The 72,089-nt window shown below is 26.3% G+C and overlaps 3 protein-coding genes across 3 annotated transcripts; 2 read left to right on the plus strand and 1 right to left on the minus strand.

The window, feature by feature from the left end:
• Positions 1–6,499: 6,499 nt before the first annotated feature.
• LOC145834870 (pre-mRNA-processing-splicing factor 8) lies at positions 6,500–27,295 on the plus strand. The gene is made up of 28 exons (XM_082942391.1): positions 6,500–6,680; positions 7,122–7,283; positions 8,111–8,275; positions 11,224–13,344; positions 13,485–13,611; positions 14,247–14,551; positions 14,690–14,873; positions 15,753–15,883; positions 16,109–16,438; positions 16,870–17,014; positions 17,133–17,380; positions 17,666–17,845; positions 18,133–18,268; positions 19,827–19,962; positions 20,303–20,466; positions 20,613–20,759; positions 20,841–21,001; positions 21,367–21,581; positions 22,089–22,303; positions 22,381–22,528; positions 22,773–23,041; positions 23,206–23,399; positions 24,112–24,253; positions 24,423–24,662; positions 24,788–24,927; positions 25,088–25,228; positions 26,544–26,746; positions 26,944–27,295. The coding sequence occupies exons 1-28, from the start codon at positions 6,508–6,510 to the stop codon at positions 27,096–27,098; spliced, it is 7,077 nt and encodes a 2,358-aa protein (XP_082798517.1). The 5' UTR covers positions 6,500–6,507; the 3' UTR covers positions 27,099–27,295.
• Positions 27,296–35,591: 8,296 nt separating this feature from the next.
• Positions 35,592–43,145, minus strand: LOC145833910 (FGFR1 oncogene partner 2 homolog). Its single transcript, XM_082941169.1, has 5 exons — positions 42,998–43,145; positions 40,389–40,530; positions 38,792–38,936; positions 36,833–36,932; positions 35,592–36,365 (listed from the first exon to the last, which is right to left on the minus strand). The coding sequence occupies exons 1-5, from the start codon at positions 43,055–43,057 to the stop codon at positions 36,033–36,035; spliced, it is 780 nt and encodes a 259-aa protein (XP_082797295.1). The 5' UTR covers positions 43,058–43,145; the 3' UTR covers positions 35,592–36,032.
• A 2,684-nt stretch (positions 43,146–45,829) lies between these two features.
• LOC145834419 (myeloid differentiation primary response protein MyD88-like) lies at positions 45,830–60,133 on the plus strand. The gene is made up of 6 exons (XM_082941844.1): positions 45,830–46,301; positions 49,243–49,396; positions 52,319–52,579; positions 53,873–54,083; positions 59,043–59,134; positions 59,381–60,133. Exons 1-6 carry the CDS (start codon positions 45,873–45,875, stop codon positions 59,533–59,535), a joined length of 1,302 nt encoding a protein of 433 aa, XP_082797970.1. The 5' UTR covers positions 45,830–45,872; the 3' UTR covers positions 59,536–60,133.
• The last annotated feature ends 11,956 nt before the right edge of the window (positions 60,134–72,089 follow it).

Consider the following 72,089-nt stretch of genomic DNA (forward strand, 5'->3'; position numbering starts at 1 on the left):
TCCACCTTTTATTATATGTTAAATTTGTTTTTATTAAACTTAATAACATAAATTATTATTTTATTTTAATGTTACGTAACGTATGCGTATCATTAAAACCACGCAGGCTTTATGATACAGCCTAGATGGAATATAAATAATGTTATGGATTATTTTAATTTTTTGATTTTTACATATTTAAGAATTTGTTTTTCTCAACCTTGATGAAATAGACAAAACTGATGGTTTCTGGCTAAACATCTTTTTTCAAATTTACTTTTATTTTCATTATATATTAAATTGTTTTAACTTCTGAAAAAAAATATAAAATTTGAATTTATCACTTGTTTTAAGTTTTTCAAAAATAATTTCTTTAAGAAATACAATGACAATAAATTCACTTTTTACAACTTAATACTTTTATTTACAACCTTTAAACTGTAATTTATTTAGATGAATTATTATTAATTTTATTAACAATTTTTTATTAATCATGACTCAAGACAATCTAATTTTAGGAAACTGTAGATGTAGTATTTATATACGCTAGTTTAACGTTAAACTCAATCTATGGTAAACAAATAAAACGAAACTAAAACTATAAAATCGATAGTTCTACTTATTAAAAATTTCAATGTTGTAATAAGTAAATTTTATTTTGCTATCATATTTAACTCCTAAACAACTTTTATTGATTAAAAGTTTTTTGCTCGCTAAAGATTTTGTCTATATAGTATTTTTTATTAATATTATCTTTTGCAAGCTATAAGAACTGTTAATAATATATCCACTCAAGCTTTAAAAAAATAAAATCAACAGTTATACTTTGGTCCAGGCATGTCATTTTTCAGTTTAATAATTTTATAAATACTAACCTAAAATATTCGAACCGAGTATTTTAAGTTAAAACTTAAAATCTTAATATGTTTATGTTATTTAGTTGGCATAAAAAACATAAATATTCTGTATTTTATACGGAAATTAATATTTTGTTTAGTACAATATTTCATTACTACCTTAAACACTTAGAATACTGTTTATGATATTAACAGTATGTTATTTTAATAAGAAAACTTGTAATTTTGTTAAATTTAATCGATATTAAATATTAGTTTTAATAAACTTTTTCATCTTTACAAATAATATTGATTTATCAAAATTTTCGTTTACTTAAAAAATGTTTCTACGTTTAATAGGTTAAAAATTCCGATAAACAAAAGATGTAATTAATTAGTTTTGAAAAACATGTTCGTCCTTTCTATGTTTCGAGAGATTTAAGAAATCCATTTTAGTCAAAACCTGGATAAAAATAAGAAACTAAATGCAATTTTTCAAACATTACAGAAAACTTTTAATAAAACAAACCTTAAAAAATGTATGGATAATAATATTATTAGTTTACTTACATTATCAATTTTGAGAATATAGGGGAAAACAAACCATTGTCATTCAGTAGAAAAATCAAAGATTTTACTAAGATTTTACTGAAAATTTACACAAAAATCTTGAAATATTTTTTTTTAACATATTGACCCCTCGGATTTAAGTCTTGAACAAGAAATTAAACTGTATTAGTGGTGTATGACTCAATAAATAAAAGGGGTTTTTGTACATTAAATCCCAAAAAAATGTTTCAGCACCTATTTTTATATTGTTTAATAAATTATATACTAATCTTGCAAACTTCAACTCAGAAAGTTTTTAAAGCTGTAATATGGATCCCTACCTACATCACCAGGATCATTGAATTTTTAGTTTTATATAGACAATGTTGTAAAATTGTTTTTATTTTGTATATTATGTGTCAGCCCAGGATTCCAATCTTTCAACGTTTTGGAGAGTTAAACTGTTGAGTTGTTAAACTGATAAGTTAAATAATTTAGATTGTTTAGTTAAAATGTTTATTTTTTTTTATATGTAGTTTATATATTGTTTACTGCAAGATCAAAACCTAGTAGTAAACACTAACAAAATAAATATCAACTTAGTACTAACTAAAATAAAATGAATCTTCTTTTTTAGCATACAAGTTATAATTGTATTATAGATTTTTAGTCAATAATCTAGGATGATGTTGGACCAATATCAAGCTGAATTTAATAATATTCAATTTTTTTTAAACCAACATAAGCTATATTTATATTTTATTAATACATATATTGTCTTAAAATATAAGGATAAAAAATTATGACAAAAAAAATATGTAAAAACAATTTTTTTTTAAATTTTTTTATAAAACTTTATTTTTAGAAATTTTGCTCCTATAGAATTTTTGAAATAATCCAAGTAACATTTTCTTAAAGTTTGAGGTAATTGTCTCAAAAAAAGGCAAGAGGAAAACATTTTAAACAGGGTTGCCTTGTTTACCTGGAAACCTGGAATTTGACAATTTAGGCTAAAATAACCTGGAAAAACCTGGAATTTTTAATAATTTTAACATTTTCAGTTTTAAAATTTTGATTTGACACAAAAAATCTATCATATAATTAATATTTTTTGTCATCACCAAAAAAAAAAAACTCATTTAAAGTAACTTTACAGTAATTTTTCAATATTTTTATACTATTTAACACAGTTTCTTAAATAAAAATTAACTTAAAACTTTTTTTTGATATTTGATCTTATTTTATATAGTTTTTACTGAATTACAACATACTTTTTACAGATTTTAATAGTTCAAAATAATTTTTGAGTTTTAGCTGGTCATAGTCGGAGGCAACAATAGGTTCCTTATGGGAGGCAAAAACTAAAATGGAAAAAAAACAAATTATTTCACTAAAAATCTATCTTTTCCTACATTTTTTGAGATAACTACCTCAAACTTTCTCATAATGTTCCTTATAATATTAAGAAAATGCTGTCAAAACAAAAATAAAAATTATATACAAAATAAACAAAAAAAGTTTTTTATTATTTTCGGGTTTTAAAATAAATTAATAATAAACAAATAATAATTTAAGTAATATCTTTTTACTTTAGTTGTTTCAGTTTCAATATTTTGGTATTTTATAACCAATTCTGTTCAAAAACTTTATTTTAATTAGTTCTACAAACTTAGTTTAATTTTAAAATATATCTATTTTTTAAAGAATTTCAAAAACTAAAGATGAATCAGTCAGGACAGATTTTTGTCACTCAAAATATTTTTTTTTGACTCAAAGAGTGACAAACCTGTAATATGTTATAATTTGAGTTAGATACGTGTTCTAAAAATTTTTAAGTATTAGAAACTATACTTAAGTAAACAGTCTTAGAATATTTATAACATAAATGTTTTTATTTGGAATATCTTGATAAAATATTGTTCAACCATATATACTTTGTCCTTACTGTAAAAAAGTTAACTTTAACCCTTATTTGTAAATTCAAATTATTTAATACAAAATATTTATTATAGAATATAAAAATTTTAGATAAGTTTTGAAATACATTCAGTTAATTTATTGATACAAAAGTATGGAAAAAATTTGTTGCTGTTTTTCTCAGATTTTTATAACAATCACAGGATTGCCACACACTTAAGGAAAATTTGAAATTTTGGAAAATTAATCATCACTATTAAGCAATTAACTTCAAATTTACAGAAAGTAGTTATTCCATTATTATAATGCATATATAATTTGCAAGAAAAATTTTAGTGTAATATTTAAAAAAGATAAAATAAACATTTTAGTACCATAAGAAAACATATAATTATATATGAAATTTTATTATTAAGAAATGATTTTACTCAAAACTAAAATTTTTTACAATTAGTTGTTTATATTTATACAGAGAAAGTTTGTGAATGATTGCTTAAAAACTATAGAAGATAATTTTGTAATATAAAGTAGTTTTATTTTGTCTTTTCAATTTGGCCCTTAATAAGGAATTTTTTTGAATTCTTAATACTTTGTTTTTCTCAAAAACTAGTTTAAATTAAAAAAAGCTATGAAAAGCGAAAGCTGGCTAAGCAAATGATCTTTGTAATCAGATAATTTGTAAAAAAATGCATTATTCCCTATGACCTTGACACTTAAGTTTTTAAATCTTTTCTTTTTCATACTTTTGTTACAAAAAATTAGACTAAATATTATGTAAATGTTTCAATAAAAACACTTGAACACTATTGTACATATAAAACATATTAATAAACAAATTCTATATTATAAAAAAAAGAAAAATCAAGAATGGTCCATAATATTGTTAAAAATGTTGAGCAAAAGAGTAGGAGAATTTTAGGCTATAAATAAATTCTTAAGTATAATTAAATTTGAAATTATAAGAAAAACCTTAAAATTGTATTACAATAAAAATAGTGTACTTGAGAAATTGAAACAATTTAAATTTTTTTAGAATAGATATGTTTTAACTAAAGCTTTTATAAAATTAGCATATTGGTAGCACTTTCTGTAATTTATTATTTGAAATATAGCTATAAAAATTTTTGTACCTAAGTTAATTAATGCTTTTTACAACCTAAGCTTAAAGCAAATTTTTAGGCTAAAAATTTATGTTCATGCTGCAATTTTGTTTTTCAGTTATACTATTTGAGTGATTAAGGTTTTTATTAGTAATACAAGTTCACACTTTGTAATCTTGTTAAAATAAATATTATATATCTCAAAAGTATGCTCAACTATGGTTATACGGGAGTCCGCCTTGTTTTTTGCAAGTTTCTCATATCTTACAGACTTTTATCTTACCTATCAGACATTAACAACTAAAAAATGAAATTAAAAGTAACTAAAAAATATTTTACTAAAAATAGATTTTTACCTTCATATTTTAACCAACCTTCTTTAAGTTTTCACAGTTAGTCCATCACTAATATTTTAAGCTTGCAGTGAACAATTTTTGTATAATTTTAAAAGTAATTTAAAAAATAAAACTATCCTGTTTTTGTTTTTCTATTTATATATCCTTAGGTGAATCTGTAAAAGTAGTAACCCAGTAAGTAAAAAGCAAGTAAAAATTACATAAGATTGTTTTGGTATATCAAAGAAATCCTATATAAGTTTAATATTGGATTAGTAAACTGAAGATAATATTAAGGGCATAGGGGGGTAAATACCCCTTTTTTGGTTTTTGATCTTATTTTATATAGTTTTTACTAAGCTACAAGATGCTTTTTACAGATTTAAAAAATTCAAAATAATTTTTGAGATACAGCCGGTCAAAGTCGGAGGCAACAATAGGTTCCCTATGGGAGGCACAAACTAAAACGGCAAAAATAGACTATTTCACTAAAAATCTATCTTCTCCTACGTTTTTTGAGATAATTACCTCAAACTTTCAGGAAATGTTACTTGATATATTTAGAAAATTCTGTCAGAAAGAATTTTTGAAAAATTTAAAAATAAAAATTTTACATAAAAAATAAACAAAAAAACAGTTTGTGCTAAAAAATATGTGTTAAGGTTAAATAATGAAATTGAAAAAAAAAATATGCCTAAACTTTAAAAGACTAAAACTGTAAAACAATTTATTCTATATCTATTAGTAAATAGGTTGTGAGTTGGTTCAATGGTTGTTTGGAAAGTAAAATTATTAAGCAAGTGTTATCTGAAAAAACAGGCTTGCCATAAAGCCTGGAATCCTGATTAAACTAGGAATTTGATAGTTAAGGCTAAAAAACATGGAAAAACCTGGAATTTTGGAATTTTTAATTATTTTTACATGCCAAGTAGTTAACTTTTGACTTGACAGGAAACATTTATTATGTAGATAGAAAACACATTTAAACTAGCTTTACAGTATCTAATTAATTTTATTATACTACTTAACACAGTTTTTTACCTTTAACTTTTAAATTAATAATAGACCCAAAAACCTTTACTTTCAAAAACCTGTAAGAAATTCAGAAAACCTAGAATAAATTTCTCAAAAACCAGTAGCAACCCTGAAAAAAATAACTTATTAACTAATTAAGTGGTTCCAATTCCACTACATATTTCTGGATTTACTAGAGTAAATGCATAAAAAAAAAAAATTAAATTTTAAAAAACACCGAATTTTACTAGGCCAGTTTTTAATAGCACTTACATTGTTTTATTGTTGAAAAGTTTTTGTTGTAAATAAATACCATTTACAACTAAAAAGTAAAATAGTTTATTCATCGTTAATTTGAAGCTTTTTGTCTTACTTCCATAAAACTTGATTAAAAACAAAATATGAATTAATAATTTAATTTTAATATATATTTATTAAACTGTTTTCTGTTATAACTTTGTTTTAAATTTTGTTTAGCAACCATATTTATTATCTATGGTTATTAACATTTTAAATTTAAAATATCTGTAGTTTATTTCATAATATTACAAGTTACAAACTTATTGCAAAATTAACTACTAATTCATCTTTCATTCTTTATAATGTTCTATGAAGTAAGACAAAAAGCTTCGAATTAAGAATGAATAAAACTATTTTACTTTTTAGTTGCAAATGGTGTTTATTTACATTGTAAATATGTAATAAAGTATCCTAATTTTAAGTTTATGATAAATAAAAACTGTTAAAAATTATTAAAATTATAGATTTATAAATAAAATGGCAGCACAATTTCCACCTGGATATCAAAATAGACCTCCAGGTATGCCTGTGCATCAAATGGGCCCACCTGTTGGTGTGCCTCCTTATATGGGTCAAAGAAATATGCTGCCACAACAACCATTACCTTCTGGAGGCTTAACTGAAGAAATGCTTTTAGAAAAGTCTAAAAAGTAAGTCTTTTATGATAAGTGTTTTAATTAAAATTATATACTCTCTAAACTTTTAATACTTCATTAATAGCTAAATGAAAAATATAAAGTTATGATTAATTGATCAAAATAATATTATTTTTACAAATCATAAACTTACATTGTTAGTTGGTGTGTATAGTGAGTTGTTTTGCTTAGCAGTAAAATCTTACTAGTTATTCTATTTTTCACAAATAATAATAAAGTTTATATTAATATAAAATTTTGTCTTGACTTCTTTCTTGTTGTTTTTATTTCAAGTATTATTATATTAGTCAAAATAAATTTAATATATTATTAACGAATAATTAATGAGTTACTGCAAGCTCTAATTAGTGATTTAAAAGTAATTAATATTAGGTTTTCTTGTAAGCCTTGTTTAAAAAAAGAATTTAAATAGATAAGTAACTTTACCATTTTAAGGTGGCGACAACTTCAAAATAAACGCTATGCAGAAAAGAAAAAGTTTGGGTATAGTGATCCTCAAAAAGAAGACATGCCACCAGAGCATTTGAGAAAAATCATTAAAAACCATGGTGATATGACTAACAGGAAGTTTCGCCACGATAAGCGTGTTTATTTAGGGTAAGTTTTGTTAATATTCTTAAAACAAGTGATTGTTTTTTTAGAAAACCATCAAAAAAGTATTTACTAAAGTTATTTAAAATCTTTATAAACATTGTTTAAAGATTAAATGAAATATTTAAAGTGTTTAAAAGTCTTAAAAGTTGCAAATTTCATATAAAAAGTTGTAGTTATAAAAATAGAATACTAAACTTTAGTAAACTTTTAAGTACTTAAACTTCTAAAATTTTTGCGTATCTGGTTCCAAGGAAAAGTATATAAGTACTACATTTTTTCATTATTTTTTCTAATACAAATACTACTGCTAGTATAATATTCTTAAATACTTAAATTAGTACAAAAAAAGCACTAATTGAAAAAATAATGCATACTTTTAGAAATACTTCTCTAGACAAGGTAAGAATTCAACATAATTTTTGTTTATTAGTAGCATTACCTTTATAAAATTTAGTTGTTAAAAGTTGAAGTTTTCTGTATGCTTCTTTGTTTGTTCACAGGCAAAAAGTTACAGATTAGTAAACTACAATGTAAAACAAATAAGTATAACTTGTTAGTAATTATTTACCTAAAAAAATTGCTCAGAAGTTTTAAATTTTATCAAGAAAAGAATTAAAATATTTTTATAAATATATTTCAAGATTTTGACATAAAGTAAATGAAATATTAGAAAGTTGTTTTTTCCAAGAGTTTTTTTATGGTCTTTAATTAGTATCTTTCTGATTATTGTTATATAATTCAATTTTTTGTAAAACATATAAAAATATTTTACAAATTAATATTATAAGTTAAAAATAGCATTTGCCATTAATTAAATACTTTTATTATAGGTCTTTGAAGTATATGCCTCATGCAGTGTTGAAACTACTAGAAAACATGCCGATGCCTTGGGAACAAATACGTGACGTATCTGTCATTTACCATATCACAGGAGCAATCACTTTTGTAAATGAAATTCCTTGGGTTATTGAACCTGCATACATAGCTCAATGGGGGTAAGTATTTTTAAGCTTTATGTAGAGTTATTTTATATAATGCTCCACAGTGGACCCATGCAGGGTTGCCACTCGGTCAGGAAAAGTCAGGAAAAATTTAAAAAAATGACATAAGTCAGGAAAAATGGGGGTAAAATGGGGGGTTTTGAAAAAAGTCAAGAAAAGTCAGAAATTTTTATAAAATTAAAAAAAATTTCAGATTTTGTCAGTTTAAATTTACAAAATTCCTTGTTTTCCAAAGCCTTCAAATGGTAAAAATTGATAAAAACTCCTTTAAAGTCAGAAAAAAAATCCAAAATTTTCCTGGAAATTTACTAAAATATTTAATTTTATTTCCAATGCCTTCACCTGGTATAAATTAGTAAAATATCCTTTATAAAACTGCAAAAATTTTCTATTAACATATTGAACAAGTACCCTACTTGAACAAGCAGATTTTTTAAGCTTTTTAGTATTGATGATCTGTAGCAAGGACACTTCCATAGTGAAACTGTGATATATACACAAAAATTGTAAAAGTTCCTAATATGTCATTTGTTTATCCAGATACATTTATGCTAGGAAATGCTAAAAAATTGTATCTTTTTTCAGACAAGCTGTGTTTATAAGGTGATAATACAAGTATTTTGCTGATAGAGGTGTTTATTACAAACATGAATCATACACAGATGGTTTAAGTGATGTACTGGAAGTTTGATAGAATTCAGCAAAAAACTGTTGTTTTTAACCTGTATTAAAATTAGATTGAAAGCTTTATATAGTTTCAAGTATTATATTATGTAGTTTAAAATAAGTTTAATTTAAGAGTATGATTTAGAAAAGTCAGGAAAATTTTGGTAAAAAGTCAGGAAAAGTCAGGAAATTTTTCTCAGCCTGATCAGTGGCAACCATGCCCATGCTGCACTAAACTATAAAAAGGGACTCTTTTGTTTTGAATTTATGTAAGTATAAAGGGCATAGGGGGGTAATTTCACCTTTTTAACAATTTAGGCTTATTTTATTGAATTTTAATAAAGCTACAAGTTGCTTTTTACAGATTTTTAAAACTCAAAATAATTTTTGAGATATAGCTAGTTAAAGTCGGAGACTAAAATAATTTCCTTATGGGAGGCACAAACTAAAACAGAAAATAACTAGAAATCACTAAAAATCTATTTTCCCTACGTTATTAAGATAACTACCTCAAACTTTTAGGGTATGTTCCTTGCAATATTTCTTGAAAGTTTGAGGTAGTTATTTGTAAAAACGTAGAAGAAGATAGGTTTTTAGTTAAATAGTCTTTTTTTGCCGTTTTAGTTTGCGCCTCCCATAAGGAACCTATTGTTGCCTCTGACTTTGACCTGCTATATCTCAAAAAATATATTGAAATTTGAAAATAAGTAAAAAAAGCATCTTGTTAAAACTTTTTGTTAAAACTCCATAAATAAGATCAAATTGTGAAAAAAGTGTTTCCTATATTTAATAATAAGTTAATTTTAGACTTTTAAATAAACTAATTAAACTCCTGTTTAAATTATTTTGGTGGTGTAACAAATTATTAATGTTAAGCAGATGTAGAATATAGTTATTTTTATAAAAAATAGAAGATATTCTACTAATTTATTTAATTAATATGATTTTCTTTATAAATTAAAATATCTATAGGGTGTTTTCAAAGTATAACGTATAACATATGAAATAGCGTACACATTAATAATTTTCTGCCATCTTTCCAATTAAAAAAATCTGATTCTGGTCCAGGCTTGGTTTTGATCTGAAAAAAAAATTGCACATGGTTCTGGTTGGATCTGAATTTAGAAGCAAGATCTGGATCCAGCAAATCTTGTTTGTAAGTTCAGCTCTTAAATTTAAACTCAGGTCCAACTGGAACCAAACAGGATTATTTTTTAATCAAGGTCCAGCCTTGACCACAATCAAATCTATTTTTAGAATTAAAGTATTGGTTAATCCAGATTTTGGCCGGATCAGGCATTTTGATCTGGGAGAATACTATTTCTTACTTCTTTTGTGTTTAGATTTTTAAGTCATCAATAAATTCTAAAGTGAAAATTTAATCAAATTGATCATTCACAGATAATTAAAAATAAATAAAACGTAATAACACAACAAATAAATGTTTAATAAACAATAAAAATACAATGAAAAATGTAAATTAAGGTTGGCGCTCGTTTTTTAAATAATATATGCAAATAAGCATTATTAAATTAAGTATAAAATAATTTTCAATAGTTTGTTACAATAAAGCATTTTTTAACGACATAGTATGGACCTAGGTAAAGTTTTATACATAGTAGACTTTATTTTGTAGACTTTTGTAGAATTTTTTAAAACTATTTTTGTGCTATAATTTTTAGAATGAGATCGGGTTTGCCAAAAAATCTGCAAACCCGAAAGAAGTTAGAGTTGAAAATTTAGGCAAAAAAAAAGGAAAACTTGTACTTTAAACAATGTTTACATTTAAGATAAAACACTTTTACGACATACTAACAAGTATATCATATATAATAACATTTTTTTTTGTATCATTTAGATTTATTACTATTATAGATCACATTTAAAGTAGCATTACAATATCTTTTATACCATTTTAGACCTTAAATTTAATTTTATACTAAAAATATACTAAAAAACTTATACTTTTAAAAACCTGGAAGAAATTAATAAAACCTAGAAAATATTTTCGAAAACCTTTGGCAACCCATTGAAATTTAATATCTTGAAAAAAAAAAGTTTTTATTTTGTAAATTATTTAATGACTGAAACATTTAATCACATTTTTTTGTCTTATCAGGATATTAATTATAGAGCAAAAAAAAAGTTTAGTACTCTCACAATTGAAAATTAATATTTGTCTTAAATATTTTAGACTATTTATGGCAAGATATTTTTAATTTTAAAAATATGTTATGTTTATATAATCCAAATTATATACAAGTTCTTAACTACAGGACTATGTGGATTATGATGAGGAGAGAAAAGAGAGATCGTCGCCATTTTAAACGAATGCGATTTCCTCCATTTGATGATGAAGAACCTCCTTTGGACTATGCGGATAACGTTTTAGATGTAGAGCCACTCGAAGCTATCCAGATGGAGCTTGACCCAGAGGAAGATGCTGCAGTAGTTGACTGGTTATATGACAACAAGCCTTTACAGTACTCAAAATTTGTCAATGGGCCTACATACAAAAAGTGGAATTTAGAACTTCCACAACTTTCTGCTTTGTACCGAATGGCTGCTCAGCTGATTACAGATTTAGTAGACGATAACTATTTTTATTTATTTGATCTAAAAGCTTTTTTTACATCTAAAGCTCTAAATCAAGCAATTCCTGGAGGACCAAAGTTTGAGCCCCTTGTTCGTGACAGCACATTACAAGACGAAGATTGGAATGAATTTAACGATATCAACAAAATAATTATTCGTCAACAAATTAGAACTGAATATAAAATAGCTTTTCCTTTTCTTTATAACAACTTGCCAAAGTTCGTACATCTTTCGTGGTATCATACACCAAATGTAGTTTTCATCAAAACAGAGGATCCAGATTTACCTGCATTTTACTTTGATCCTATTATTAATCCTATATCACATCGCCACAGCGTAAAGTCCAGTGATGTGCAAATGGATCAGGAAGAGCTTGAAGATTTTGAACTGCCTGTAGAAATTAAACCATTCTTATCTGAAAGTCCATTATACAGCGACAACACAGCAAATGGAATAGCCTTACTTTGGGCGCCCAGACCATTTAATTTAAGATCAGCCCATACAAGAAGAGCAGTTGATGTTCCATTAGTAAAAAATTGGTATAGAGAACATTGTCCAGCAGGCCAGCCTGTCAAGGTGCGTGTTTCTTACCAAAAACTTCTTAAATGTTATGTTTTAAATGCATTAAAACAAAGAAAGCCAAAAGCTCAAAAGAAGCGGTATCTTTTTAGAACATTTAAAGCTACAAAGTTTTTCCAGTCAACTAAAATTGATTGGGTTGAAGCTGGTTTGCAAGTAACACGTCAGGGTTATAATATGTTAAATTTGCTTATTCACCGTAAAAATCTTAACTATTTGCATCTTGATTATAACTTTAACTTAAAGCCAGTAAAAACTTTGACAACTAAAGAAAGAAAAAAGTCTCGTTTTGGTAATGCTTTCCACTTATGTCGAGAAGTTTTACGTTTGAGTAAACTTGTAGTAGACAGCCACGTTCAATATCGTCTAGGAAATGTTGATGCGTTTCAGCTTGCTGATGGACTGCAGTACATTTTTGCTCATGTTGGTCAGCTCACTGGTATGTACAGATATAAGTACAAGTTAATGAGACAAATTAGAATGTGTAAAGATCTTAAGCACATAATTTACTACAGATTCAACACGGGGCCTGTTGGAAAAGGTCCTGGATGTGGTATCTGGGCTCCTGGCTGGAGAGTTTGGATGTTTTTTATGAGAGGTATTACTCCACTTCTTGAAAGATGGCTTGGTAACTTACTTGCACGTCAATTCGAAGGTAGACATTCTAAGGGTGTTGCTAAGACTGTAACTAAACAAAGAGTTGAATCTCATTTTGATCTTGAGTTGCGCGCTTCTGTAATGCATGACATCATTGATATGATGCCAGAAGGAATAAAGCAAAACAAAGCTAGAACAATTCTTCAGCACTTAAGTGAGGCATGGAGATGCTGGAAAGCGAACATTTCATGGAAGGTGCCTGGTCTTCCAGCTTCTATTGAAAGCATGATTCTGAGGTATGTTAAGTCTAAAGCAGATTGGTGGACAAATGCTGCTCATTATAACCGTGAACGTATCAGACGTGGAGCTACAGTAGATAAAACTGTATGCAAGAAAAATTTAGGTAGGTTAACCCGTTTGTATTTGAAGGGTGAGCAAGAACGCCAACATAACTATTTGAAGGACGGTCCTTACATTACAGCCGAAGAAGCTGTTGCAATCTATACATCAACAGTCCATTGGTTAGAAAGTCGCAGATTTTCACCAATTCCTTTTCCACCCCTCAGCTACAAGCATGACACAAAGTTGCTTATTCTTGCATTGGAGAGACTAAAAGAAGCTTATAGGTAATGTTTAAATTTGTTATTTAGTTGTAAAGTTCTTATTGTTTGATTTATGAATTTGGTTAAACACATTCATTATTTGTTTGGTAATTGTTGCATATTAATCTTGTAATAAAAATTCACACTTTTTTTTTGCTTTTCAGTGTTAAAAGTCGACTCAATCAATCACAAAGAGAAGAACTAGGACTTGTTGAGCAGGCTTATGACAATCCGCACGAAGCTTTGTCTAGAATTAAACGTCATTTACTAACTCAAAGAGCTTTCAAAGAAGTGAGGATTTTTTCATAAAATAAAAATTGTATTATTATTCTTACCAAGTAGTTGATTTATTTAACATAATTACTACAGAGGATAATTTAAATTAAAGTTTAAGTTTTGCATTTGTATGATTTTTTCATAATAAAAATGTTATTGGAAAATAATCCTTTGTCTAGCATTAGCTTGAAAATTTTAGTTACTAATATTGAAAACAATATGAAAAGATTCTTAAAATAAACTTTTTCATATCAGTTATATTTTATACACTAAAATGATGTTAATGTTGTCAAAATTAAAAAAAAATGAATCCTTAAAACTGTAAGACTTATGTTTTAAAAGTGTTGTATTATTGTATTTTAAGATAGTTAGACATAATTAAAACCCAGAATATTAAAAGAAGTTTGAAGTACTATGATAGGTAAATAGCATCTGGTAGCTGAAATACAATGTACTAAGACAAATAGTTTAGACAAATAAAAAGTAAAAATCTCTCTTACTTGAGCTTAAATCTGATGTGGTTTAAAAAGGTTTAATGACTTGAAATTTAACGTAGCCTTATTTATGGATGTATTAAATTAAATAAAGCTGCCATAGTAAACAACAAACCTTCGATCGAACATTTTTAAGTAATTTCTTTATTTTCACAGTGCAACATTGAGTTCATGGATTTATACAGTCATCTTGTACCTGTGTATGACGTTGAACCACTAGAAAAAATTACTGATGCTTACTTGGATCAGTACTTGTGGTACGAATCCGACAAACGGCGTCTCTTTCCTTCGTGGATCAAACCAGCTGATACGGAACCACCACCATTGCTTGTATACAAATGGTGTCAGGGAATTAATAATTTGCAAGATGTTTGGGAGACAAGTGAAGGAGAGTGCTTGGTGATGATGGAAACTAAATTTGAGAAATTGTACGAAAAAATCGATTTAACCTTGCTAAACAGGTAAATATCTTGTTGGTGTGGCGTGTAACTTTTTAAAGGCAAATAAAGAAGCATAATTTTTTTTCAATCTTTAATTATAATTTATTTTCTACAAATTTGTAATATTTTGTTTAAATTTAAAACTTTTTAAATTTTCAGGCTGCTGCGTTTAATTGTTGATCACAACATTGCTGACTACATAACAGCTAAAAACAATATTCAAATTACATATAAGGATATGAACCACACAAACTCATATGGAATAATTCGTGGTCTGCAATTTGCCTCCTTTATAGTACAATATTACGGCTTGGTGCTGGATCTTCTTGTTCTTGGACTTGAAGTAAGTTGAAAAAGTTTTTTAATTATTGATAAAACGCTGTTTATAGTAGAGTTGCCATGAAGATAATGCATCCATGTCAAACTTATGTCTCTTATAATGTATGTGGCTCCCAGCTTGTTAAAATCTGTCAACTATTGTTTTAGAGTTATAAAATGAGAGTTTTGCAAACACCATGCAAACACTGGTGCAAAATAAGACATTTTCCATTAATACCTAATATGTTCTATTGTTATTTATGGCGAAGTTAAACCTAAACTTATTTTTAAATGTACGGTATTTTTTTTTAGTGCAGTTCTATGCTAGAACTACTAATGTATTAAAATTTTTAATTTAATAAGTAAGACTAACTTGTACAATTATCAATAAAATTAATTAACAATTAATAAACATTGAGGCTTAGAATCTCGTATTTTTAACTGTTTAAAAGTTTTGTTTTATTTTAAGATATAGTCAATTCTGTTTTTACTTTACATTGGAAGTCCATATTAACCAACTTTTTTGCATACTTAATTTTTTTTTAAATTCTGTATAGTTTAAATTATTAAGTTTACAAGTATGTATTACATTAGCTTGGAATAAAATTAAAAATATTGTTGCTGCTAATTTAAAGTATATAGTTGCAATAAAGTTGTGTAGTTTCTTAAGAATAAGTAAAGTATTAATAGTACAATATGTATTATTTCTGGATTGTATTTGCTTTATACACCCTAACTAACAACTGTCTAGTTGAGTACTGTATTAAAAGTCGTAATACAAAGAAATTAAAGGTTTGTAAACACTTTAATTTCAAAATATTTATTTCAAAGTAAAATTTATACTTGTTGAAGTGAACTTCAATTTTTATACGAAATTAATTTTTAATTATTTTAACTATAACAGAGAGCATCAAAAATGGCTGGACCTTCACAGCTCCCAAATGACTTTCTTACTTATCAGAACGTTGCTACTGAAGTTGAGCATCCAATTCGTCTGTATTCTAGATATATTGACAGATGTCATGTTCTGTTTAGGTAAGTTGCAAGATTTAGAATTTTGAAATATCAATATTTTCAAGTCAAATTAAATGTTTTTTTAAATAATGTATCTAAAATAAATAGTTTTAATGTTTTGTATCATTGAAATTATAAATTAAAATTTTTGTCATTATATATGTATAATTTATACCTTTAAGATTAAGAGTGCACCACATGCAAGTATCTTCAAAACTTCTATTTCAATATTTATACAAATTTTAGGTTTACAGCGGATGAGGCGCGCGACTTAATTCAGCGCTACCTAACGGAGCACCCGGATCCAAATAACGAAAATATAGTTGGCTACAACAACAAGAAGTGCTGGCCTCGTGATTCTCGCATGCGTTTGATGAAGCATGACGTCAATTTGGGCCGTGCAGTGTTTTGGGATATCAAAAACAGGCTGCCTCGTTCTGTTACCACCACTGAATGGAAAAACTCTTTTGTTTCAGTGTACAGCAAGGACAACCCTAACTTGCTTTTTAATATGTGTGGATTTGAATGTAGAATTCTTCCGCGCTGCAGAACCAGTTTTGATGACTTTACTCACAAGTATGTTCCTTGACTTTTATTATTTTAATTCCATAAAATTATTGTATTGTTACACATGGTTTTCTTTAATTAATAAACTCACAAAGTGTTAATGTTTTAAGATTTTTTTTATAAAAAAATTAAAGAAGTATTACGACACTAAGGTAATCTATCTTTGTGTTTATATATTCAATACGTTAAAAAACTTTTAAAATCGTACATATGTTTTTAAATTTCCTAAGCATAAGAAAAATGTTTTGTGTTATGCTGTAAAGTTTTTTGAACATTTGTCAAATAGTAGACTAGTGTCATGTGAGTCAAATGACGTCAAGTTAAAAAAAGTAGTTATTTCATAAGATTGTCTACTAGCAATAATTATAAACATTTACAAAGGTAGGTTTTAACCAATATCTTTTAGCTTTGTAAGTCTAATTATAGTTAACTTAAAACAGGGATGGTATTTGGAATTTACAAAACGAAGTGACAAAAGAACGTACTGCTCAATGTTTCATTCGAGTTGACAATGAGTCCCTTCAAAGGTTTCACAACAGAGTTCGCCAAATTCTCATGGCTTCAGGTTCTACTACATTTACAAAGGTATATTTCAATTTGATTTTATTTTGTTTAAAGTTATTTTTACTAATATTTAATAAAAAATATTATTAATATTTTTTAACTTCATTCAAAAATTATTTAAGCTTTTAACTTTTAACAGATTGTTAACAAATGGAACACCGCCTTAATTGGATTAATGACTTATTTCCGTGAAGCAGTAGTCAACACACAGGAATTATTAGATTTGCTTGTTAAGTGTGAAAATAAAATTCAAACTCGTATCAAGATCGGTTTAAATTCTAAAATGCCCAGCAGATTTCCTCCTGTCGTGTTTTACACGCCAAAAGAATTGGGAGGTTTAGGAATGTTGTCTATGGGACACGTTCTTATTCCACAGTCTGATTTGAGGTTTGTAATGCTTTCTTTTGTAATGAGGTTTTAATAGATACTTTCTTTTTAGTATTGATTTAAAAAAAAACTACTTATCATTGTGATCTATGTCAATGATTTATAAACTTGCAATGTTATAAGGTTAAGTCAACTGAGTAAAAAATAATGATTAATGAGTAAAAAAAATTTTATATAACTTTATTTTTATTTTATTATTTATTCAAGCAGATAAAATTTTTATAGTAAACTTTTTTATTTAGATAATGTTTTTGTTATGCGTGTTAAATCTTTAGTTTTTAACAGGTGGTCGAAGCAGACGGATACGGGGATCACCCATTTCAGGTCTGGAATGTCACACGAGGAAGATCAACTTATTCCTAATTTATACAGATACATAATGCCGTGGGAAAGTGAGTTCATTGACTCCCAGAGAGTGTGGGCTGAGTATGCCCTCAAGCGGCAAGAAGCTAACGCCCAAAACAGGTATCTTAGGGTATATATATAAATATTAAAAAAAATATTGTTTTTTAAATATTAACTATCAATGATAACTAGTATTTGTAAATTATAACTACAGTATGTCTTCTAGATTCATTAAAGGAAAAAATAACAATTAAAAATCATCACTAATCATTTATTAATCTCATCTATTAATTGTAAAAAATACATCAAGAACATACACATTTAGTCATTGATTATAAATATTTGTATACTTTCATAATAAATGATCATGGCATTAACGATTCTTAAAGAAGTTATTTGTTTAACAGACGTCTTACTCTTGAAGATTTGGAAGATTCGTGGGACAGAGGTATTCCTAGAATTAATACATTGTTTCAAAAAGACAGACACACGTTAGCTTATGACAAAGGCTGGAGAGTTCGCACTGACTTCAAGCAATACCAGGTAATGATTAAGACTAAAGTATTTTTTGTGTCCAGACTAGGAATACAGTTTAGATTTTATTTTAGTGTTCAAAGGTAATATTTAAATACAGTAGACTATCGCTTAAGTACGCACTTTTTTTGGTACGCACCCCGCCTTAAAAACGCACTTATCCAGAGAGACAAAAATATTTCTAAATCTGTCGCAAAATCTGGAAAGCCACATCCATGATGCTTTGATACCTTCCAAAGAAAGATTATTTGCAATCTCGTTGGCTCTTGCAATTATGATCGAAGGTGAAATTGGCAAGTTTGCTTTTCTGATCACTGAAATCCAGTCATAAAGCTGAGACTCTAACTCAGCGTACTTAGCAGAAGAAATCTCATCTCGGTTCTGCCAAATTTTTCTAATTACACCTACACTAACATTGAAGCTTCTTCTAAGATAACTCTAACTAGGTGGATTTTTCCTTTCAAGCTGGTTAATGATCTCCAACCTTTCTAACTCAGTTAATCGTTTTTTAGAAGCTGACATAACTCCATGCTCTTAAAAATATCTGAAAAGTGTTTAATATCATTTTAGATTTTTAATTTACTTTTTTTACTTAAAAATCAAATTAAAGAACTAGTTTTGAAAAATCTACCATCTGGACAAATTCAGCATTTAAAAGATTTAGTGTCACTGTGAGTTCTTGATGTTGAACTAATGAACATTGTAGAGCAAGTTTTAATAACTATGTTAACAAAACTAGAAAAATAAAAGTTTTAAAAATACAATTCAATCTACATTTTTAACTGTGCCGTTATATGTACAATTTATTTATCTAAATAAAAGATGTTATATTAGAACTTCTAAGAAATTGCAGTTTTTTGCCTAAATTTTCAATTCTCAAGTTTTTCCAGATTATTTTATGTTTCCAGGTAGAATGGCCAACCTGCTGAGTTAGCCTGAGACTTTCACAATTTTTAAACTAGGAAGAGTAATCCTGAGTAGTCTAAGTGGCCTGAAATTGTGACAGTCCTGTTATTAAATGTTAATAAACTAAATACTTATGTGGTGGTTGCAGAAAAGTGAAATGAATAATGATATTTGAGCTGTAATGCTATAGAATAAATAAATCTAGATGACAAAGTTAAAAAAAAAACCTACAAATACAACATAGTTAAGTCATAATTTGATTTAAGTGTACACACATTGATGTTTTGAAAATGTTTGGTAAACACAATGTAGTTTGGTACTTTCCCTCTAATAAAAGAAAATATGTGGCTAGTTGTAAGAAAGAAAACAAACAACTAAATTTCATATTATATGTACTATGTTCAAAAAGTACGCACTACCCGTGCTAAGTACGCATATTTGAAAAGTAATTTCAAGACACTACTGTGAACTGAAATCCATTTTTTAAGTACATTTCAAAGTATGTGATGAAAAGCTAAACGTATTTATTTTTAACTAGTTTTTTCAAGCTGAAGTATAAGTCGTGATCTGTAGATTGTACCTGCTTAGTTAAGATATTTTGTTTTGTTTTAAAACTCAGCAAGACTATTTGAGAAAAATAAAATTCTCAACTTTTATTCAGGTCCTAAAGCAAAATCCATTCTGGTGGACCCATCAACGTCATGACGGTAAATTGTGGAATCTAAATAATTATCGAACTGACATGATTCAGGCTTTAGGTGGTGTTGAGGGTATTCTGGAACACACTCTTTTCAAAGGTAATTATTCTGTCTTGAAATTTAATGTGCAAACTTAAAAGGTAGTACTTAAAAAAAAATGGTTATTTTGAAGTTGTTTACTTTATAATACTGTTAATTTTTTAGTCTGTTTTTTTTGCATATAAATTAATACAATGTAATGAAATGCTTTAACTCTATTAAAAAATAAATAAATTAAATTTTATTTTATTTACATTTAGTTTTACTTGTTTTTTAAAATTTTATTTTATGTATATATTTAGAGTTTACGTTTTATGAATTTTAAGTATATATTTTTCAAGTTAAAAATTAATGGCGTTTTTTTAAATTTTGTAAGTAAAAATATAAATTTACTCAACAGGTACATACTTTCCAACTTGGGAGGGTTTGTTCTGGGAAAAAGCATCTGGTTTTGAAGAATCTATGAAGTACAAAAAACTGACTAATGCTCAGCGTTCTGGTCTCAACCAAATTCCTAATCGTCGTTTTACATTGTGGTGGTCACCAACTATAAATCGTGCTAATGTAAGTTGTTAACATATGGCATAAATAAAGTTTTATTCTTAATCTATAGAGTAAGTAATAGAAAAGTTGTTTTCTTTTTAACATTTATAAACAATATAATAAAAAAACCTTGAGTGTTGTTAAATTTACCACTATTTTTTACACAGGTGTACGTAGGTTTCCAGGTACAGCTAGATTTAACTGGTATTTTCATGCACGGTAAAATTCCTACTTTGAAAATTTCTCTAATTCAAATATTCCGTGCTCACTTGTGGCAGAAAGTTCACGAGAGCGTTGTAATGGATTTGTGTCAGGTATGAACCTTCTAAAGCTTTCTAAACCTAATTTTTCTGCTCTAATAGATTTATGTGTGTAATTTATTTTATTAAATGTAGGTTTTCGATCAAGAGTTAGACGCTTTGGAGATTGAAACTGTGCAAAAAGAAACAATTCATCCTCGTAAATCTTATAAAATGAACAGCTCCTGCGCAGACATTTTACTTTTTGCCGCTTATAAATGGAACATCGCAAAACCTTCACTGCTTGCAGATTCAAAGTTTGTTTTATTTTGTGTTTAAAGGAGTTCTAAATTTTTCGCTAAATCCAAAGTCTGTTAATTTATTTAAAGCTGAAATTATCAAATACAAATAAACTTCCTCTTTAAATGCATGTTTATCTATTTAAGTAGAACTTTTATTTTGGAGATGTTAAAAGATTCTTATTTGTTAGTTTATACCATGGTTTGTCAAACTCATTTTCCGAAGTGCCCTCTATGCAAAAGCCAACTTACTAATTAACGCCCCCTGATAGCCAAAAACGCCTTTAAAGGGGCGACACTACCTATTTTTGGAAACCCTGGTTTATACTATGAAGTAAAAACTTAATTTATGTAGTATGAAAAATATTTTCATTTTTTTTAAGGGATACAATGGACTCCTCAGTTACACAAAAGTACTGGTTGGATATTCAATTGAGATGGGGAGATTATGACAGCCACGATGTTGAAAGATATGCAAGAGCAAAGTTTCTCGACTATACCACCGACAATATGAGTATTTATCCATCCCCTACTGGTGTACTTATAGGAATTGACCTCGCGTATAATTTGCACAGTGCCTATGGATATTGGTTCCCTGGTTAGAATAATATAAAATACATTTTTTCTAAATACAGGATAGTGAAAATTTGAATTCAACATTGAGTTTAGATATTGTAAAAAAAAACATATTTTAATATAAGGAAGTTAAGTTGTTTTAAAATATACATTTTTGTTTAATTCACTAATTAAAATATTAAATATCAGTTTAAAATCTTTGATAAATAATGTTTTTATAAGTCATTGGTAACTTTCTTTTTACATTTTAAGTAACAGAATTTAAAAAAAGTTTAAATTTAAGATAAATTCTTCTATTGAGAAACGTTTCCTTTTTTAAAGGTAATATAACAGTTAAGATACTTGAATTAACTTTAAAAAGTCAGGACTTACTTTCAGATTAAATTTTTATTATTTGTATTCTACCTAGTAAAATAAAAATGCTAAAACGAATTTTATTATCTTAACAAAAAAACTAGTTACATGTAGATGTTTAGTTTTATTATAATGTTTTCAAAATTCACATATGTTACTGATAACTTTTCTACAGGTTGCAAGCCCCTTATTCAGCAGGCAATGGCCAAAATAATGAAGGCGAACCCTGCTTTATACGTATTAAGAGAACGAATCAGGAAAGGTCTTCAATTGTATAGCAGTGAACCCACCGAGCCTTACTTGTCATCTCAGAACTATGGAGAGCTTTTTAGTAACCAGATCATTTGGTTTGTTGATGATACCAATGTCTACAGAGTTACTATTCATAAGGTTTGTTAACAAATTGTTGTTGGTTAGTGTGTAATAAATTTGCATAGTCTTATTTTACTAAAATTAATTTGTTTTAGACATTTGAAGGAAATTTAACAACCAAACCTATCAATGGAGCTATTTTCATTTTTAACCCTAGAACTGGGCAGCTTTTCCTCAAGATTATTCACACTTCAGTATGGGCTGGACAAAAACGTCTTGGACAATTAGCTAAGTGGAAAACTGGTTAGTTTTATACAAACCTATAAGTAAACTGCAAATCCTTTTAAAATTATTTTATCTTCAATTTTATATAATATTAGACAGAATATTTTTAGTTTGTAACTTAAAAATATTGAGAACAATAATTCTTTATAAATAATAGTTAGTTGAATCACATGGGAAACATATTTATAGCTACATTGAAGTATGATTAAAAACCAAAGTTCGCATAATTTTATTGTACAAAATACTAATTTTTGTTAAACAGCTGAAGAAGTTGCAGCGTTGATCAGATCATTGCCAGTTGAAGAGCAGCCGAAACAAATTATTGTAACGAGGAAGGGAATGTTGGATCCCCTCGAAGTGCATCTCCTTGATTTTCCAAACATTGTAATTAAAGGTAGCGAGCTCCAACTACCCTTCCAAGCGTGCTTGAAAGTTGAAAAGCTTGGTGATCTTATTCTTAAGGCTTCAGAACCGCAGATGGTGTTATACAATTTGTATGATGACTGGCTCAAGGACATTTCATCTTACACTGTAAGTCTACTTTCTTTAATGCTGTTTTTCTGAAATATATATTTTTTGAATAACAAGTAAATTTTTTTGTTGTCAATAATATCTAATAAACTTTTGAAAGTGTTTGAAATTTTATAGCATCCTATTGGTTATTAAAGTATTGAAATAGTTTAATAAATCCTTAGGCATTCTCACGTTTGGTTTTAATTCTTCGGGCTCTGCATGTTAATCCTGATCGAACAAAAGTTATTATGAAACCTGACAAAACAACAATCACTCAAGACCATCATATTTGGACTTCCCTTGGATTTGATGACTGGATTAAGGTTGAAGTAGCACTGAAAGATCTTATTTTAGCCGATTATGGAAAGAAAAATAAGTAAGTTACACTAAGTTAAAAAATCTGTACAATTATTTTGATAGAACACATTGTAGTTTATAACTGTCTGTCTGTATTTCAACATAAATTGTAATTTTTTTTATTATTATTACTGCTCTATGTACAGAGTTGCCACTTTACCTGGAAACCTGGAAAAAATTGGAATTTGACAGTTTAGGGAAAAAAAAACTGGAATTTTAAAAATTTTCACATTTTTAGAAGTAAAATTTCAATTTGAGTCAAAACATCTATCATATGAATAAAAAGTTTTTGTCATCATCAAAACTTTATTTTATTAAAAAAAATATTTAAAGTAGCTTTACAGTATCTTTTCAATGTTTTTATACTATTTAAAACAGTTTCTTACCTTAAACTTAACTTCAAACTAAAAATAGACCCAAAAATGTGTACTTTTAAAAACCTGGAAGAAATTTGGAAAACCTGGAAACAATTATGAAAAAACGAGTGGCAACCCTGTAGTAACGTTTTCATTAAAAGCTTATGTAAAATTTTATTAGCAGTCAAGTGTTTCATCACTAATTGTAAGTATTGGTCTAGCTCTGGCTATATATATTATGTAATATTTTGTTTACAGATAATCTTCTTGTGTTCGTTTTACAAACTGTTACCAATTAAGATATTTAAGATTAATATATATCTTAAGTCGGAGTAAGTATTTAAATAGAAATTTTCTAACTGATTATATTTTTAGTGTAAATGTGGCTTCATTAACTCAGTCTGAAATTCGTGATATAATTTTGGGAATGGAGATCAGCGCGCCTTCGCAACAGCGTCAGCAAATCGCCGAAATTGAAAAACAAACCAAAGAACAGTCTCAGTTGACTGCAACACAAGTAAATATACTAAAAGTTATTTTACTAAATATGTTAAAATAGAAAAACCATGTTATAGTGCCCTTCTTAAATTATTCTACTAAAACAAGGTTTTCGCTGGTTTTATTTATTTTTATAAAAAATAAGTATTAAAAGTGCATGTTTTTTTAATATTCAAAAATTCTTTTAGACTCGAACAGTGAACAAACATGGAGATGAAATAATAACATCGACAACAAGCAACTACGAATCACAAGCATTTTCATCAAAGACCGACTGGCGAGTGCGAGCAATCTCAGCAACTAACTTGCACTTGCGTACCAAACACATATACGTAAACTCCGATGATATTCCTGAATCTGGTTTTACCTACATTCTACCAAAGAACGTTTTGAAAAAGTTCATTTGCGTGTCTGACCTTCGAACACAGGTATGTAAAACTTGAAATTTTGCTGATATACCAAACTGCTTTTTTATAATTACCGAATAAAATAACTTACAATAGAGATACTTTCAAGTGCATCGAAACAGTTAGTCTTATACATAATTTCACAGATCGCAGGATATTTATATGGAGTTTCCCCTCCTGACAACCCGCAAGTAAAAGAAATCCGCTGTGTTGTTATGGTACCGCAATGGGGTAATAACCAAACCGTGAATTTGCCTAACCTCTTACCTGAACATGAATATCTAAAGTTATTGATGTTTTATTTTATTTTCTATACATAATGATGAAGATCTTTTTTTAAGCTTACTGTGTTAAGTTTTAATCTAGATATAAAATTAATTAGAATTATATTGTTAAAAAATACAGCTCGTTAACAAGTATAAAAAATTTCAATAATTCACCAACAGAGACATGGAACCACTTGGTTGGATTCACACACAACCAAACGAATCTCCACAACTTTCTCCTCAAGACATCACTAATCATGCTAAAATTATTGCTGATAATGAAGTTTGGAGTGCAGAATCTACAGTTGTTATTACTTGCAGGTAGGTATTTAAAGAATTTCTGTGATATGCTACCATAACAAATTAGTTGTAATTGTTAGTTATCTAATAGATCCACTATCCGGATCTGGCTGGATAAAAAATAAATATGGTTCTGGCCGGATCTTTATTTCTAAAATATACCCGGATCCTATAATTTTGTGCATCTGGTAGATCACTAGTTTTTGCATATGTTAATTGAAATAGATCAATAACAATTTTCAAAGCAGCAATACTAAATTTTTGATTGATAAAATGTCTTGAAATATCGAAAAAGCACTCTAAATTTATAGCAAAACGTTTTCTTTAAAGATACAAGTAAACTATCGAGCATTACAAAATTCACAGTATCAGTATAAAAAAATACTTGATGTATACTGTAGGTTTACAACTAAATGTTCGTGTTGTCTTGTTGTTATAGAAAGTACAAAAATGTTTGATGAAAAAACAAAATTAAAATTTCTAATTGTTTTTTGTTGACATGTTTTTACCACAGCTGTATCATGTAGATTGATTGTTTCATAATAATTTTGCTTCCTTCGTTTCATGATAAACTATTATTATTTTATATGTAGTGTTTTAAATTTGTTTAAACTTTTTTATTCCTAAATTTTTGTACACTTTTACAATGTTCTTTGATAAATTCAGATAATTTATCTAGTCGGTGGACCTAATATAATATGGTAACGTTTTGTACATAACAGGCCGAATTAATTCGACATAGACTTTTGGGGAACACTTTGCTTTTGTTAAATTTGTAATTTTTAATTAAGTTATGTCCAAGGAAAGCTCTACTAATAGGAGCCAAAAGATAACAAAGAACAATATTACACTTCGAGTTTATTAAAACACACTCTGTTTTAAGCATTAGGAAATGTTAAAACAAATAACTGTACAAAACACAATAAATAATGTTATTTAACAGTAATGATAATTCATTTAAACAAATACTTGATCATGTTTGTTTATTTATTAATAACTTGTAGCTATTTTTATGTTTTGAAAATGAAATCTGGATCAAGCTTTTTTTCACTTATATCTGGAACTGGCCGGATCTTATTTTAAACTAATGGATCCGGTAGATCATTAGTAATTATATAAATAATTAGTTATTTAAACCACTTAAATAAAAGTTTTTAAACAGTTATTATATTTAGCAGATACTTTATTGAGTTAAAGATAGCTAAACGCCGTTTATTGAATAAATGATTTTTTGGTTTTCAGACAAGACTCGATCTTTCGGTTTTAGTTTAGGTTTATATTACGCTATCTGAAATATAGTTTAGATACATATTATTAAACAAATGATATTTTTTAGTTTTACACCCGGATCTTGCTCACTGATGGCATACAAGCTAACACCAAGTGGAGTTGAATGGGGTAGAACGAACACTGACAAAGGAAATAATCCTAAGGGTTATCTTCCTTCCCACTATGAAAGAGTTCAAATGCTTTTGTCCGACAGATTCCTTGGATTTTTCATGGTACCATCTCAGGGATCTTGGAATTACAACTTTATCGGTTTGTGTTTTTGAATTTTAAGCTTATTTGCTATCGATTTTAGTTGAAGTTTATTAAGAATTGTGAAATGAAATAGTATATAATTTATTTCTATAAAATCCAGGTACTTGATGAAAACACAACTTTTAACTTGTTGAAAAATTTAACTAGAAAAAATATCAAACAAGGTGATTCAATTGATTATTTTAATTTAATAGGAAATTTGCACAACGCAAGTATGAAATACGAACTTCAATTGGCAAATCCCAAGCAGTTCTACCACGAGTTGCACAGAAAAGTTCACTTTCTCAATTTTGCCGCAATGGATGACACTACTTCATACATGGCTGACAGAGAAGATCATTATGAATAGATCCACCTTTTAATTCCAACAATACATAGTTTGATTATTGACAGTTGTAATTGCATGTGTAGTAGCTTTTAAATTTTTATACTTGTCAACTTTGAAAATATTCTTTGACATTCTTCTACAACTTGTAAACTTAGCTAATTTTCCGCTAGTTCTTTACTTTTTTTTTATCATCGTGCTTTAAAATAAAACAATTATTTACTTAACTTTTTTTTTGCACACTAACTGAATTTACTTTTTTTAGTTTTGAAAGTTGTAAAAGATAAATTATTAAGGCTAAAGTATTTAATTTAATAACCAAATTTAAAGTTCTAGTATAACAAAAACAACGCTTCCCGATGTCAACATATTTTACTAATGTTTAATGGTTTAATTGGTGCACAATTCGTTAGATCTAAAATTTATTTTTATTAAAAATAACATTGGATATTATATGGAAGCTGAAAGTACAAACTACAAGCCAGTTTTAAAAAAATTAAAAAGTCCTATTTAACTTTTGAGTTATTGTAATTTTTATAAAAAGTTTCTGATACAAACATATGGACCGCAAAATTTTTGGGGTCAATTTATCGGAAATTAAAAAAATCACTAAAAATCTATTATATCCTTCATTTTTTGAGCTAGAGACCTCAAACTTTCAGGAAACTTTCTTTTTATATTTTAAAATACTTTGAATGTTGGAATTTTAAAAATATTAAAAAATAAAAAATTTAGTTTTAAAATTTAAAAAAATATGTGGATTTTTTTAATAAAAGCTTTATTTCTTAAAATTTTGTAATGCTCTTCTGTGAAAATCTGAAGAAAATTGCTTAAAAAGTTGAGGAGGAGATAGGTTTTTAGTGAAATGGTCTATTTTCGCGTTTTTAGTTTGCGCCTTCCATTAGGAACCTATTGTGGTCACCGACTTTGATCACTCATATCTCAAAAATTACTTTAAATTTTTTCAAGTGGTTAAAAATGTCTAATAGCTAAGATAAAACTCTACAAAATAAGATCAACTTATAAAAATCAAGGTAGATACCCCTATGCCCGAAAAAATAGCTCTATCACTATTTCACGAAACTGGTTTTGGAAGAAAAAAGTTAGCCTGAATTAAGAAATACAAACTAGCCTAGTTTATGTCCACCTTTAAAAAGTATTAAAATTTTCCTTAAGACAAATCAAGCTTTAGCTAAATCTTTCAAATAAACAAAGTTCATAATTTTCTTAAGAAAAGTCGTAAACATTATTTATACAATTTTTTAAATAAGTTAAATATTGAAATTCTAAATGAGAATTAGTTTTGTTCTAAAAATTTTAATTCAAAAAGTTTTAATGAGAAAAAGTTTTTTTAAGGATTAATATAAATTTAGCAAATAAATATTCACTGTATTTAGTCGGCGGGCAAGATGTTAGAAAATTTAGTCTCCTTCAAGCTTGATAATAATTTATTTCACAAAAATAACTCAATTATAATCAATCTCGGACATAAAATCAACTGTATGTGGCATTTGTATTATATCTAGTATATGTTTTAAATTGTAGCTATGTCTTTTTTTCTTAGCTGTTCATTTGAATACTAAAAAAATCTATTTAGATGTTAGAAAGTTTAGTCTCTTTCAAACTAGATAATTTCAATTGCATTTAAATCACAAAATTAACTTCATTTATCTCGACATAAAACCAATTGTACGTGACATTTTTACTATATCTAATATATTTTTTAACTCTCCCGTAAATTGTAGCTATGACTTTTTTTCTTAGCTTTTCATTTGAATTCTAAAAAAATCTATTTAGATGTTAGAAAGTTTAGTCTCTTTCAAACTAGATAATTTCAATTGCGTTTAAATCACAAAAATAACTTCATTTATCTCGACATAAAACCAATTGTACGTGACATTTTTACTATATCTAATATATGTTTTAACTCTCCCGTAAATTGTAGCTATGACTTTTTTTCTTAGCTTTTCATTTGAATTCTAAAAAAAATTAGTTTAAAATTTGGTTTAGCAGGCCAGATTTACATGCTCACGGACTGGCAATTTTCATTCCTCAGACCGTACGTTGCCCACCCCTACCTTAGTTTGTTTGTCGCTCGATCAGTGAAAACCTTTCTGTTCAGTGAAAACATTTCATTTACCAGGACTTCTTCCCAATTTTTTTAGTGTTGAATTTTTTTACCGTAATCAATAAATTTAAGTTAACTTATTATTTTTTTCAAAAATAATAAATTTTTAATCCCTAAATCAAAATTTAGAATCAATGAATCTATAACTAGGAATTGAAAAAAAAAGTAACCTCAGTTGAGGATCTTGAAAAAACATAATTTTATTAGTGATTTATTTCTTAAGTGGGTTGAGGATAGTGCAAAACTATTTAAATAAGCAGGTTGTGTACGACTCAATGACCAAGAGGTCCTTTCGTACACCAGATCTCTAGACCAAGTTTTTATGACCATTTCCGTTTTTTTTTGTTTGTGCTCCAACAACTTTTCAAATAAAACTTATAAAGTTAATTTTTCACTTTAACATGAACTAACTGTTCTACAACATTTGGTTTTTTTTATTAGTTTTTTCTCTCCACAATAAAAGAAGTTTAAAGTTTTACCCTTGAAACAAAAACAAATACGATATTTTATCATAAACTATCAAGTGAAAAAATACCACGTGGTAAACTTTCTAAGTTATTTTTACCACTCTTTTTAACTTTTATCAAGTTTTATTAAACAACTAAAAAATGGGTTTGGTGACTGTCATCAAATTTTAATTCAATCTTTCGATCTTTCAGTTCATATAATTCTGAATTAAGCATGTTGTTTACGACTTGATGATCAATAGATCATTTGGTACATCCAGGTCCTTAGACCAGACTAATTTTGTACGCTCGTGCAATTTAGACAGCTACCCCCTTAGACCATTGTTTTTGTTAAAGAAAATTATTATTAACTTTTTACTAAATATAAAAATGTGTATAAAATGTTCAACTGTAGAATAGAATAAACATAACATTTTATTTTGCTCAAACAAACTTAAACTGCAGAATAAAACTTGGGCAAAGTTATTTAAGTTGAAAATCAAATAATATAAAAATTGGACTTTGTTTTGTTGTAAACAAGTTTTTTATAATTTTTGACTAATTTTATTAACTCAGTGAGCATAAAGATGTTAAACTTTTAATTAGTTGACACTTTAACACATTGACACTTTAACACATTGACACTTTAACACATTTTTCAAATACGTTTGCCCAAGCGTAATCTTAAAATCCAACCATTGATCAACGGCTGTCGACTTTTATAATGTAAAAACTGCATTTTATATTTTTGTTTTAATTGATAAAAATGATGTTAACTTTAAAAGTAAACATTTTTTTGTTATTTAATAAAATATAACCTCAAAAAATAGTTTATTTAAAGTTTATTTTTAAACTTAATCTTTATTAAACGACAAAAAAAGCGCTCAAAAAGTTTGGTCTAAAGACCTGGTGTACAAAAAAAAACCTTTTGATTATTGAGTCATACTCCAACTATACATTTTAATGTCTTGTCTAAGACAAATAATGATAATTTTACGGAAAAAATAAATTAGTCCTTTGTGCAAAAAAATACCTTTCACTCAGAGATTCGTGCACCGCTGCGAGTTATTAAAAGTTTTAGAAAGTATATAGACTCAAAATCTAAACTAACTTGTTATGATACTGTTACTTACAATTCTATACGTATATAAACTGAGGATACTTTTTATCTTCGGGATGGTTTTAGTTTTGCTTTCGATTCATAAAATAAAAACTAAAACGATCGCTAGAATTATCTTTTAGAAAAAAGTCTTTAAAATAACAGACCTAGCAAAGGAATCTAAAATCAATAAAAATCGATAAAACTTTGAACTTTTTTAAGTTTACAAAACTAAAAAAAAGCTTAGTACTTATAGAAAACTTTGTTTTTATAATATTTTAAATGCGGAATTGTAAGTTTATTTCATCAAATAATATTTTTGAAACTGAAATTGTTCTGTGTAAAATTAAATTTTTTAATAATTTAAAGCTAATTTTTTTTAGGTATTATTTGTTTATTTTTTAGGTTTTTACAAAATTTATTATGATTTAATGTAACAGGTTTTAAGTAAAAACGTATTATCACAGCGTTTAACATACATAACTAAACTCTATCTGAAGTCTTGTTTAATTTTATTAAAGTTAGAGTAAACATCACTTTAGTTTTTAACCATAAGATTTTCATCATTATCGCAAAAATTAATTTTTAGTTAAAAATATATTAAATTTAATGAGTAAAATCAATCACTACAGTAGAATATACATTATTTTACTACGCTAATTGAAAGCTTAAAGCTCACTCTTATTGGTAGTTTTTAACACATTAGTAAGTAAGTAGGTTTATTGAATTTGATTAAGAAACTGAAGACAAGAATATAGTCAAAGGACCTGGTGTTTATAAAGACCTTTTGATCATCGAACTACACACAACTTTTTTACTTTAACTATTCTGAACTATAAATGAATAAAAAAAACATTTTAACATAAAACTTGAACAATTTAATAGTAAAAACTTATAAAAAAGAACATACAATAATGGATAAAACAAACCGTTAAATTTATTAACCTGAAAACATATACTTATACCTATAGACTCAACTATAACAAGATAAATAATGTAAACAAGCACAAAAGAAAAATACAACTTCTTACTATAATAAAATCTTGAGCGTAAAATTTAAACAATTATTAGCTAGGATTATTTTTTTTTTATATTGTAACACAGTATTTTTAGGTAATTAAATATTCAAATCTTTTGAATTTTATATTCATAAACCTAAAAGACTTAACTATTTTTACGTTTTGATAAAAAAATTTGGCTTTGTAGATAGTGACAATTAAAAATTAATTTTCAGCTACTTATTTAGTTTTAATATATAACTAGCTTTTATTCCGTTACTTTCTATAGGGTGCACGATAATTTTAACTCCGACATTTAAACTCTTATAATTTTAATTGTTATAAAACAACAGTTTTTTTATTCTTTACATTTAAAATCTTATAAATTAACTTTCAGAATGACTTTTTAAATTCTACCAGAAAAGTTATTGATTACTAAAATATGGCTTACTTTAGTATTAACGATTTCTTTTATTTTAAATAGTTTGTGAAACTTATTTTACCATATTCATTTTAATAATTAGACCTTAAAGTATTTTTTAAGTTCATTTTTTTTATTAAGATATGCTCCTTTAAAAGCTCTTATAAACTACACGTAGCATGTTACGTTTCTGCAAACCTAAGCAATTTGTACAGTTTTGTAAAATAACGCGGTTTTGTTTCAATTTTTTGCTTAAAGAGACCTTACTTTCCTAGCTTTTAGTATTTATAAATACTTAATTTTATACTTTTTTAAGATAAATTTAAGATATGAAAATATTGAAAAATTCTTTATAATTTTTGGTATATTAAAAATTTTACGAATTAGATACGTCTAAATTATATACACTTAACACAAAATATTTTTTTATCTTTAAAAAGCAATTTAAAAAAGTCTACAAAAAGCTTCAGACTCTCAAAGCGTGAGTACAAAAATAGTACTAAGTAATAGAATGTATTCTAGTAATAAAGTATTTTCACATTCAGAATTTACTTTGTTTTGAAATTAACCTTATTTACTGCTACAAAAAAAAATCAAACAAAAGCAATATCTTAATAAACTTTTTATGAGATGAGATAGTTTAAAATTCATTTTACAATAGTTTAATTTTAGAAAGGCTGAGATTCAAGGTAAATTAACAAAAAACATCAACTTTTGATTATTTTATGATTATTGAACGATTGATCTAAGGACCTCGTGTACGAAACACCCTTTCGGTTATCGAGTCCTATACCACTATCGATTTAAAATTAAATAAACATTCCAAACACTAGTAGTTTCAATTTTAAAATTTTATTAAGAAAGTCAAAATATATGAACCTTTTTTTAAAGATATAACATCAGAAAAATTATTCAACAAAACAAATATCTCGCAATATTTCAACATTAAATATTAGAAGAGAAAATTAAAAGCTCATAAATTTTGGCTTTTGTTTTAAATAAGAACTTTTTTCTTAATTATTTAGGAAGTCTGTTTTTATTTGAAAAAAATCAGTAAAGCTCTTCCCTCTAAAACGATAAATTTGTTTCGACAAAGTTTAAAATAGATTTATTTAGTTGGCATATACAAAAACTTTAGTCTAAGTAAAAACAATAAATTCATAAGGAGGTCTATGTAAGAGGTTTAATTTTTTTTTTGGGTTTTCCGGACCACATACAATCTTTCATGAAATTTTTAATGTTTAAGGTGTTAACTGTCAACTACAAAATTGCTCTTACAGCTTCAGATCGTACTATAAATTGGTAGAGTTATAACAACTTTAATTTTTAGAGTTCTTCGGATCTTATAAAAAATTTTCAGATATAATAAGGGTCAATTTTTGACTATCTAAAAATGAGTAGGTGCAAAGTTTACACGAGCGAAGTTTTTCGCACGTGTTGAATTTTTTTTTATTTATTAATTTTACTATCACTGTTACCCCTAATCCTCGGCAGGTACCTTTTTTTTCTAATAATTAGTTTTTTTTATTTACATAATTTTTTATTATCACTGTTACCCCTAACCCTCGGTCCGTACCTTTTTTTTTCTTTATAAAAAATATATTCAATTTTCGTGTTCTTTTAATAATAATATCTTTATAAGTTATTTTTACTATCACTGTTACCCCTTAGTCAGTAACTTATTTTTTTAGTTTATGTTTTTTATTTATTTTTTTACTATCGTGAAAAACTGTCTTCGTGCAAAAAAAAAAGTTGATTACATGGTGGTAATTAATACGTTGTACAGAATTTTAAACAACTAGAAAAAAGTTTTATGGAGGTAATTCTTAGTTATAAAAAAAAAAACTTTCAATTCCTTAAAGTATAAATATCATAAAAATAAGAAGTGCCATAGTAAATCTTGCACAACGTGTTTTTGTAATAATTGCCAAATGTTAAACAATTTTTTGGTTCCTTACAGTTTTTATTTGGGTTGTTATCAGAAAATCGCCTCTATAAAAACCTTTTTAAATCATATGAATTTTTTTAAGGGATGTTTTTGTGATATTTTTCAAATCAAAACAAGCTTTTTAGCTGAAAACTCAATTTCACCATTTTTTAGCACATCCGAGATATTTTATTTTTAAATAACTCAATTAGTACAACATAAAAATTTACAACGTAAGGTGTTCCAAAAAGTAGATCAAAAGTTTTAAATGGCATAAAAAGAAATTAATTTAGCTTTTTACATAGTTGTGTTTTAGATTTTGAAATAAATTTAAAATGCTTTTTTTTTCTGTTTAGATACTTTTACAAAAATATCATTACTTACTAATTATGCATTAGAATCATGTCTTCTAATATTTTCATACAACCAATTACGTCTATATGTTATTTATGAAGTTAATTTCTCTTAAGTTGACTGTTTATTACGCTAAAAAGTAAATCTATTCAAAAACTTTTTCGAAGTTAGATACGACAGATCACAATTTTTGCAAATAAAGCAGTTAAAACAAATATTAAAGAATAATTAAGTTTGATTGATTAAAATAATTTTTTTTAACCTATTTCTTCTGGTTAGATGAGTCAACAAAAATATTATGTTAATTTATGCAAAATTTATTCACAGCTGCTTCTCATTTAAACTGTAAGTTAATCAGGTGCACGACTATTCCGATTCTTAGAAAAAATATTTAATTTTCAGAATAATTTTATTTATATTTGAAAATATAAAAAATACGTATGTAGGTCTTATTAATACATACAATCTATTTATTTTCTTTTTTGGAATACTTTCAATAGTTTTGGAGATATTTAAAAGTTACTACATTTTAAAACTTGTTTTAGCCATATATCTGAAAAACATTTAAAAACTTGAAAAAAGAAAAAAATGACTTGAAGATAACAATAAGACCTACAGATACAGGTTTATACTTTTTTCAAATATGTTATTTTTTGAGATATGGACTCTTTAAATTTTTTTAACAACCTGAATTGTCATGAAATCAAGTTAACCAGCGTGTCATAAAACTGGTAGGAGTTAACTATTGAAAATAAACTAACTTAGCACTATTATAGTCGCCATTTAATTTCTATCTCAGCCCTTCACATATTTTATATTTATTATATACACAGGGTAGCTGATTTATATTTATGGAAGCAGCTAGTTGTTTTAATGTGATGCACAGATGAAAAACTATAACTATCTTAATAACCTAATTGTCTATTAATAACCTTTAAAGGCTGTAAAGAGATGAATAAAATTACCAAAATAAAGAAATCATTTTTTTTAAGTTTGTAATTAACCAAATTTAACCTCACTAAACTGATAAGTTCAGTACCATTTTTATTGAAAAATAACTGGACACTGTAAAGCATTACTAAAGTTAACCTTTATTACAATCAATATAAACCTAGTGATCAATTTTATCCGGCTAGATCTTGACTGTGGACTTGGTTGATAACAAAAACAACATACCTTTAAAAGTCAGCAAAATATTGTACTTAGTTTCGTTAAACAATTTTAGACAGAAAGTTACATAAAAAACTTCATTTTATAACTAGGCGAAATTATGAAAACAAATCATAAATTTTAAAGTAAAATATCTAGAAAAATAGTGAAACCAGCAATTATAATTTTAGTAACAATGTATTAAATTTTGTCTTGAAAAATAAATCTGATGCAAAAATTTTCATAAAACAAGATGTTTCTTTATAGTTGTATAATGAGCTGTCGATAGAAAAAAATTGTTATCAATCAAGTATTCAAAATTTGATTATGACTTAATAACAATAATAATAGTTTATTTAAGAAAAATCGTTTGAAAAACTCTATATGATCGAACATAAAATGTGCAGAAAATTATTAAAAAACGGATAAAACTGAACTATTCTTCACTTTTAGAAAGTTCTTCCAAATCGACAACAGTTGAACATTCGCTTATGACATCATCACTAACTTTATCTGTTAATTTAGGTTCTTCAATTACGTCAAAACCTAAACTTTCTACTTTTTCGTCTGATGCCTCCACTGTTTCTAATGGTTGTTCACGATCGTCAAATATCAGTCGGCTACCGTAAGAAGACTGCTCTGTTATCATGAGTAGATTGCGGAGACCTGAGTTTTCAGCTTCGAGGCGGCTGATGTGCTGTTGCATGTTGGCCGATATATTCTCGTCCACACTAGCAGCTTCCTGCATCACACACGCCATTTCGTATATCTACAATAACACTTGCTAAATTTACTTTTCAAATATTTTTTGATGAATAAATTTTCAATAACTTGTACAACTGTATAGTACTATTTATAGCATGAATTTTAAGAATTACAACAAGAAAAACTTTATGGTATTCTTAAAATCTTTTTAAAAATTAGCTAAAATACAATCTAAATATTTAAGTATAAAAAAAAGTATTAAAAACGCAAACGTAGTATATCATTAATTTAACATAATATTCATAAACATCATTAAGATAGTAAAAAATAACATTAAAATCCTAAGCTATCATTTAATTTTCTAAATAGTTAAAAACAGCAAATAGCGCTGATTAATTATACTATATAAAGGGCACAACTAACATAACATTAATTTTCTCAAAATAAAACATAACTAAGGTCATCCATAAGAATGTTTGAATTTAATACTTAACAAAGTATAAAATAAAATCAGATAAAATAGAAAGAAACCTTGTCTCTAAGCATTTGAATTTGCAGCAAATTGTTTTCGTGCTCTGATTTGCTAATTGACAATGAATTATTATCTTGACAGGGCATTGATTTTAGTATTCTGTAAAAATTTTAGTTACTAAAATTTGAAATATGATATATAGCTTCTTAAGTACTACTAATTGATCGAACAAAATTATTTATATTTAAACGTTTTTAAAAGTTTTTAAATAATAGATATTTTGTAAAATAACATTTTGATAAATTTTTATTATAATGAAAATTTTAGTTCTTTTCATGTTAATACCAAAAAATAAAAATTATAAAAATTTAAGTTAAAAATCCTCTAACTATTTTTTGATGCATACATTGGATAGAAAGTTTAAAGCATTGAATGAAAAATTTAATTATTTTTTTAGTACTTACGACCCACTATTATTGGTAACTAATAAAAAGCTAAACTAATCCAGTTGTTATAAACTTTTTCAAAAGCTGTGCACAGTGATTACTGAAAAAGTATATTCTGTACTTGATAGATTATAAAAAATATATACTATTATTAAAATCACTGTTTCTTATATTTCGAGTGTCTAACAGTGGCGTAGCGTGGTATTTTGGTCAGGGGGTACGCAATTTTTTTCTCAAAATATCCTCTAAATTAAAATTTTTGTAATTAGCTATAAAAAAACTTTTTATAAGTAATATAATTGAAATAAATTTATTAAGTAAAATAAGTTTGTTAACTGTTTTAAAAAATATTTATATATTACAAAATTAAACAATTAAATAAAAGTATAAATTTCATTATAATTACTTATACTTGCAAAAATGTAAACTTACTAAATAAAAATTGTTTTTATTACTTATAGTAAACTTTATATCTTTAAAAATTAGTATATTCAATAAAACGAAAGTATCTGTTTTATTTACGAAAAAAATATCAATCTCTTTAATATACAATACAACAGTGATAACAACACCTCATTGCACATAATTTTAATAAAGCTACACAGAACTTAAAATAGACCAACTTTAAAACTGTTATTACAGTTTATTACAACTTTGTAAAATAGTTAAAAGTATACTTTTTAAATTTAATTCATTTAATTTTATTTGTTTAAAATAAAAATCACAAACAAAGTTTATTTCTCATAGGCCGACACGCTTATCTTGTATGTTTACAAAAATAAAGTTCAGAAAACTAGCAGTAGTCTTAACAATAAAGCATATTTTTGTGAACTTTTTGTAGAAAAATAATCTGCCATAAGGTTATACTACAGCGGTTCGCTATATCAACATCGTGCTTTTTGAGTCTAAACTCTTATGAAGTTAATGAAGTTATTAAAATTTTCCTTATAGAGTTTTTCATCAACATCGGTGCGCATTTGCAATTACACACCGAATCAGTATATTGAGTAATAACATGTACTTTCCTAACTTGACACTAATTGGTATTCAAAATTTCGTTAAACTTTTTTGAATACTAGATAAACATAGTTGAAAAAAGGCAAATTAAGCAGAAAAAATAAACTATAAAGGATAAAGATATTACATTCTTTTTTTTACATTTTTCTTTTTTTGGGTGGCACGCATGCGCCAGTGTCCCTCCCCACGCTACGCCCCTGGTGTCTAAGTATGCAAATAATTTATGTCAACAATAGCTTTTTATGATACATATTATAGAAAAATAAACTTCATTTAAAAATATTATTCACATTACTAAGTTTTACTCTGAAAAAAAAAACTCTATGCACACTAGTGCATACAGGTGCACACCGTATGCACTAGCAAAGACCACAGGACTAATCGATAGCAATTTAAGCTGTATTAAGAACTTTATACTAGAAACCAATACTTATTTTTATAACTTACTATATGTTAATCAGTATACTCTGAAAAAATATAAGTTTATAAACTGTTTATTGTTTTTACATCAAAAACTGATTAAATAAGAGTAAATTGATACATAATTTAAATTACTTGGTACTCTCAGTAAACTGAACAATTTGATGGCGATATTTTGACATAATTAATTCAAGTGCATGTTGATGCTCAGTCAGGCTTGCTCTTAATTCATCATTTTCATTTTGCAAAGCTCTTATTGCATTACTTTCATGCTGTATCCCTTAATTTGTTTATAAATATAGTTTAATTTAACTATCAGAATATGGTAAATTTAAAGAAATTTTAAATTCAAAGGTGTTAAGGATATTTTTTCATGGACTACTGATAAAAACCTATTCTTGAAACTTTAAAATAATTACTTAATTTCTGTCTACTCTTAATTTTTTTTTATAGAATTTACCACAATTCCTTACAATACTTGAGACAACTTACTGCAAATTTGTTGTGAAAACTAAAAAAATTATGACCAGAAATTAAAAAAATCAACTTTGTTGTTTTATTTTGAAAATTTATGCAAAACATTGCTTATTATTATATATTAAACCAAGAAAAATTTAAAACAATTCTTTATAAACTGCCATAGGAGATGAATATTCAAATAAAGTAATTTTAATTAATTTTGTTCTATCCATATAGATAAATAATCAAATAATCTACAAATTTTATTGCGCATTAAAAGTTTCAGGTTACCACTTTTGGAGTCAAAAAAATGCCCTGATTAACCTTAAACTGTCTTGAGTCATCCAGAATTTTTTTAATAATTTAAAATAAATTTCTGGCCTCTGGCAAAAACTACTTATACCTCATGTTCATTTTACTTCTTAATCATAAGAAGGAAGGTTGTATATGTATGCATCTGCATTAGATGTTTATTAAACTTAGAAGAAATACTGCTTTCATAGATTCAATGTTAAAAGTTTTGTGATAAAATTAAAAAAAAATAGACTTTAAAATAAAGTGCAATTAAGAGCGTAGGGGGATTACGGCACTTTTTTGACATTTTGATCTTATTTTAAATATTTTAAAAATCTTTAATGGATCTATTTATAGCTAGCATTTGCTTTTAAACCTTTTGCAAAGTTCAAACTAGTTTTTGAGATATGAGGGTACAAAGTTGGAACGCTCAATAGATTCCTTAAAGAATGACCAAAGTAAAGAAGCAAAAAAGATTATTTCATTAAAAATCTATCTCCTACAATTTTTGAGCAATATTTATGAAACTGTCTTAAATTAATTCTAACTAAGTAATATACATTTGTATAGTAGGATTTTTTTTGAGTAAAAAAAAAATTATAAAAAAATTTAAATAAATTTATTATTTATTTTATTTCAGTCATAAAATTCTTAAATTTAATATTTTTTTAAATTTTTACACTAGCTTTTTTTCTATTAATGCAAGGAAGATTTCCTGAAATTTTGAGGTTAATTTATCATGAAATGAAGGAAAATATAGATTTGTAGAAGTTCAAAGAAAATTGACAATGAATTTTTTTGCCCATGCAATTGTATCCGAAGCTTTTTACACAACTGACAATATCTAAAAAGTTAATAAATATATTTTTATCATGTGAAAGGTATCTTATAGTATATAACTATTGTTTTCATATGAGGTCAAGTGTTAATTTTGGTAGAAAAAAAATTTGGACTTTCCCTATGCCCTTAACATTCTTACCTAAAATAAGTGCAGATCTTGGTTGGTGTCCAGCAGCATTATTAAATTCTTTAATATTTTCTTCATATGTATTTCTAGCTTCAATATCTTTTTGAAGGTCACCTGTTTTTTGTGAAAGAGCCAAAGCAGATGCATCATGTTCCTGTAAATTTTGTTTAGTTAAACTTTTAAACTGATAATAATTGTTCATAATTTAATAAGTTTACATATTTTTAAACTTTATACTTTTAGTCAAGATGCATTTATTTTGATCAGATAATTTACCAATAATATTCGGTAAAATTGTGAGTTTCTGCAATTAGAAAAATAAATAGTATAAATTTGTGTTTAACAACAAAACTAAGTCAATTAGTATATATTATTTGAATGTAATTATAAAAAAAAATAAATAATCTTTACTAATTATTGGTTATTTCTAATTAAATTGTAATAATATTAAAGAAACACTAGTTTAGATTTGCTTTCTTAAAAAATTACTGAATTGGCTTTTTATTAAAGTAATTAAAAGCTAATACACACAACACATTTAAAAGAAAAATCTAGATTATTTAGTTAACTAACTTCGAGAAAAAATAAACAATTTTATCAACTAATAGTAAACTAGGTCATTTCTATTTTTAATGACCAACATAAAAATTGACTATCAAAACACTTAACCACTAATATGTATAATGTAAATAAGTACTTTAAAAAGTTTAATTAAATATTGTTTTAGTTAGTAAGTTTGTATTTAAACTTTTTATTAATTTAGCTTTTATTATGCTATTTTGATTTTTCTAAAAACTTGTTTAACTTATTTAGTATCTATGATGTCAAATTATACTTAAATTGGCTAATATAAAAATTTAATTGAACAACAATAAAAAGCGCTAAAAAAGCTTGGTCTACTAAGGACCTGATGTACAAACATCTTTTGGTTATTGGTCAAATACCACAAGTACAGTTTAATGTTTTGTCAAGGACGTTTAACAAAAAATGTAGCCTAATAAACGAAAGGAGATTATTTTAAAGTAAACAAAAAAAAAATCAAAAAATTTCATGAAGTACTTTAAAAATTTACTTTAATGCTTAAATGAGTTTATTTTTATTTTGTTTGTTTGTTTGTTTTAAAATAGGAATTGTTAAAGTTCTTTATGAATACTTAAATATTTTGGAAGCTGTATTATAAAAAAAAAATCTTATGGTGCTGTTATCTTATAATATGTAAACTAAAACGGCAAATAACTAAAAATCTATTTTCCCCTATGCTTTTTGAGATAACTACCTAAAAATTTAAGCAAATGTTCCTTGCTAAATTCAGAAAAACTGTTAGAACAAAATTTTCTAGATATTGCAAGGAACATTTGAGGTAGTTATCTCAAAAAACGTAGGAGAAGATAGAATTTTAAGGGAAATAGTCTATTTTTGTCGTTTTAGTTTGCACCTCCCATAAGGATTCTATTGTTGCCTTTGACCAGCTATATCTCTAAAATTATTTTGAATTTTTAAAACCTGTAAAAGCATCTTGTAATTTAGTAAAACCTACATAAAATAAGATCAAATTATGAAAAAAGTGTTTACCCCCTTATGCCCTTAATTTTAAGGTGTAGATCAGAAGTCAGCAAACTGCGGCCCGCGAGCCAAACTAAAATTTTTATTCAACTAGTTTAATATAATAATATTTTCGAAAAAACAAAAATAAAATCTTAGTGTTATATTTAAAGGATATTCTATTGCCTAAATTTTTTTTGTTCAAAAAAATTGTTTTTAAATATGTTTTTTTAAGCACATAAATCAATGTTCCTTTTTGATCTGCCAACCCCTGGTGTAGATGAACATTACAATAAACATCATATATTTGCTAAAACATTATTTAAACTTGGGGTAGGGAGTACTTGGGTGATGTTTGCTGGATACACATATGGTTTGGATGTGTTTTTGCTACATTAAGACAAATTTGAAAACAAAAACAAAACTTTTCAGCTCAATGACCAATCCATTGACCTTAGTTGTGAGTGTTCACATTTTTCTTTCTTTCTTTTCAAAAAGCACCATTTTACAGACAAAATTTTCATCTTTTGTGTGATGATGAGGTCATAATACATTAGCTAGTTTTTGTTGAATAATGCAAACAACAAAAAATACGCTCAAAAGGTTTGGTCCAAGAACCTGGTGTACAAAAAACCTTTCGGTTATCAAGTCATACACCAAAACAGTTTTAAGTCATGCCCAGAACAGATAGCTTATTAACATTGAAAAGTGGCAACTCTGCTACTTTACTTTAAAATTAAATTACTTATAAGTGTAAAAATATTAATTTAAGTTCACTCAATTGTGAAATGCAACTGCTTAAAGTTTATTTTAAACATTTATGGTACAAATTATGTAGAAAAACATTAGTCTTACTCTTCCCTCTACAACAATAAATAAATAAACAAATATTTATTATTCTTAAATAATAAAAATAAATAAATATTTATAGTAATAAACATCATAAAAAAGCGCTCAAAGTATTTGGTCCTAGGACCAAGTGCACTAAAAAACCTTTCTGTTATCGACTTGAACACAACAGATACCTTTTCACCTCTTTTGCAGGACATAGATTATTAATGAAGCTTATGAAAACTTACTTTTAATCTTTCGACTAAACATTTTGCATCAGCTAAAATCTTCTCTATTGATAAACTCATAATCAATAGTAATTATTTTAGTTTCCAAAAGGTTCAAAAATTGACTTAGAGCTAGGATTTGTTTAATTATTAAAACCAGGCAGACTTAATACTGTAAACTTTTGGTTTAAGCTTTTACTGTCTTTTCACACTAATTTTAAGTAACATTTTTCGTTTTGATATTCATTAATGTTTTACAACCAGGTCTAAATATCAACTTATTTATTCTACATGTTTGTTATTTTAATTTGTATCCAAGCGATAAATATCAACCAGCTTTGGTATACAAACTGTATATATTTTTATCTTCCTAAACTTCAAGTAAATAAATATTTCAAAAGCTAAAACTGTACTTAAATTTAATTTACGCTTATCTTAGAATGTTATTGTTAAAAATGCCTTTAACAAAAAAACACATAAATATTTTTCATAAAAATTGTTAAATTTTAAATGTAAAAAATTCAGATATTCTTAATATAAAAACGTCTTAATGATAAAAACATACAAAAATTCACTATCATATAAAAAAATATAAAAACTGATTACAAATAGAAGTTTTTATTAAAAAACAAAAAGCTGTTGAACTAAAATAAAATTATAGTTTAAAAGGTCATCGGTTTTTTTAGTTTTAATTTAAACTTTATAACGATTATAGTTTACATTTTATGATTCATTTTATATTCTGTATACTTTATTGTTTTTACGAATATATTTTAAAGCAAATAAACAAAAAAAATCTGTTGAAAAGTCTTACTATTTTCTCTATTATTATGGCTCAATAAACAATGTTTAACGACAATAACTTTAAAATAAGAGGAAGCTTGAGTCAATTTTCTTGACTCGAAAATTTTGAAACACAATAATTTCTTTTTTCTTTGGTTTAAACAAATATATTGTACAACATTAAACAGCTAAAGTATAAAGTTAATATAAAATATGTTTTTTTTGAGTTTGGGTTTATTGGGTTGGTGCTAAAGCCCATAACAAAAATAGGACATTTTGGCTTTTTTATTCCTTGAAACATATATCTGAAAAAACATACATTTTAAACATTTTTTTTATATTCTTCTGTAAATTAACTTAATAATAATTAATAATTTTGAAGAAATAGGTAGTTTTTGTTTTTTTTTTAGTTTTGGTCTTAAATTGTGATCTTCCTGCTTAGTCAAAATAAAGTTTTTTTAGAAAATCTAAATTCACTGAGTAATAAAGATACTTTGTTAAAAATTTTAGAATAAAATAAAATGGTTATTTTATTCTTTTTATAAAAATATTTTTCGAGAACTAAAAAACATCTATAGACCCTTTTGTGGTTTTTTAGTTTATGATATGAGTCAAATTAAACCTGTTTTGTACAACGGATACAGTTTCTGTTTTTCAGTCAGTAAATAACAACATTACCTAAAGTGTTAATAAATTCGTCTTTAAACAATAGTAGGGAAAATTAACAAATTTATTTGATTAATAAGATGCTATCAATACTCCTCAAGGTTACAAATAAAGTAAGAATCTTATTATTTTGTATTTAAAGTTAATGTAAACTGTCATGTTAGTATTGTTTATTGAACAACAAAAAAAAGAGCGCTCAAAATTTTTTGGTCCTAGGACCTGGTGTATGAAAAAACCCTTCGGTTATTGATTTGTACACCATTTGCATTTATTTAAGTTTAACTTTATGTCCGGGACAAACTTGGATTAACATTAGCTTAGAAAATTACTTAAAACAACATTTTTTGGTTTTATTATGTAATTGTAATACTTTTTTAAAGTTTATTTTAGCACTTAAAATGTCATTAAAAGCTTTAGTGACATCATATTTATCTAAAAAAATACATTAGCCTTATTAAGTTGTAACAAAGTATGTTTATTTGAACCTGGTAGTAAACACATAATGAAAAAATGAATATTAAAACAAAAATAGTTAAAGTTAGTCTGAAATGATAGTTAAAATACTTTGTTGTATACATGTTACCCAAAATGGTTATTGTTAACATGTTAAACTGTTAAATAATATCATCAACCACTCTTTCTTTAAATGCTCACCTTTTACAGATACAAATTAAGTGTAAACAGACTAGTTTCTAAATAATAATAATCTTTAAGGAATAGGCAATGTATATATTAACTTTTGAAGTTTCAAGTTTTAATACTTTAATAAGTTGTAGTATATTCATAATTAACAAATAAAAATAAACCATTAAATTAATAAGTTTTGTATAAAAGAGTATACTTGAAAATTTAGTGTGCTCATTAATTTTTCTTTTTATGAAAAGATTTTGAAAAGTTAGAGAACCACTGAAATATTCTAGTTTTTGTACAAGTTTCTACTTATTAAACAGTTCTGGTTTTTGTAATTTAATATTACTACTGTACTTACTGTATGACTTGAAAAACTAATAAACAACTATAAAAAAACTATAAAAAAATGCTTACACCACCACTAAATTATTCAACTAAAATGTAAAAATGTACTTACTCATATACATCATATACATTTTAAGTTATTTTTTTTTATGTACTTATCAAGACAATCAATCAAGTTATACAAAAGTATTTTTTACAACATCTTAAACTTTTATTTATTATGAAATAGAGGTATAAAATTACAACTAAAAAAATTCTGTTTTTATAAACTAAGCTTTAGTAGAACCTTTATTAAGGCAATTGACATATTAATACTTTTAGTTTATATTATGATAAGTTATTGATTGTTAAATTAGGATTTGTAATTTATTTTTAAATCTTTATTTTTAAAAAATAATAAGATTAAGTCAATTTTTAAATTTTAGACTTGGTTTAGCATAGTTTAAAAACTAACATTAACATTAAAAAAAGAATGTCTAAAAAGCCATTAGAGCAAACAAATGAGAATCCTTTGTCTGTATTGGACCAACAAGAAGAGCTTGAAAAATTAAGTTTAAAAAGACAGCAAAATCTGACAACATCTGCTGATGATTCTCACAGCTATTTTGAAACTATGAGCTTAAACTCCTGCAGAACAGTCGCAACTACTGTAGCACCTCCTTTCAGCCAAGAAAAAAGTCAAGCCTTACTTCAGCATAAGCAGTTTTACACTCCGGATTACAGCAATGAACCAACTCCTCCATACACTGCTACTGTCCATGAACCATCATACTTTGAAATGCCCCTCAAAGATCTTGGTTATGAAACAAGAAGAAGACTTGGTGACTTTTTAGATCCTGAGATTCCAACAATACTAAACTGGAGGTCACTTGCTGATGAACTCGGTTTTACCTATTGGGAGGTCAGCTAATTATTTGTAACTTTAGTAATAAAAATTAAGTAATTATTACTTTTTAATCTGTAAGATTTTTGTGTGAGTCAGCTTTGTTCAGCTCTTATTTTTTTCTGTTTTCAAAAGTAATTTTTAATTTTGTGAGGTTTTAGTAAAAAAAAAACTCAAGTGCAAGTCCTTTAAAACTATTTGAAAAGTGTTTTTAGAAAAGCTCAGAAAGTCATATACATATTTATTATTAAAGAAGTTAGATATTTATATTCAATAATTTTAATTTCTAGTTCATACATAAGATTATCATACAAAATCAAATGTTTTCTATAAAAGGTTTTCAATCTCTTAATCTACCTAATAGCATGCATTTCCTCTGTATGATATCTAATAATAACTCCTGTTATTCTATTTTAATAAGTTTCTTATTAACATATTAATAAACAATTTCATAAATATATATATGGTCTTTTTGTTTCATTTTAACAGGGTTGCCACTCGGTCAGGAAAAGTCAGGAAATCAGGAAAAGTCAGGAAAAATTTAAAAAAAATACAAAAGTCAGGAAAAGTCAGGAAAAAATGGGGGGTTTTGAAAAAAAGTCAGGAAAAGTCAGGAAATTTGATAAAAAAAAAAAAAAAAAGTCAGATTTTGTCAGTTTAAATTTACAAAATGCCTTGTTTTCCAAAGCCTTCAAATGGTAAAAATTAATTAAAAGTCCTTTAAAGTCAGAAAAAAGTTCCAAAATTTTCCTAGAAATTTACAATTTTATTAGATTTTATTTTCAGTGCCTTCATCTGGTATAAATTATTAAAATATCCTTTTAAAACTGAAAAATTTTTCTATTAACATATTGAACAGCTTTATATAGTTCCAAGTGTTAGATTATGTATTATAGAATAAGTTTAATTTAAGATTTTAAATTAAAAAAGTCAGGAAAATTTTGGTAAAAAGTCAGGAAAAAGTCAGGAAAAGTCAGGAAATTTTACTCAGCTTGATCAGTGGCAACCATGTTTTAAGCTGATCTCTTATTTAATAAAAAAGAAATTAAATCTTTTTAAAACTCATTTTGTTTTTAACTTTTATTATTTGTTTTTATCAAAGTTGGACATGAGTACAAAGCCAGAGCTATTTAAATAGAAAACACATAATAAAAAAACAAGATTTAAAATAACAAAATTAAGACACATACGGATAGTTTATAAAATACATAGGTAGTTTTTGTACTTTAACAAGCAAAAACTTAGTTTACAAAACAGAGTATTATTTAACATGATATAGTTTTTAATAGAAGTAAGGCTAAATAACATAATAAACTTTGTTAAAGCAATTACATAGTCAATGTAGCTTATGAAAAGCCTTTTAAAAAGCTTTAGTGGGAACGGGTCAAAATTGCACAAAGACAAAATTGCACAAGGGGACTAAATTGCACAAAGACAAAATTGCACGAAAGCTCAAAATTGCATGAAGATACTTTTGCACAAATACAAATTTGCACAAGATGACAAAACTTGACGAAGAAAATTTTGCACCACAGGTCAATTTTGCTCAGAGGGTCATTTTTGCACAGGAGTAAAAAAAAGAAATTAAAACTAAAAGATAAATTAATAAAAAAAACAAAACAAAACAAAAGTTACTGATCTAGGGTAAAGGTTAGGGGTAACAGTGATAGAAAAAAATAAATGTAAAACAGAAAAAAAAAATTAAAAAAAAAAAAAATTAAATTAATAATAAAAAAAAAATTCAACCAGTGCAAAATTGTCTGCTTGTGCAAAAGTGTCTTTGCGCAATTTTATAATTGTGAAATTTTGTCCTCTTGTGCAACTTTGTACGCTTGTGCAAATTTGACAGCTACTCAGCTTTAGTAGCCTTATGTTAAATTAATTAAGTATTTATAGTTTTTTCTACTTTATTTTGACAAGATTTATATATCAAATATATCACTCAAAACTGTCCAGGACACTGTCACTATTCGTTTGTGATTTTTCTACGGCGTCAAGTAGATAAAATGGTCAAATGATTGTTAGAAAAAATTACAATTTTTTAATAAACATAAGTTCAAAACACTGTTAGGTTCAAAACCTTTTGTCAATAAGCTTATAAAACTAAAACTTATTTTTGCAACTAAGTTAAACATAAAGAAGAAAAATATTATGATGTAGTAATTCAATTTTTTTGTAACAAAACAGTTTTATATTAAGATTACTTTTTATACTTGTTTCAATTTTTGTTTTAGAAAGGTTTTTTTTTTATTCATTGATAGCATTAACTATTTAAGAACAATAAATACTTCCTTACTAAGATAGTTTTATTTTAAGGTTTACATCTGAAAAAATTTTGCTTTAATTTTTAATTCAGCTAAGTTAACTTTTACGTACAAAAAAAATCATTATAAAAAACTAAAAGTTTTATACTGTTTTCCCAATTAATTTTGTACACAATTTTGATTTACTACGTCATAGTATATTTTTTAGTTATTTTATTCTTAGTTGCAATAATATGTTTTAGTTTTAAAAGTTTATTTACAAAGAGCTTCTAACCTGAATGTGTTTTGAACTTATATGTGTATTTAAAAATTTGTAAACTTTTTTAACAATCATTCAACTATTTATCTATTTTATTCTAGTAATTTGTCATACAACATACTACAAGAAGAATTTAAAATCAGAGTACTTAAAATTCATTTTAATTTGAAGTAGACTTATAATTTAAAGTATAGTATTTAACATTTCAGATTATTAATGCATATTAATTTTCAAAACTTGGAGCTAAAAGTAAAATAAAAAGTGTTCTCAAAATAACAAAAATAATTTTTATATAATTTTAAAAGAAAAAGCATATAGTTGCTAATTAAAAACTTGTTCTTTATCTTTAAGTTTATGATATACAAGTTTAAAGTTTGGCCATTTTTTAATTATATCTACTGTATTTTAATTTTATAACAAAAACTAAATATTTTAGATCAAGAAATTTGAAGGTAAAGAATTTAAGACTCAAACACTTTTAGAGACGTACCATGCAAAAGAACCACATGCAAAACTAGGTAGTTTTGTAAAAATAATCAAAGACAAAATGGAAAGGCAAGACATAATCACTGAATTGAATTTAAGATTTCGTAAGTTAATATTTACAAGTCTTCACTAAAAAATGAAGTAAAATATTAAGATTAAAAAATCATATATTTATTTGTTAATAAAATTAAAAACTTTTTGCATCAAATAAACTTTAGTTAGTCCTATTCTTTTTATTAAGAAAAATATTCCGATAACATAATATACCAAATGTAAACTAATAACTTTATTAAAAACGTATTTTTAGTTGATTAATTTTATATTTTTACTTTTATTTTGACTAAAAATTATTATACTCTAGTCTCTTAATTATGTTAATAATATCTAAAGCTAGTAGTATTATATGTATTATTTTCAATTTTTATGTATTGCTAATTTTAAAGGTTTGTTTTTAAAATGAGCTTTCTTCCTTATAGCTGATCAATAAAGTTAATTAATTCAAAGTTCCTCTTAACTGAATTTTGAAATAAATAGCTTTTGAAAAACTTAAAAATCATTGAAAATGCTTTTATCAATTTAAGTTTACTGTTCAATTTCAATAAAAGAACCACTTTTAGGTATGATAACATATGATAAGTTTAAAGAGTAAATGCTTATATATTAATTCACTTAATCTTTTCTTAGTTATAATGTTAGAAAAGACCTACACTTAAATCTTTATTTCTATGAAGAAATAATGAACAACTTAATTGAAAAGAACCTATATTATTATTAAGTTTATTGTCCAACGAAGGACCTAGGCATTAAAACCTAAGCCGCTTAAACTGAAAGACACTAACATAAAAAGAAAAAACAAATTACAGTGATTAAATAAACATAAACATAAAACTTATACAAGGTAAAAACTGAATAAATTAAAACTTTCACAACAAAATATTCAACAATTCCAAAGTCACCAATCTCGAATTATACGTTCCAAAGCAACAAATCCCTGTAACAAGCATTTCTGTCAAATCTTCAGAAGCTGTCTTCATCTTGCAGAACATTCATCTCAGCTACTATTTGCCACTCGTTATGATAATTTTTTTTTGTTTAAAGTATTTCCTTAAAAATATACTCTATTTAAGTTAGCAGTTATTTTGTTGTTTATTTATAGTAAAAGAAACTTCAGAAAAAATAAATTTAGCTATTAAATTGTCCAACACATTTCTAAATCTTAGTTTTATTTTTCAAGCAAAGTTAAACACTTAGTAAGCTTTAAGTCAACTTAAGTTAATTTTAACTTGAACTAAATAAAAAATGAGTCAACTTGGTTTCTAACAGGGTTACACTCAGAATAACTCAGACTAGTATGATTTTTTGAAGGGTTAAACTGACTCCGGCTGTTTGAATTTAAAAAAAAATCAATCTAGTTTTGGTGTTTTTCCAAAGATTAAGGCTAGATTTTTTAGGTGTTAATCTTTTTTCTTTAAAGTTGTGTTTTTGTTAAGACTTTTTGTTACTATTTTGGTATTTAAACTTGATAAGTGCAACTTTTTATAATTTTTTTGACTACTAATACATAATTTTCTATTTTTTCATTAACAAATGCCAACCCCGGCTATAATGATGTAACTCAGGCTAGTTTTCGGTTACTCAGTTGGACTTTTAAAAAAATAGTTACAACCCTGTATTTAATTTTTTTTTTTGCTTTTACTATTGATCTTTTTTGTTTATATATTTTTTAAAAATCACTACATAGTGGTTTGTCTAATAAACTAATAAATTAAAAGTATTTTGTTAGCTTTACTACATAAGCCACAGTCTTTTATAAGGAACCGGCCAGATTTACTGAAAAAAAGTTGTCTAAACTGGCCAATTTAAAAAAAAGTTTCAATAGGCAACAACAGTATTTTCAAAATAAAACTTGACAGTAAAAAATGTATACAAAAGCAAATTCGAAATGAAATGGACATAGTGTAGACAGCACAAACTATTCACAAGCAAAAAAGAACATTTAGTTGTTCTAACACTTCAGACCAGAAAATCTTGCTTGATGGGCTGACCCTTGCTTTACTTTTAGATAAGTAGTAAAGATGTAAGAGAGAAAAATGAGTATTACTTATTATAAACATTTTCCACTTGGTCATATTTTTTACTAGCTTTTTGAAAACAAGCATATAAATTTAAAACGGTGAAGTTATAAGTTAATTTATTCTAACTGTTTTGATTTATTTTAAATAGATAAAAATAATGTTGCACCATTATAACTTTGGCTAGTTTTTAACAACTTACTGAAGCAAACTTTTATATATTTTTTTGATTACTTAACGACAAAACAAAAACTATTTAGGAGATTTTGGTAATGACTTTTTTATACTTAGTGTTTAGTTTATCATTGAAAAAAGAGAGATTCATTTTTAATCAAGCTGTAAGACTACTAGACGTTTTTAAAAGGCAGTTGAAACATAACTCCTACATCGAGATTAGCATAGTAAAAAGTTTTTCTTTATTTTATTATCTTATAGGTCATCGTAAAAAAAATTTGAACTTTTTTTGCTAAGTTAGGAATTTTTTTTGATAATTTCTAAATCAACAATGTTATTGAAATCTAGCTACCATGAATTAATTTAAAATGTTTGATATAATACTTACATTATTCAGAAAAAAATGTTATATTTTTAATAGTTGGTCTAATTTTTACTTTTTTGATTGCCAGCTGCAAAATAAAAATCTAAAAATAACTGTAAATCAAGTATTTATATACTGGTTTACTACTATGTAGGAGCATATTCTAAATTGATTTATTGAATATATTTACTTATAAGTGTTAGTTTATAAATAATTGGTTCCTATAAAAGGTTTAATTGTAATAGGTTAGAATATTTCGACGTGTTAAGATGTTTTATTTCACTAAATTATATCTATATATGTGCTAAGTAGCATTTATAACAACACATTTTTACTAGCTTCAAAAAACTTAGTAGCATAATGTTAATATTTCATTTTGAAACCTTATAAAGTTGAAGTTTAATTTACAAATACAGAACAAGATTACGAAAAGTATTTACGGCACTTGCAGAGTTGCCAACCTTCGTCAAGTGGGCCACCATTGTACTCGCAATTACCCACAATACCACACCAACCTTCAACATCATTTACATCACAAAACGCCATGAGGAATGTTATGAGCTACCAACGACCACAACCATCATCATCTATCATGCATCCACATGATCCTTTGACTCCTAGACTCTTCGGTTCTGAATGCTTGATACAAACGGATGAAATTACAACAACTTCTAGATGTTATTTGAGTTCTTGATGTCTTTTGATAAATATTTTTCTTTGATTTTCTTAGAAGTAGACATTTTAAATTACTTTAAAAAAAACTTGATAGTTTTATAGCATGAAATTTGTTATTTGTTATTCAAAAGATTTGATTTAGTTTCTAATATAACCACGCATAATAGTTTAGTAATCAATTTTTAAATGCAGTACTGATAATTTAAAAAGCTATTAAGTATATACTTATTTAAATGAATGATTACAAGTTAATTAAAAATTAAAAAGTTCACCTTGCACAGTGGGCAAGCCAGCGGTAATTGACTTTATTGATGATAAAATCAAACCTAGTATTATACGATATAAATTCTTAGATAAAACTAGGTTTCTACTTTTCAAAACTGGTTTGTTTCTTTTTTGCTTCAAGTGTTTCAGAAGTTATATAGATTTAAATTTGGCCGATTTTGTTAAGTTTTTGTGCAAAACTCAAACCCAAAAAATTTCTAAATATTAATAGTTTAAGCTTGCAACAACTACATCAAACATCTGAAATACTTACATATATATAACAAAACCTTTTTCTGATATGGTATACTTCTCACTGAAAAATAACATAAAGTTTTTGAAAACTCAAAATTTTTGAAGTTTATGATATTCCTTTTTTTAAAGAAAATTCAGGGGTGTTTTTTTGAAACTTTAGAGAAGACAGATTGTATAGTATAACTCTAAGTGCCTTGAGAAAAGCTACAATTTTTCTTTTCAGACTATAGAACATATTTCAATAAAAGAGGAGCTGCAACTTTTTTTATTAATTTTGATTCCTAGGCATAAAACTCTTATAAAGGCTTTTGAAAGCATCATCTTGATGACTATTTACATTTATAAAAAGTTTTAAAGTTTTTATTTCTTAAAAATCTTATTAGTTTTTAATATAAATTAAACTAGAATTAAGATAAATAAAATAAAAAAATCATAAATAGATATCAAATGTATTTTTCTGTAGATTTTTGCGAGCCAATTTTTGACATAAGTTATGAAGAATCTTGAGTTGTAATTAAACTAAAAAAGGCAAACACTGGTTGGGTTTTAAACTTACATTACATAACTTCTGAAATAATTGAAGCAGAAATTAAAAAAAAAAAACATTTTTGAAAAGAAAATATAAAGTTCTATCCAATTATGCATAACGTTTAATTTGATTTTCTAACCTTAAATATGTATTCAATTGGCGCTTGACCCCCCCCCCCCCCCCTTTTCAGCCCAATGTGTCTTGTAAACAGTTTGAATGTACAATAAACAGAACTAATTTTTATCAGTTTCTGAAACACCAAGCTCGACCGTTGCTGCTTCATTTAATCAGAACTATGATGGTTTTGTCTTGTATGACGTAGCTGATCGAGATTTCATCATGAAGGAACTTTTGCCTAGATTAGAGAAAAAAGAAGGTGTCAGACTGTTCATACCCGAAAGAGATCTTGAAGCCGGCGTTCAAGCTTATGATTCTCAACTAGTTCATATGATCCAGACGTTAGCTATTTGTTTTACAGTAATAATGATGTAAAATTAATTTGTGTTTTTATCTTCACACTGTTTTGTGATTTACATATTTAAGACTTTATTAAATACCAAGGTTAAGTGAAATTATTAAAATAATAAAACGCTATAAACTATGATAAATAGAATTTTTTTAATGTCACAAGGTATGTCACCTGACTGGAAAAATTGAATTTATGTTTATTTATTTAAATTTATTGGCATAAAATATCTGTTAGTATTCTTTTAGTTTTATTTTTATAAATTTCAATTGTAATGGATACAGGAATCGTATGCGTCATGCTAAATTAGATTTAAAAAAATAACAAAATTTAAGTTCAAATGCTTGAAAACTTTGAATTTTCCTTAAAAAAATTGAAAACCATAAGAAAGTAAATAAGTTATTAAATTGTGATATTTTCTTCTTTTAAGCATTTGATTTTTGTACTTTTGTAATTTGTAATTTTAATTTGTAATTTGTAATTTTTCTAAATATTAAGAACTTCAGCTTTTGTCTGTTAAAATGCTTGAAAAATTCTGAACTTGTAAAAAAAACTTGAGAATATTTTTTTTAGTTGACTGACCTGACCACTAAACTGTGAAGTTTTTTGTTTGTATTCGATTTTGTAGGTATTATGTCAAGTGTAAATACTTAAACAATTATTAGTTTCTAAAAGATATTAAATTTTTTTTTTGTTTTGAGTAGATATTATTAACTTTTTTACCATTAATATACTTTTCAAATGACAAGTTTAACAATTATTTTTGAAGGGGTTAGTATATTTATCAGTGAGAGGGGAGAATTATAAAATGAGTGAAATATATGTTATTTTACTAAATAATTTCTTTTCGGTACTAACTTTATATAAAAATTTGAGACAACAATTCATTTTGCAGTATATTTTATTTTTGTTAACTAAAAATTTTTCAAGCTACCCTTTTCAATAGTTTTTGTAGATAACTAAATAGATTTTTCTAAAATAGTAAAATTAATAAAATTGTAAGATTATGCGTCATAATAGGTAAATAAAATTACATGTACTAGGCGATGCTAATATAAAGTTGTTTAACAAAATTTAAAGTATAAAGCTTAAGTACTAGAAATTGAAAGTATTAATAGCAATTTTAATAAGAGGAAACCGACTTATTTAAACTTTCTTAAAATAAAATTAAACAACAAAAACAAAACTCAGTAGCGAATTTACAATAATTTAAACAAATTAGAGTTATAAACAAATTTTTGTTTGCATAAACTTGGCTTATTAGTTTTAATAAATATAGACTCTAAAACACTTAAATGATACATGTTACGTCCTTTACAAACAATTGAAAACATATTATCGTTATAGTATTGCGCATTCTAAATTATTTAACAAATGTTCACCTATTGCCGATTGACTTTTTATTGGCTTATTAGTCCCATAGATCATCCAGTTTCTCAAGGCGTTGGTCACATGTTGGTCCCTTCTTATGTGAAATCGTTGCGAAGTTCTCCCAATATACTCACTATCACAGTGGCATTTGTATTTATAGATTATATTGCATTTTTCTGGATCAGGAGTGAGATCTTTAACAATTCCGTTAAGTGGTTTTCTGGTGGAATGAGTGATTCTTAAATTAACTGCCCCAAAAGTGTTATCAACGGTTTCTAAAACTTGGTTTTCAAAAAGCTTAGCTTCCTTTCCTAAATATGGAAGTCTTAAATATACTACACATTTATTTGGGCCGTGTTTTGTAGGGCTGACAAGCTTCGCGGTAGTCCTATTGATTGTTTTTTCAATAACTTCTAAAGGGTAACCTAAGGAGCCAAAAATACTTTTAATGTTACTGATTTCTTCACTTAGTTTCACCTTAGAACATATTTTATGTGCTCGAAAAACTAAGCACGATATTAAGTTGGTTTTTTGTGAGGTGGGACAAAAAGACTGCCAAGGAATATATTGGCCTACGAAAATTGGTTTTCTATAAATGGATGTGTTTAAAGAGGTTGGTGTTTTTTGAACTAAGACATCAAGGAAAGGTAAAGAGCCATCAGATTCATGCTCACGAGTGAACTTAAGTGAAGGATGTAAGTTGGAGATTTGGTCAAATAAATCATCAAAATTGTAGTCTGTCTTGTAAGAAATAAAAATATCGTCAACATATCTAAAGTAATTAAGAGGTTTTTCTATATTCGTAAATAAAATGGACTCAAAATAGCCAACAAATATGTTTGCTAACACAGGACCCAGGGGGCTGCCCATCGCGACACTGCCGACTTGTCTATAGATGTAATTGTTGAACCTAAATTCTACGTTCTTAGCTGCCATATAAAGCAAACTCTGGCATATCTCTTATGGAAACATTGGTGGATTTAGATTTGAATTATAAAGCTCGTTTACACATATGTTTATGGTTTCATCTAAAGGTACATTTGTAAAAAGACTTTTTATATCGAAAGAACACATTTGGTCGGATAAACAGGGGTTATTACGTAGATTGTCAACAAAATTAAAGGAATCTTTTACGCAAAATTTGGAAAATTTGTTAGAAACTTGACTTAAGATAGGAATTAAAAATTTTGCAATTTTATATTGGGAAGAATTTATCATATCTAAGATGGGTCTGCATGGAAGGCCTTTTTTTATGCGTCTTCGGAAGTCCATAAAGTTTAGGGCATTGGGATCCAGTTGGTCTAATAGACTCATAAACATCTTGGGAAATAAAACCTTTAACATACCAGCTTCTGAGTTTCTTTTGAAAAGCCTTCTCAATTTTAACAGTTGAGTCAGCTTTTTCAACCGGGCCTAGCTTAATAAATTTAGATTTGTCATCTAAAATAGCATTCATTTTGTTAATATAATCCTCCTTATTTAAAATAACAAAAGAAGTACCTTTATCTGCTTTTAAAATAACAATTTGATTATTTGATTTCAACGATTTGTAGGCTAAATTGCAACTTTTAAACATTTTAAAATCTGCATTGTTTATTCTACTATTTTGTAAGGAATAAGATAAATCATATAACTTAGCATAACATCTATCTAATTTATTCTGCGTAAAAGGTTTGTGGTGTTTTAACTGTCCAGTAAGAATTTCAAATTCTGAGAAAATACATTCTCGTTGTTGTTTAAAAGGTACGGAAAAATGTAGACCATTTTCTAAAACAAACTTTTCATTTTCATTTGGGACGTAGTCAGAAAAATTGTTGATGATTTATTTGACCAAATCTCCAACTTACATCCTTCACTTAAGTTCACTCGTGAGCATGAAGCTGATGGCTCTTTGCCTTTCCTTGATGTCTTAGTTCAAAAAACACCAACCTCTTTAAACACATCCATTTATAGAAAACCAATTTTCGTAGGCCAATATATTCCTTGGCAGTCTTTTTGTCCCACCTCACAAAAAACCAACTTAATATCGTGCTTAGTTTTTCGAGCACATAAAATATGTTCTAAGGTGAAACTAAGTGAAGAAATCAGTAACATTAAAAGTATTTTTGGCTCCTTAGGTTACCCTTTAGAAGTTATTGAAAAAACAATCAATAGGACTACCGCGAAGCTTGTCAGCCCTACAAAACACGGCCCAAATAAATGTGTAGTATATTTAAGACTTCCATATTTAGGAAAGGAAGCTAAGCTTTTTGAAAACCAAGTTTTAGAAACCGTTGATAACACTTTTGGGGCAGTTAATTTAAGAATCACTCATTCCACCAGAAAACCACTTAACGGAATTGTTAAAGATCTCACTCCTGATCCAGAAAAATGCAATATAATCTATAAATACAAATGCCACTGTGATAGTGAGTATATTGGGAGAACTTCGCAACGATTTCACATAAGAAGGGACCAACACGTGACCAACGCCTTGAGAAACTGGATGATCTATGGGACTAATAAGCCAATAAAAAGTCAATCGGCAATAGGTGAACATTTGTTAAATAATTTAGAATGCGCAAAAAACTATAACGATAATATGTTTTCAATTGTTTGTAAAGGACGTAACATGTATCATTTAAGTGTTTTAGAGTATATATTTATTGAAACTAATAAGCCAAGTTTATGCAAACAAAAATTTGTTTATAACTCTAATTTGTTTAAATTATTGTAAATTCGCTACTAAGTTTTGTTTTTGTTGTTTAATTTTATTTTAAGAAAGTTTAAATAAGTCGGTTTCCTCTTATTAAAATGTACTTAAGCTTTATACTTTAAATTTTGTTAAACAACTTTATATTAGCATCGCCTAGTACATGTAATTTTATTTACCTATTATGACGCATAATCTTACAATTTTATTAATTTTACTATTTTAGAAAAATCTATTTAGTTATCTACAAAAACTATTGAAAAGGGTAGATTGAAAAATTTTTAGTTTACAAAAATAAAATATACTGCAAAATGAATTGTTGTCTCAAATTTTTATATATGTTATTTTCAAAGTCGAGAAAAAGTGAGCTAGCACTCTGAAAATAAAATGATAAATAAGTTTGTGACAGTTACAAAATAATTCTAGTTCCGGAAACAAAAGCATTATGATATTTTCAATAGCCAATATCTAACAAACTACTATGAAACTTAAAAAATAAAAAAGTTACTAAAAAGTTTTTTATTAAAATTATCTTTAAAACTAATTTAACAGTTAACCAGTTTTATTTGTTTATAAGCTAAGTTAGGCGCCGAACAACAAAGTTTAGAGAAAATGTCAGTTAAAATCAGCTTGTTTTAAAATCATTAAAAGTTTTCATCAATCAAAGTATAAGATATTCACGTCAAATTTTGATAACAAATGCTGCGTATAAAATAACAAAAATTTTCGTATGAACCCGAGTACATAAAGTTTTTTTTTCAATTTAGACAAGCTCCATTTTTTTACCAAAATTTGAATTAGGATTTGTTTGTAGAATTATACATCAAATGGATAATCTTAGCCCGGTTGATTTTAAATTAAATTTTATAAAATAAAATCTTTTAACAGGTGTCAAAAACTCGTGGTAATTTTATCTAACGACTTTTTAAAAAGTCATCGAAGCCAATGGGGGCTTAACTTGGCAATTTCAATAGACCCTAGTTAGTTAATTTTTTAATAATAACATATATAAAGTTTGTTTTATCAAAGTTATGATTATGTTAATTTTGATATGAATATAACTTCGTTTTTTTTTGTGTTGTTATCTAATATTTATAAACAAGTTTTTTACTTTAAACTTTAAATTTAAAACTTAGTTTTTTTTCTATTTCATATAAAAAATTCAGATTTAAACAACTTTATTATCTCGTGTATGTTAAACACCAAATATTATTATAAACCTTTAGCTGCCAGTAGACAAAAAGTGATTCCAGTTATCTACAAAACTATCACTGAAAACAATATATTGTCTGGTATAAATGCATGTGATAGAACTCGAGTTTTAGATGATGAATGGTTTTGGAACAACTTAATTCGAGCTCTTAAAAGTTCAAGAAAATAGTTTTGTATAGCAATATACAAACCTAACATTTTTAATATTCTTTGCTATAAACTATCAAGTACTTTTATATATTGTAATCATTTTTTGCACGAATGTAATCTGCTTGTATTGTAAATAAAATCATACAAGTTAATTGTGTCACGACTTTTTTCTCATGGACCTTAACTAAATGTTTCATGGTACGCTTGTAAATTTTATGTCTATTTCGTCACTATCTGACATTTGTTTTTAAATACTTTGTAAATTATCAAGATTTAGAACTTTTTTTTCATCTAACCACCATTGCACGAAATTTTACTTTTATACAATTAAGCTGCAAACAGTTGTCATTTTTATAACCAGCATAGCATCTTGATCATTTTGAACTATTAATGAAATTATGTTTTATTATTCGTACTATAGTTTAAGTTTTTCTTTTCTTGATTTTAACGCTTTCAATATAAGTTTTAATCATTTATCACTCTTACAGAAAACCTTATTGCTACGTTCGCTCTTGAATAGTTTCAAGCCATATTAAAATCCATACTTAGTAATTATCACCTTAAAAAGTTATTATTTTACTTTTTCGTTGTGTTATAATAAAGTCTTTTTTCAATTCTTATGTAATTTCATTTATTAAGTTTATTAATTAAGTGTTTAGGTTATTTTATTTTAAAATAAGCAACAGTTAGATTATACTTCTATTTTAAAAAATAACTTAATTTTTGACGTTTTGTAAAAGTACCCATATAGTTTATGCATCGATATTAAATTAAGCAGCTTGCTGTAACACCAAGTTAAACTGAACTGTGTTTACTAAATGATAACAAAAAATCACTAGTTTTGAACAAAATATTTTAAAAATTAAGCAGGAAAACTTTTTTTAAAAGTTATACTAAAAGACAAATAAAAATTTAATCTAAGTATTTATCAAACTGGTAACTTTAAGCAGATGTTTTAAACTAAACGTTGTAAATTTGCTATGAAATTTGTTTAAGTGACATTTAGTGTTACTAGGTTTAGAGATCAAAATCTGTTTAAAGCAGACTAACTGCTTTTACATATCAATTTTGTTAAAAGAAAAATAAAAGTACTTATATATATATAAGGTTTTTTCGTATACCAGGACCAAATACTTTGTGCTTTTTTTTTAAACCGTTCAATAAACTGTATAAGGAATAAAATAAAATTACTCACTTTATTAAGAATACTTTGTTGAGCACGTTGGGAATAAAATAAGAGTTGTACCCATATACCGGGTCGAAAGGTGAGCTTTATAACTTATATTAGATGCTAATCAAACAAAAAAAAAAGAAGTTTAACAAAAATAGCAGCAATTAGAAATATACGTATATTGACAGTACAGTAACCTCTCGTATCTTTACGCACTCGTGGAGTTACGCACTCTCGTTTAATTACGTAATTTAGAATTCTTAAAAATTCAAAATATAAAAATTTTAATTTTTACACAATTTAGGTTTATTGTAAATTTTAATTTAAAATATGTTATTAAATGCTAACTCACCTCTCTATACCATTAGACTTTGTAAACTTATGTTCGTTGACTAATTGATAAACATTTATTTATACCTCAGTATATCAGAGATTTTGTTTACATTAAGAGCGGTAGGACTTTTTATGTGTACTATTTTATGGGCATTATTTTATGTGTAGAATTGCTGCATTCAATTTTTGATGTGATGTCATCAAAATTATGTGTAGTATTTAGATGTTGCTGCAATTAAATGAAAACTAAATTACTGTCCAGGCCTTATATAAATATTATGGATAGTTTTTGTAGTTTTAAGTTTATAAACATACAAATAAAATATAACTTGAATAAACATAAACCAATAGTATGATTTATTTTTACATTTATTTGAGTTAAATTTTGTAAACTGACAGAAGTAGTGGCTAGACTTATAAAAGATTATGGGTAGATTTTTTTAAGAAATTTTTAATAAAGAAAAAAAAAATTGAATACACTTAAACAAATTGTTTGATTTATATGTATATTTATGTAATTTATTGTTTTTATACTAACAGAATTAATGGCTAGTCATATAATAAGTAATTTTTTATTTTTTTTATAAACAAAATTTATAAATTAAACTTGAACACACATAAACTGTTTGATTTAAATCTTAAATTGTTTGATTTATAGTTGTATATACGTAATTTGTATTTAGTAAACTTATAGAGTAGAGGTTCGACCTTATGTGTACTACTTTATGGGCACTATTTTATGTGTAGAATTGCTTCAATCAATTATATTCAATGGGTAGTATTTAGATGTTGCTACAACTAAATGAAAAATAAAATACTTTCTAAGCCTTATTTAAATATTATGGATAGTTTTTGTAGTTTTAAATTTATAAACAAGCAAATAAAAAATAACTTGAATACACATAAACCAATAGTTTGATTTATTTGTACAATTATTTAAATTGTATTTTGTAAACTAACAGAAGTAGTGGATAGACTTATTAAAAGATTATGGATAGTTTTTTTATGTTATATTTAATAAAAAAAGCTTGAATACACTTAAACCAATTGTTTGATTTAAAAGTAGACAGTATCTTATTTTTACTTAATTGCAGCATAATCTAAATACCACCCATAATTTAAATGAAACCACATAAGTTAATTGAAGCATTTCTACACATAAAAGAGTGCCCATAAAATAGTACACATAAGGCCAAACCACTACTTCTATAAGTTTACTAAATGTAAATTACATATATACAACTATAAATTAAACAATTGGTTTATGAGTGTTAAATTTAAATTTTGTTTATAAAATCTTAAATAAAGAAATATCCAAAATATTTATAATATGCCAAGCCATTACTTCTGGTAGTATAAAAAATATAAATTATATAAATATACTATTAAATCAAATAATTGGTTTAAGTGTAATCAAGCTTTTTTTTTCTTTATTAAATCTTTAAAAAAAATTATCCATAATCTTTTAATAAGTCTAGCCACTACTTCTGTTAGTTTACAAAATACAATTTAATGTAATTTAAATAATTGTACAACTAAATCAAACTATTGGTTTATGTGTATTCAAGATTTTTTTTTATATGTTTGTTTATAAATTTAAAACTACAAAAACTATCCATAATATTTATATAAGGTCAGGACTGTATTTTATTTTTATTTAATTACAGCAACATCTAAATACTACCCATAATTTAAATGAAGTCATATAAAACTATGGTCATAATTGATTGAAGCAATTCTACACATAAAATAGTGCCCATAAAATAGTACACATAAGAGCAAACCACTACTTTTATAAGTTTACTAAATATAAATTACATATATAAAACTACAAATCAAACAATTGGTTTATGTGTGTGCAATTTTTATTTTGTTTATAAAATCTTAAATAATTTTTTTTTTCAAAATATTTATAATATGCCAAGCCATTACTTCTGTTAGTATAAAAAATATAAGTTACATAAATATAATTTTATATCAAACAATTGGTTTAAGTGTATTCAAGTTTTTTTTCTTTATTAAATCTTAAATGATTTAAATATCCATAATCTTTTAATAAGTCTAGCCTATACTTCTGTTAGTTTACAAAATAAAATTTAAATAAATGTACAAATAAATCAAACTATTGGTTTATGTGTATTCAAGTTGTTTTTTATTTGTTTGTTTATAAATTTAAAACTTCAAAAACTATCTATAATATTTATATAAGGCCTGGGCAGTAATTTATTTTTCATTTAATTGCAGCAACTTAATTGCAGCAACATCTAAATACTACACATAATTTTGATGACATCACATCAAAAATTGAATGCAGCAAATCTACACATAAAATAGTGCCCATAAAATAGTACACATAAAAAGACCTACCCCATTAAGAGTTAAAAGTTTTCGATTCCTCAAATTCTATGGCATGAAACTTTATTCCTACTCAACAATTCCATTAATGTATATTTAATACAATGCAAGACAAGTTTATCCTTATGTGGGCAAAGGTCCAATTAAAAAAAATTTGTAGTAACATAAACAATTTTTATTAAACATTTTTCTTATATTTTATATATTTTTGTTCAAAAGAAGAAATCCATTACAGTACCAAATGCATATTTTTGTAAAAGGCCATAGAAACAAATTTTAATTTAGACACCACACCATTTCTTAATTGTAAACAAATGCTTAATTATAAATTGAATTTGCTAAGTAGAACAGAGTATAAACGTTAAGTATCAAATAAGTTACATATAAATAAATACAAATTCTACTTATTATAAACATTAATAAAAATTTTCTACAAGTATTATTATTTTATATAAATTTAAATCCTTTTTTTTTAATATATGTATAGTTTTATCTTTTGTTTTCATATTTATAAATAAACTAAACAAATTGTTAAAAGTGAGAAAGTCCCAAGTCTTCTTTTAAGTATAAGCAATATCAAAAAACAGCCATTATAGTAAGTATATTTGGTACATCTCGTATCTTTACGCATTTTTTTGTGGACACAATGTGCGTAACTAAGTGAGAGGTTATTGTATATTAACTCATTTTTGTTTTTAATTTTACTTTAAACAGCTTGTTTGTTTATAATATTCATGAAAAGTTATGGTCATCTAAAATTTTAACAAGTTTTTTAAATAGTTTTACTTTATATTTACATTTGGAAAAATTTTGAGTACAATTCGAAAAGCTTAAGCATTAAGTAAATATATTAAAATAAAAACTAATAATTCAGGTTGCAAATGGTGTTTGAATACAACAAATCTCTTTCAGCTATAGAATTTAATGCCACCTTTAACTTTTTTCTAACTCTTTGAAACACAAAAAACCTGAAGCCCAGTTCATATGTATGAAGCTTATTTTGAGACTATGACTGCGTAATTAAGCTTTTACTATAATAATCCATTTTAACATAAATATTTTTAAAAAGTCCCACAATCTATATATTCCTGCTCATCAAGACATATATTTGTTGTATCACAATCACAGTATTTTGACTTCAAATTTTAAGTAGTTAAGCAAAATAAGTACATCGACATACTAAAAACTTCAGTACTGTAGTTTAGCATAATATCATATATCTTCAACTTCGAAAAAAAACTAATTTAATTACTAGTTTTAGAAATAAAATTTATGTGTCCTAGACAAGACATTAATCTGTATTCTGGTGTATAAAATTTATAACCAGAACGTTTTTTTGTACACCAGATCCTTGGACCAAAAATTATGAGCGCTTATTTTATCTCGTTTAACAAATTTATTATTATTAAACTTTAATATTATACTATACGCTTTACTGTATCGTATAAAGATGTGAGTTTTTACTTTAATTTAGAAAAGTTAATCAAAAAGTTGAATAATTTAAAACTTATAAATAAATTATTACTCATTTAGTTCATGTGTGAAAAAAATATAAGGTATAAAAAAAGTGCGAAGATACGCAGAATGTAAGCGTAATCCTTTAAAGATAAAACTGTAGGATCGGAATTTTAAAAAGGTTGGACAGTATATATTGAAAATAAACTTTTCATAAATAGTTTTAAAATTTTAATTTACAGTAGAATATATATTATGAATATGATCAATTGTCTTTACTAGATATGTTACCAAATACTTCTGAGCGTTGATTTTTATTATGTTTAATAAATTTCTACAAGATTAACTTTGTTTTGTTTGTATTTTAATTATATTACTATAGCTTAATTTTACTTTTTATACTTAAGTTTATAATTACTAGCAAAAATTGTTTTTTTAAGAACTTGTTTAAGTTAGCAAAATGAGAAAAAAATTTAATCGTTACTAACATTGTTTGTTTGTACTATTTATAGTTCTGTGATAACTTAACGTGAAAATGATACTAAAATGTAAATTAAATAACAATATAAGTTCATACTCAAAATTTACTTATAAGTTTTGTGCACTAGCTTTTGAGGTTCAATTTCCCTTTTTTTTTTTCTCAAGCAACCTAAGTTAAATAATTTAAGGGAACTTCTGAAGTACATACTGTTATTTAAAATGTATGTATGACAAAACTGTTAATATTTGTTTCAAATCGTTGAATAATAACTATTTCAAAGCAAAGTAGTTTTTTTTATTGTGAAATTAAATTTAATCTTTTTTAAATAACTAAGTAAATAAAACATTCCTGGAAAAAAAATTTAGTGTTTTTTTAAATTTGAGTTGAAAAAAACTTAGGTTATATTCATAATAAGAAACAACATTTGGTTTTAATTAGTTTCTGATACTATTGCAAAAAATACTTATCTATATTGTGATAAATAGTTTATACTTATGATGTTTAACTTAAAGTTTTTACAGCTAGAGACTGATATGTATACTTCTAGGTTGAGAGTTATCTTTAATCGATTATTTTTAAAACACCCATTTCTTTATTTCTTTTATGAAATTCTTAAATTTGTCAAATAATATTTAACAAATAATAAACGAGAACCATTCATTTTCAACCCTCGTACAATTCCAATCTGATTAAAACTATTACTCAATAAATTTAATTATCACTCAAATGTATTTGCAGTCAAGTATCTATTTTCCGACGAATTATCATATTCAAAATTTTCGTTTTAATACTCATGTGTTAATAATCGAATAAAACAGTTCTTTATAAATATAATAATTAGATCTAATTCAATATAAATTTTTTGTTTGTCTTATGGGATATACCTTTAAACTATCTTACGATTGGGTGGTGTCACATATGCACGAAGGGAAACTTTAGCACGAAGGGTCATTTTTGCACGAAGACAGTTTTGCACGGGTTAAATTTTTGTTTTTTTATTTTTTATTAACTTTCTTTTTACTATCACTGTTGCCCCTAACCCTTGGTCGGTAACCTTTTTTTTCTATTTTTGTTTCTTTATTAATTAGTCATTTTATTTTTTCTACATTTTTTTTTATTAACTGTTTTATTAGTTATTTTTTATTTTTACTATCACTGTTACCCCTAACTAGTGATCTACCGGATCCACTATTTAAGCTTTATGTAGATTCAATAGAGATCATATTTATAAAATAAAGTTACTATAATACCATTGATTAGTAAAAATTGTTTGATTGAACAAATATTTTGTTTTAAAAGCAGTGTTAATGTCTAATTTTTTTATTTGAACACCAGGAAAAAGAACTTGAAAAACAAAAATCAACTTATACGAAATCTAAGTCTAAATGTTAAATTTCAAGCTACTTATACGACTAATTTTGAACTTTGTACTTGTATGACTTAAAAGTAAACTAAATTAAATGCTACAATGCTTTTTGAAAATAGCTAACATTTTTATGATAGGCTTCACATTAGACTTTTACTTACAATAATTTCTTTAGCAGCTGCTTACATATGCAAAAGTAAGTAATTTAGTAAATAACATTTACTCATATCAATACCATTAAGCTACAAAGAAACCTATTCTTGTTTTTTCAAGTTGTATGAAGAGATAAACGTTTTTTGCCGATTTGTGAAAGAAATCGATTCAGCTTTTGTTCGTACAAGCTACCAGCTTCTGAATTAACCTTTCATAATAAACAGAGGATGGTTGGGCTGAAAGATACTTTCTTGCAAACCTGGCTTCCACAAACACAAAACTTCATCTTCTTTAACTTCCTCAGCAGATAAATTTTCTTCAGCCATAAAAACCTTAATTTCTGTCTCAATTTCTTGATTGACTGAATCTTGTTGCTCACTTTCGTGATTGTTTGCACTTCTTTCTAATTTAAATGTAGAATATAACAACAAAAATTTTTTTGGGTAAATCATTTGTAGGTATTTGAGATTTAGGATTATTAGGCGGTACTAGAGGAACATGACCATTTTGACCAGTCTAACGACATCTACGATTTTTTACTTATTTCAGTAGCCTTACAACCTTCAGTTTGAGACTAGCAGGGAGAAAGTCAAGTCGATACCGTGGATCGACATCTATTGTGAGTCAAAACAAACCGTTATCATGAAGGTTTATTCGTGTGCTGTTATTAGTAGTACAAAACCTTCTCTTCTATATTTTCTGCAAAGGTTGTAGAACTACTTTGATCTAGACCTGGTTGACTACTAGCTTTATGATAAAAAAACTTTTTTAGTACTGCTGCATACGGGATTACAGCAATGTGTTGTTTTTACTAAACTTCTGCGTTACTATTTTAAAAGGTTCGAGCAGTTCAATAAGGAGGCTAACAAGTTTCAACTGATCATCTGCAAGAATATTTTCAGGTTTAAATTTGTTATGAGCCACGTAGTTCTGGACACTTGTTTTTTATTTTTGTAATATTTTTAGCATTAGGTAGGTTGAGTTCTACCTTGTTTCAACATCTTGCACAAGAAACAAGACTTTTTGCATTGACACTGATGAACCTAAAGTGACCTGGATTTATTTTAGTTTCTCGCACGCTGTAGAACAGGGGTTCCCAACCAGGGGTGCTCGCACCCCTTGGGGGTGCGAGGCAGCATTCCAGGGGGTGCGAGATGGCTTTTCATTTTTATATGATAAATAAGGAGATTTTTACTCTCTGATGAAATATTTAACATTTTTAATAAATACTCTTTGATTCCATAAGCTTAACTTAAAACAGATGATTTTTATTTTTTAAGTACATATATTCATAACAAAATGTATAAAAAGTTTAGTTTTAAGTTTAAGCCTAATGTTTATTAATTTTCTAGTGCTTTTTCCTCACTTTAAATATTTTTTCGAATCTTAAAAAACTAAATGACGAAGTCATAGGCTGAAGCATTATTTTTGTATAAATTTATGAAAAATAATTGTCTTAGTAATTGACCTTTTTATTTTTCTTAGAATACAGTTTATTTAATTAGTACTCAATCATGTCAAAGATAAGAAAAGCAAAAGACATATTTCAATGTGTCATGAATTTTTTTTTGCGAAACATGACTTAGACATGCAAGTTGCTGGTTCTGTGTGTTCAATGATTATGTTTCAAAAACTTAATGAAAAAGCACTAAGTACTCTCATTCCATTAGCAACGACTTACTTGTGCGAGTTTGCATTTAGTACTCTTTTGTCAATAAAAACTAAATAAAAAAAAAGCTTGAATGCACAGGCAGACATGCGAATTTCCATCAGCAACAAAATGCCACGTTTTAAGAAAGTTTTATACAATAAACAGGATAAAAAAAGTAATTAACTTTAGAGTAGATTTAAAATTGAGTTCAAAATATTATTGTATGAATAGAATTTTAATAATTTTTTAAATACCTTGTGAGTATAACGACGTGTAATTTAGGATTTATTTATTAAATATATAAGATTAGTTTTTCTTAATGTTATTTGATTTTTTTTTTTTATAAAGATAGATTTGTTTTTTTCGTTTAATTGAAAATTATTTAATTTTTTTAGTTATTTTAAAAATGAGCAGGTAGAATGACAAGTGATGAGCTCCAAACTTACTTGCTTGACGTTTATCGTTGCAGAGGGAAGAGTGAGTTCTGATGTTTTCTACCTTATAAAAAATAGATAAAACTTGTTCGAATATAGTTTTTTTTTAATATCCAAGTATTTTATTTTTGTTAATATAGTACACTATCATAAAAATTAAAATACAAATTATTAATTAATGAAATGAGTGATTTTATAATCAAATTATTAACAAATAATTATAGCACATAGTGTTAGGGGTGCGAGATTAAATTAAGAGACTTTAGGGGTGCGGGGCATCAAAAAGGTTGGGAACCACTGCTGTAGAAGAATGATTAGGGTGGCCAACAGTTTGACGGGCCTTGGCTATTAACACACTTATGTTACTTTCTAAAAACAGTGAATCTTTAACTATCAGTTGAAGCGTGTGAATGAAACAGGGTGCTGAAGAGGATTCTAACAACAACATTCATGTTAAATGTATTGTCGCGCAGAAAACGTGAATGCGATTCATACTAATACCCCAATTTTTAAGCGTCTCCTTTATGTTTTCACAAATATTAAAGCAAGTGTGAGAACCTTCTATTTCCTTACAGTGCAAAGCTTGCTGTTTGTACTCAAAGCTTACATTTAACCAATGTGCTGTTAAAGAAAAATATTATGTCTTTGCCTTCGAATTTGCCTAATTTGTCACTTGTAAATGACAAAAACGAAGCTTCTGATAACTCAGTTTGTGTTTTTATCTTCAAAACTTTTTTAAGTCTGAGCAAGCATTGTGTCACTGAAGTACTTAGTGCTCGGAATCAAGTAACCTAGCTCTTAAGCAGCCAACAGGTCTATGGAACCATGTTCGCAATGTAATTAAAAATTGTTAGTTATCTCCATAGCAATCACGTTCATAACTTTTTTATTAATTTTGATTGCTTTTTGATCGTTTATTTTCCATTTTTAACAGGGCGATAATTCTCAATACTAGCTTGCTTTATTGCTGCTAGCTTCCTTTGTTTTGGAGTTGGGGACGAACTATTGCTGACTGTTTTATTGAATGATGATTTTCTATCCTCTGAAATTTCTCTTTGGTGTTTTGAATCCAAATGCTTTAGTAAAGAAAAAGTGCTGTACGAATTAGCATTACCTCTTTTAATTAGTTTGTTGCAAAGATTGCAAATTGCATAACAAGGGTCTTCTTCACTGACGTTGAAAAATTTCAACAATTGACATTTTTAATTAAGGAGAAATAAACTATGTAACTTTAAGAAATTAATTATATTAGAAATAATATGATTAGTCTTATATTTCTACAGAGTTGCCACTCTTATTGCCAATCAAACTGTACTGAGTCATCTTGAGTTTTATCAAATACTTTAAAATGTTTTTCTAACTTTTCAAAATTATTAAAATTCAAGTTTTTATCAAAAAATACGATTATTAAAAATTGAATAATAAGAAATTGAATTCAACTAAATCTTACTTAAAATAAAATCTAGAATACATATTTTCTGAAATTTAAAATTTCTTAAATATACCTACTATCCTGAATTATTTTGACCGTGTGTAAACCCTGTTTATAATTACTTATTTAAAAGAAGAACCAAATCATATCTTCCTATTTTTATTATAATTGAACTTAAAAATATTTTCCACTCCAAAACTTTTTTTAATTAGCATCAAAAATAGATTAGATAATGGTCATAATTAAGATGAGGACTTAATAAATTCTTAATAAACTACTGCATGTACCTGCATTTTTACAATAAATGATTGATTGACTAAAGTTTAATTAGCCTTTTTCGCTTTACTAGTTTTACATATATTAAATGTTAAAACCACAATAATCAAATAGTATAAACCTGAAAGAAGCTGATCGCGGAAAACAAAGTCTTTCCAAACTAACTGGATCCGGACCCGGCCAAATTTCAGCGAGTCAGTCAAATTTTCTGATCAAGTTTTAAATATTTGTAGAATAATTAGGATCCGGCCGGATCCAGTTCCAAGCAAAAGATGACCGGTTCCAGGCGGTTCCGAATCTTTGATCTGGTAGATAACTACTCCTAACCCTTACCCTCAGTCTTTTTTTTTAGTTAGTTGTTTTTATTCCATCTATATTTACTTGTTTTTATTCTATTAATAATTTTGTTAGCTATTTTTCTTTTTACTGCTACTTATACCCCTAACCCTTACCCTCAGTCGGTAAGTTTTTTTTTCTTGTTTTTTTTTATTTTGTTTACCCTCGAACAAATACAACTAAATTAAGCATTTACGACGAAATAAAACTAAACTAAAAGAACAATTTAAAAAACATAAACTGTTATTCTAAAAAAATGATTAAACTTAAATAGCCCAGTTTAAAATTGGGGGAAAAGGCAACGAGCTCTGTTCGCCGAATCAACGATCTTTCTCTGTTAGTCTCTGCGATAGCAATTCTTTCCAAGTTACATATAATGCACGCTTCTGGTGTTAGGGGGGTTTGCATGTAGTTTTGTACATGATTCACTATGAGATGTTCGTGTGATTTAAATTGTTTTTCTTTATATATGCCAACAACATTGTTTGGGTAGGTTTGTTAGGCTTGAAGCTGGATATGTGCTGGTTGTATCTAGTCTTAAAAGATACAACAGTAGAGCCTCTGTATTATTTAGTCATATTCTGGTGTGAAATTGTAGCCTTATATACCCCTTTCTGTAGACATTGACCGTTGAACGGACACTGGTGGTGTTTCTGCAGTTACAGAGTTTATCAGTTGAGCTTGGTTCGGATAGAACTTTTTTTGTTTGCTTGGACAATTGATTTGAGGTTTTTAGAAAAGCTAAAGGTGATCTTGATTATATTTTTAATGAATATCTTGTGCAGCTTAAAACCTTCAGAAAAATGCGTGTTTATGAGTTGGAGGAATTGTTTTCTAACTTTGGTTTTGACTGACTTGCAGTAAGGGGGTTGAAGTACATGATGCTTGTTATTCTACACTTTTTCTTACTGGGTTGTGTGGAACATTTGAATTCATCAATTTAATGGAGACCGCTTTTTAAATAGGGCGTCATTGTAAGGTTGTTTAGCTAAAGATGTTTTTACTAGCAGATAATTTTCTAAGGCGGTTATGAACCATGGGGCTAGTTGCTTTTTTACGGATTTTGTATAGTTCGATTGGTTGTGGATATATAGAATTCTGTTGTTCAGTTTTTTAAGGGGTTGGTATGT

Source organism: Thalia democratica, chromosome 4 (genome assembly GCF_965202585.1).
Source record: "Thalia democratica chromosome 4, ktThaDemo2.hap1.1, whole genome shotgun sequence".
Taxonomy (NCBI): Eukaryota; Metazoa; Chordata; class Thaliacea; order Salpida; family Salpidae; genus Thalia; species Thalia democratica.

What these genes read in the sequence shown, in the direction of transcription:
- LOC145833910 (XM_082941169.1), bottom strand. Translation starts at nt 43,057, where the DNA reads ATGAGTTTATCAATAGAGAAGATTTTAGCTGATGCAAAATGTTTAGTC. An exon ending in AAGATCTGCACTTATTTTAG is followed by an intron (nt 38,937 to 40,388) that starts GTAAGAATGTTA and finishes AAACAAATTAAG; the next exon opens with GGATACAGCATGAAAGTAAT. An exon ending in TTCAAATGCTTAGAGACAAG is followed by an intron (nt 36,366 to 36,832) that starts GTTTCTTTCTAT and finishes GTGTTATTGTAG; the next exon opens with ATATACGAAATGGCGTGTGT.
- LOC145834419 (XM_082941844.1), top strand. Translation starts at nt 45,873, where the DNA reads ATGTCTAAAAAGCCATTAGAGCAAACAAATGAGAATCCTTTGTCTGTA. An exon ending in TCGGTTTTACCTATTGGGAG is followed by an intron (nt 46,302 to 49,242) that starts GTCAGCTAATTA and finishes TAAATATTTTAG; the next exon opens with ATCAAGAAATTTGAAGGTAA. An exon ending in TGAATTGAATTTAAGATTTC is followed by an intron (nt 49,397 to 52,318) that starts GTAAGTTAATAT and finishes TTACAAATACAG; the next exon opens with AACAAGATTACGAAAAGTAT.
- LOC145834870 (XM_082942391.1), top strand. Translation starts at nt 6,508, where the DNA reads ATGGCAGCACAATTTCCACCTGGATATCAAAATAGACCTCCAGGTATG. An exon ending in AGATGTCATGTTCTGTTTAG is followed by an intron (nt 15,884 to 16,108) that starts GTAAGTTGCAAG and finishes TACAAATTTTAG; the next exon opens with GTTTACAGCGGATGAGGCGC. An exon ending in TCACTGCTTGCAGATTCAAA is followed by an intron (nt 21,002 to 21,366) that starts GTTTGTTTTATT and finishes ATTTTTTTTAAG; the next exon opens with GGATACAATGGACTCCTCAG.